The 56,311-nt window shown below is 43.2% G+C and overlaps 1 protein-coding gene and 1 non-coding gene across 4 annotated transcripts; one reads left to right on the forward strand and one right to left on the reverse strand.

Annotated features, from left to right (window-relative positions):
- Positions 1-790: 790 nt before the first annotated feature.
- On the forward strand, positions 791-33,022 carry CD38 (CD38 molecule). 3 transcript variants are annotated; one of them, XM_036329275.1, is made up of 10 exons: positions 791-855; positions 1,767-2,009; positions 10,427-10,465; positions 17,352-17,481; positions 19,642-19,777; positions 22,082-22,167; positions 25,128-25,201; positions 26,926-27,018; positions 27,367-27,453; positions 27,977-33,022. In XM_036329275.1, exons 1-10 carry the CDS (start codon positions 839-841, stop codon positions 28,038-28,040), a joined length of 969 nt encoding a protein of 322 aa, XP_036185168.1. In that variant the 5' UTR covers positions 791-838; the 3' UTR covers positions 28,041-33,022. The 3 variants fall into 3 exon arrangements, with proteins under 3 accessions (XP_036185168.1, XP_036185189.1, XP_036185178.1); XM_036329296.1 differs by lacking the exon at positions 10,427-10,465; XM_036329285.1 differs by lacking the exon at positions 791-855 and having other exon boundaries at positions 1,233-2,009.
- LOC118661184 lies at positions 14,656-14,762 on the reverse strand. Its single transcript, XR_004969186.1, has one exon. It is a non-coding gene; the product is annotated as a U6 spliceosomal RNA (small nuclear RNA).
- Positions 33,023-56,311: the final 23,289 nt, after the last annotated feature.

Consider the following 56,311-nt stretch of genomic DNA (forward strand, 5'->3'; position numbering starts at 1 on the left):
TTTAATTTCCTGACCACTTCATGACACCCTGAGAACCTCTCTCATTTCCCGTTCCATCTGCTCTCCCAGGCTCCTGGAGCTTCCCCAGCACCCCGCCCACTCTCAGCAGGGACTTCTCATTTCACTGAGGAGCAACCAAAAGAGAATGTCCGAGGTCACCCCAGCAAGACCACTGACCTTCCAACCCCTAATGCCACGCGCTCTATCTTCCCTCTGAGGGGCGGCAGAACTCCCACCCACACCTCCCTGTGCCAAGGACCCTGAGAGAGGAGAGGCAGGGGATATCTGGGAAAAGCCACTCGGTTATTCATTGAACCACCACTTAGCGTGCTCGCTTCATGCCAGACATTTTCTAAGCACAACCCATGGAGGATAGAAAGGCACCCCCTTGCACATGCTCACAAAACAAGTAGGAATAGCGAACACTGACGGCATGCTTCCCATGTAGCAGGCATTACACGGAACATGCTGTCAATATGAACTCACTCCTCATAAAAACACCATGCAGTGGGTACTGGTATTGCCCCACTTTACATCTGAAGCACAGAGAGGCCAAGTAACTTACCCCATCTCGCCCAGCCATTGGGTGATGGAGCTAAGTTTGAACCCAGACCTTTACCAGGATGCCACTTAGGAGAAAGGATAAGTGGAGCCTTTAACAGGGGCCTGAGCAGGCCTTTGTCAACGCTAAGTAAACGGAGAGCATTGCTTTGCTGGTGAACCGCATTGTTTGTACAAAGGTGCCAAGGCAGGCATCCAGGAAGCAGTGTGGCTAAAGTGTAAAGTTCAAGACTGCCAAAGGGAGCTGGCCGAAAGGGGCAAGAGCACACAGTGTGTTATGAAGGCATCTGCAGGGTAAGTTGACGGTGGCTGCCTCCCCCTCCCGTTTATTTTTTATTATGAGGGTACGTTTATTATTGAGGACAGTGAAACAAGGAAGAGCTTAGCATAGAAGAAGCAACAGGAGAGCCTACGCAGGGCTGCTTTGGCTCTCTAGAAACCTTACAGGAAAGAAATGAGCGGAGGCGAGGCTGCTGTCAGCCTCCTGGGAAGCCAGAGAAAAGGGGGCCTCCATGGTTCTGGGAATTAGCCCTGGAGCAGCTGCCCCTGCCCATGGCTCCTCTGATTGCAAGCCTTGTGGCGTCCCTTAGCATTTAGAGGTGGGGGAAGGGAGGAGAGGCAGGGGATGTCTGGGAAAGGTGCAGGGGTGCTCCTGGGAGGGTCCTTTGTCTTGAGGGCTTCATCCCTCTCTTCAGGCAGGTCTCAGGGGAGGGTTTCAGCAGAATAGTCCTGTTTTCCAGGTGTGTTCTTTCAGACTCCTGGTTTCTTCTGATTGGTCCCAGTCAGGGCAGCAGGTCACTGGTCATCGCAGCTGGCCCTGGCGCTACTCACCTGGTTTTGCTGCTTTTCTGAGCCTGGAGCCTAGATGTCATCTCTAGGGAGGTGACCTGTAACTGGCTGTAAATTGCTGAGTTAGCTGTCGCAGTTTCTCCATTCCCCTTGTCAAGGAATTTTCCTAGCTTAGCTGACTCTCCCCTTGCTCAAGTCTTTTAAAGTCCTTCAAGTCCTCATTGGTCTGGCAGGCCAGGGAACTTCGAGGGAGGGGCTGTGGTGGGAAAGGAAGCCCAGAAAAGGCAAGCGAGAAATAAAGGGGAAGGTGCAGTTTTCGAAGGGGCAGCTCTCTCCACCCTTCCTGCTCAGCCTGGCCGGGCCTCTCCTCCCACTCGACCGGCTGACCCTGTAGTGGCCCCCATGTCCGACCACAGATTCAGCCCCGTGCCCGGGGAGGAACCCGGCTGCCACCTCTCCAAGAAAGCCAAGGTCTGTCTGGGCATCCTCCTGTGTGTCCTGGTGGCGGGGACGATCGTCGCGGTGGTGGTCGGAGTCCTGAAGTGGCCCCGGACGCCCCCGCACCGGGAGTGGAATGGGACGGGCACCACTCCCCATTTTTCGGAGATCGTCCTGGGCCGATGCTACACCTACACTCAGGTCCTGCGGCCAGAGCTGAGGTGAGCTGGCGTCTGGGGGGCACAGATGGGCGCGGCGCTGCGGCTGATGCGCGCGGCTGGGGCGCGGGGCGCTGTCTGGTGGCCCAAACAAAGCCTCTTCTGTTTCGGGTCCGCTGAGAGCCCGCCGGCTTGCCATTTCGCGCGCCCCTTGCAGGAGCGGGGAGCTGTGGCACGGAGCGTGTGCGCGGAGGCCAGCTCAGCTGTGAACACTTGGCAGAGATGACCGCCCTCTGGGCAAGGTGCCCGGAGCCCGGAGCCCGGGCCGTCCTGACCCTCAGCCCCGCTCGGCGCCCACGGCTGCAGGGACAGAAAACCAGCGCAGACGCGCACGCGGGGGAGGGGGTGGGGGGTGGGCGTTGTTGGCATTTTCTGCTTCTCATGGGTTTTCCGTTCGCGGTCTCTGACCTGAACATGCCCGGAAGGTTACAGGTGACACCTGCTTAAGTGGCTTGCAGAGCTTGACGTGACGGAATGGGGTCAGAAGGGCCAGACCTCTGAAATGAGCTTCATTCTTTAATAGAAAACAGCACCCCCAGCACCCCGAGTCCTCTTGCGCGCCTTGAAATGAATGTGATTAGAGAACTCATTTAACACGACAAAGCAAAACAGGAACAACTTTAACAATTGAGCTATAACTTAAAGGACAAGGTGAATCAGCTCAATGAATGGGTGAATGGGCCCAAACCCTGGAAGCACCACCCACATCAGGCCAAGGGACCAATGCCGAAGGTTCCTCGTGCCCCCTCCCCGCTGGCTGCTCATCTCTCTCCTAAGAGAACCAGTTTCTTGACTGCTGTTCCCAGGGCTTGGCTCCCGCCAGAGAACACATTTTTGCAGTTCTACTAGGGTAGAACACGCTGGGAAGCTACTGTTCGGGCTGCCAAAAGCGAGTTTGAGATGGCATACTTCTGCCTCCAAAATGCCTGCAGTCTGGGCTGGGAGCGGTGAGAGCTCTCCACTACCCACCCCCTGTTCCCCTGCCTCCGGAGGTGCTCAAGGGTTCGGTTCTCATGCAATACCCTAGGTTTTCAGCGCAAATTGTCCAAGTCCAAAGAGGGCCAGGGTCCCTTAAGTTTTGCTTACAAATAATTAACTAGTTAATTGAAGGAGAAACTAGAAGTTGAGGCTTTCTTTCAGGTTGTGACATTTAGTACTAATTAAATCAAGCGATATCCAATCCGAATTGCTAATGATAAAAGTGATAGTTTTTAATTTTCACCTTAATTTGACATTTTTAAATGTTTGCTGTTGTTCATCTTTGGCTAGCACATCCACATGGTAAGCAGGATGCACCACAGACTTTTCATGTTTGTCAGGATGTTTGCTCACTATTAAACACACATGCATGTACACATACCTAATCCAATAAAAGAGAAACATGCAAATTGATTGCACCTCTGCTACCCCCCAAACCACACAAACCAGCCAATCAGAGCGACTATATGCAAATTAACCAACCAAATTGGCAGCCAGGGAGCTGGAGCAAGCAGGAGGCCAAGCTTCCTGTCTGCCCTGGCTGGCTGTGGCCTCTGCTCAAGGAAACAAAGTTTCAATTATAGAAGACAAATAAATCCCAGATACCTGCTTCCAGCCAGCCTCCACTGGCAGCTTGGGTGGCTGGAGGCCGTGGCCAGCCTGCAAACAGCCATCAGCCCCTCACCCAGGATGGCCACACCCTCTTGGGGTGAGGGTCCCTGCTGGGGGGCTTGGCCAGCCTGCAAACAGCCATCAGCCCTTCACCCAGGCTGGCCAGGTACCACAGCAGGGACCCCCACCCTGAAGGGGCTGTGGCAAGCCTGCAAACAGTGATCAGGCACTCACCCACACTGTCCAGGCACCCCAGCAATACCCCCCTCCCTGAAGGGGTGTGGCCAGTCTGAAAACAGCCCTCAGCCCCTAACCCAGGCTGGCCAGGCACTTTAGCGGGGACCCCCACCCTGATCTGGGACACCCTTTAAGGCAAACCAGCCAGCCCCCACCTGTGCACCAGGCCTCTATCCTATATAGTAAAAGGGTAATATGCAAACTTACCCTAACAGCAGAAAGATGGGGAATGACTGGTCACTATGACACACACTGACCACCAGGGGGCAGACGCTCAATGCAGGAGCTGCCCCCTGGTGGTCAGTGCACTCTCACAAGGGGGAGCTCTGCTCAGCCACAAGCAAGGCTGATGGCTGCCAGTACAGTGGTGGTGGTGGGAGCCTCTCCTGTTCCTCAGCAGTGCTAAGGATGTCTGACTGCAGCTTAGTTCTGCTCCCCGCATCAAGTGGACATCCCCCGAAGGCTGCCGGGCTGCCAGAGGGATGTCTGATTGCCATCTTAGGCCCAATCCCCCGGGGAGCAGGCCTAAGCCAGCAAGTGGTCATCTCCTGAGGGGTCCTAGACTGTGAGAGGGCACAGGCAGGGCTGAGGGACCCCCCCTCCCACCACTGAGTGCACAAATTTTTGTGCACCGGGCCTCTAGTGTATACATATATATGTTCAACATATACCTGTGTATGCATGTACATATTTTCACAATATTGCCCTAACCGGTTTGGCTCAGTGGATAGAGCATTGGCCTGTGGACTGAAAGGTCCCGAGTTCGATTCTGGTCAAGGGCATGTACCTTGGTTGTAGGCACATCCCCAGTGGGAAGTGTGCAGGAGGCAGCTGATTGATGTTTCTCTCCTATCGGTGTTTCTAACTCTCTACCTCTCTCCCTTCCTCCCTGTAAAAAATCAATAAAATATATTTTAAAAAATTGGAAAGGAAGAAGTAAAGCAGTCATTATTTGCAGATGACATGATACTGTGTATAGAGAACCAAAATTCCACCAAAAAACTACTAGAATTGATAAATAAATTCAGTAAAGTTTCAGAATACAAAATAAATATGCAGAATTTAATTGCATGTTAATACACCAATAATGAACTATCAGAAAGGGAAATGAAGAAAGCAACCTCATTTACAATTGCATAACAAAATACCTTGTAATAAACTTAACTAAGGATGTAAAAGACCTGTACTCAGAAAATTATAAGACATTGAAGAAAGAAATTAAAGAAGATAGAAATAAATGGAAGCATATACCATGTTCATGGATAGGAAGAACTAACTAATATTATTAAAATGTTTATATAACTCAAAGCAATCTATAGAGTCAATGCAACTCCTGTCAAGATACCAATGGCATATTTCACAGAATTAGAAAAAATATTCCAAAAATTTATATGGAACCACAAAAAAACCCAAATAGTCACAGAAATCTTGAGAAAGAAGAACAAATTTGGAGGAATCATGCTACCTGATATCAAACTATACTATATATAATGCCATAGGAATAAAAAATAGCTTGTTACTGGCATAAAAGCAGGCATATAGATCAATGGAGCAGAACAGAGTCTAGAAATAAACCCACACCTTTATAGTCAATTAATATTTGACAAAGGATGCATAACATGCAATGGGGAAAAGATAATCTATTTAATCAATGGTGTGGGGTAAATTGGACATATATGTACAAAAGAATAAAACCATCTTCTTATACCATATACAAGAATAAACTCAAAATGGATTAAAGACTTAAATGTTAGACTCAAAACCATAAAAATCTTAGAAGAAAAAAGGCAGTAAAATCTCATATATTTATCATGGCAATATTTTCTTCTGATATATCTCCTTGGGCAAAGGAAACAAAAGAAAAATATATACAAATGGGACTATATCAAACTAAATAAAGTTTTTGCACAGCAAAGGAAATGATCAACAAAATGAAGAAACAACCCGCTTGAATGGGACAGCATATTCACTGATACATCTGAAAAGGAGTTAATACCCAAAATTTATAAAGAGAATTCAACACCAGGAGAATAAACAACCCAATTAAAAAATGAGCAAAGGACCTGAATAGACACTTCTCCAAAAAGGACATACAGATGGCCAAAAGACATGTGAAAAGATGCTCAATGTCACTAAGTAGCATAGAAATACAAATTAAAACCACAAGAAGATATCACCTCTCATGGGTCAGAATGGCTATCATCAATAAATCAACAAGCAACAAATGTTGTCAAGGGTGTGGAGAAAAGATAACCCTTGTGTATTGTTGGTGGGAACTGACTTATGACCCAATGATTCCACTTCTGGGAATATACCCAAAGAAAACCAAAACACTTATTCAAAAGACTGCATGCACTTCTATGTTCATTGCAGCGTTATTTACAATAGCCAAGATTTGGAAACTGCCCAAGTGTCCGTCAGTAGATGAGTGGATATAAACAGCTGTGGTACATTTACAAGAGGAATACTACTTGGCTGTAAAAAAAGAAGGAAATCTGAATAGACCTGGAGAGTGTTATGCTAAGTGAAATAAGCCACCCAGAGATGACAAATATTATATGATTTCACTTATATGTGGAATCTAATAAACAAAACAAACAAAATAGAAACAGACTCTCCAGGTTCACGTGGCTCAGTGGCTGAGTGTGACCTATGAACCAGGAGGTCACGGTATGAGTCCCGGTGAGGGCACATGCCTGGGTTGCAAGCTCGATTCTCAGTGTGGGGCGTGCAGGAGGCAGCTGATCAATGATTCTCTCTCATCATTGATGTTTCTATCTCTCTATTCCTCTCCCTTCCTCTCTCTAAAATCAATAAAAAATATATTTAAAAATAAAAATAAAAGAGAAGATAGTCTTACACAGCTTCAGAGATGTCTCCTCTTAGCAGACAACCCAGGTTTATGCCTACCCTAACCTCAATATAACATGAGCCGGGGTCCAGTCTCACAATCCTCAACACGGCAGAACACATAGATGCTGCTAATTGGTTAGAGTTGTTCCAAGCGATGACATCTACTTCCAGTGCTGCTTCAGAATCCTGGTGTTTGTCAGGAACGAGGGGTGTTAGGATGAGAAGCTGGATAAAGAAGTTCAAGGGCCTGGGGCTGCTTGGCTTGGAGAAATCTGACAGGAGATATTCAGGGTGTGCAGGTTCAAGAACAGTCTTGTTGCAAGGGTCAGATGTGTACTGTGTAGCTGTATAAGGCGGAATCAGAGCCCCAATTAGCAAAGAGTAGAGAATAGCAGCCACATTTGCACATATCATCGCAATTCAAATTCATTTGTTGAAGCAGAAGGTTCAAAAGTTTAAGAGCATGACTTCATAACCTGGAGAATCAACATGTGTCAAAGATTTATGAGTCAGGAAATGATAAAGTCAGTTCAAAGAACATTTGTAGGCACTAAGTATTTATAAGTACTTAAAAGGTAGCATTATAATTATATTTATAGGTTAGATATTAAGCTGGTTAATGTTCTACAAGGTAGTAAAATGCCATAGGCTTTGGGGATATCTTTCTTTTAAAAAAATATTTATTGTTCAGATTATTATAGATATTCCACTTCCCCCCTCCCCCCATAGTTCCCCTCCACCCAGTTCCCACCTCACTCCAGGCCTTCCCCTCACACACTGACCTCATCCACAGGTGTAAGCTCTTTGTCCAATTTCTTCCCGCAACCCCCACATCCCCTTCCCCCCGAGAACTGTCAGTCTGTTCCCTTTCCATGCCCCTGGTTCTATTACATTCACCAGTCTGTTCTGTTCATCAGGTTTTTTATTCATTTGATTTTTAGGTTCACTTGTTGATAGTTATGTATTTTTTGTCACTTTGTTGTTCATAATTTTTTATCTTTACCATATTCTTCTTCTTCCTCTTCTTAGAGAACACCCTTCAGCATTTCATATAAATCTAGTTTGGTGGTGATGAACTCCTTTAACTTTTTCTTGTCTGTGAAGCTCTTTATCTGACCTGCAATTCTAAATGATAGCTTTGCTGGGTAGAGTAATCTTGGTTGTAGGTTCTTGCTATTCATCACTTTGTATATTTCTTGCCATTCCCTTCTGGCCTGCATAGTTTCTTTTGAGAAATCAGCTGACAGTCGTATGGGTACTCCCTTGTAGGTAAACTAACTGTTTTTCTCTTGCTGCCTTTAAGATTCTCTCTTTGTCTTTTGCCCTTGGCATTTTAATTATGGTGTGTCTTTAATTATGGTGTGGTTCTCTTTGGATTCCTCATGTTTGGGGTTCTTTGTGCTTCCTGGACTTGTAAGTCTATTTCTTTCACCAGTTAGGGGAAGTTTTCTGTCATTATTTCTTCAAATAGGTTTTCAATATCTTGCTCTCTCTCAGGGATATCTTTCTTTAGGTCAGAAATTATCCACGTCTCTAACAGACAAGATCTTTAAGTTACCATCAAACTTCGGGAAGTTTGATAGTAAATAGCAAAGATATTCATTCTGCTAGATAATGATTTCTTAGATAAACCAGTAAAATACCTCTACTTCTCCCCCACCCCAAATTTCATTTTCTTCTTTCTTAGAGGCAAATAGTGCTACTTGTTTTTCCTTTATTTTTCCAGAAATGTTCTCTGAATATATAATTTTATATTCATTTCTCCCCACATATGCTCTCTTCTGTCTCACCACCCTCACACTTACCAATGTATCTTGATGATCAGTGTAGTCTCATTCTAAGTTACATAGAGTTCCATTCGATGGATTATTTTTGTTACCACAACCAGACTTGTATTGATGGACACTGGGGTGTTTTAAACCTTTGCAATATATTACAAAAATGCTGCATCAAAATCCTCATGTGTACAAGATAGAATCCTGGAAGTGGAATAACTAACTTAAAGAATAAAATGCCATTTTAATTTTGAAAACATAGCCAGCTTTCTCCTTATGCAGCAATTCTCTTCTTGAGGCAATGAGAGTTTCTATTTCCCCATAACTTCACTACAGAGATTGTTTTGAACTTTTTTATTATTTTCTGATTTTTATCAATGTTATAAGGGAAGATTTTATTGCAGTTTTATTTTAATTTGTCTTTATTTTGGGTTTTTTCCCTGTAGAATGAACTTTGCTTTTGCTAGCTAAATACCTAATACTCTGCCTGTCTCTCAGGAAGCACGCTGCATTTACTGAACAAGAGAATGGAAATCTAAAATAGATATAGTTGTATTTTATTAATATAAATATATGTTATAAGTTCATATTTATAACAATTGGATAGTATAATGGTGATAAATATATTTTAATAAGTATAAGAAATTGAAGTAAAGGGTTACAAGATTGTCACAGAATGATCAGACCCAGATGATATTTTGTAAAGTTGAATACCTGAAACCTGTATAATTTTATTAACCAATGCCACTCCAATTTATTTTTACTTTCTCAATAAAAAAAAAAATAATTTGTTTTGCTTTGCAATTTTAGGATAATTTTCATTCCAACAGATAAATACCAAGGAACTGGCTTAGTATTATAGGAGAAACATGCTCAGGCTTGGAATGGGGATAAAAGGTGAGAGTTTAAATGGATACATTTTAGGATATTGTTTTCTTTTCTTTTCTCTTTAATATATTTTTATTGATTTCAGAGAAGAAGGGAGAGGGAGAGAGAGAGATAGAAACATCAATTGTGAGAGAGAATCATTGATCGGCTGCCTCCTGTACAACCCCTACTGGGGATCCAGCCAGCAACCCAGGCATGTGCCCTTGACCGGAATCGAACCCAGTGTCCTTCAATCCACAGCCCGAGGCTCTATCCACTGAGCCAAACCAGCTAGGGCAGGATATTGGGTTTATTTTTTTTTATGATACACTCAAAATATGTTTTTCCCAAGAACTTTCCTGAAATAAATTCACAAAGTACGTTATCTGACAATAATCTAGGAATCAATAACAGAAAGATTGGCATTGCATTTGGAAATTAAAACAGCTCTTGACATGACTTCCTTGATGATAATTCAGATGCTTAGTTCTCCATCTTCGTATTCCTGGACTGAGCAAGAGCATCTGGCACAGTTAATAACTTCTTTCTGCTTAATATACTTTCTTCACTCAACTTCCAGCACAACCCAATCTTCTGCTTTTTGTCCTATATCCCTGGTTGTACTTTTCCAGTGGTTTCTCCTTCCAATCTCTTATGTCGGAGTGTCCCAACACTCAGTTCTGGTCATCTTCTTTTCTTTGTCTTTCGGCTGCTTTGGATAGTCTCACAGCTTTATTTCCCCTGAACTTCAGGCTCATATACCTCTATGCTTATTCCACAGCTTCACTTGCATGTTTAATAGACATTTAAAACTCTGTATGACCCAAATTGAATTCCTGATCAAAGCCACCTCCATCCAAAGCCTTCTTCATCCCAGTTATCAGCAACTCCATTCTTCCATTGTCTCAGGTCCCAAACCTTGGAATTATCATTGACTCCTTATTTCTCTAACACCCCACATCCAGCTCCTTAGGAAATTGCAATGAATCCAGAATCTACTACTTCTCACCATTGTCACTGCCACCACACTGATCTAAATCACCATCAGCACCTGCCAAGATTACTGGCCTACCTACCTCTGCCCTTTCCTTCTTTCAGACTATACTCGACAAAGCAACCTGAGAAATCCTTTGAAACGTAAGTAATATCATGTATCGCCTGTGCTCAGAATTCTCCATGGCTTTACAGTTCACCATGAGTAGAAGCCAAATTCCTTGCAATGACTTATGAAACCTGCCCAGTCCAATATTGTTATCCTTCTGACTTCATTTCCATCTACTCTCCATTTTGTTCACTATGTTTCAGCCACACTGGCTTCCTTGGCATTTCTTGAACATATCAGGCATCAGGGTCTTTGGTATGGCTGTTCTTTCTGCCCAGAATGCTATTCCCTTGGATGTCTGTATGACAAAGTCTCTCACTTCCTTTAATTCTTTGCTCAAATGACATCCACTGCCCACCCTGTTTAATGCTGAATATTGCCACCTCTTTCTGTATCACTCCTGACCCCCTGATCCTACTCTACTTTTAGTTTTTTCCATGGATTTCAAACATGTCTAGGGTATTCTGTAACTTGTTTATTGTTTAGAGTCTTGCTCTGATAGAATGTAATCTCCCACAAGGACTGGTGTCCTACATGCCCATAAATGTGCTTAGCACATACTATATTCTCAATAAATATTGTCCAGATTAATGAATTAATGAGTTCTAAGCTTTCCTTTGGCCTGAAGAGTTTTCTGATTTTAATTCTGCTGAGAAAATCCCAAGTGCCTTAACGAATCTCACGAATCGCTCACCTCTGCCACAAGGTGGCAGTCTTTGCCTTAAATACTGACTCCAGTAGCCTCAAATTTGAGAACTAATGGAGGTAACCTTCCTGTTTTCTTTGGGCCAAGACAACCTGTCCTGAAGGACTTGTCAGCAGGAATATTCATCGAATGTGTGCAAGTGCCCCTCGAGATCTAAGAGCTTTTAGGATTTAGGGTGTGTGAGCTTTCCCTGGAGAACAACACATTATGAATGCGATGTTGCTTTACTGACAGGGACTTGAAATATAATTGCTAGTGGGAAGGGTTTAGGTTTAGAGAGAGAGGACAGCATAGTGTCATGAAACCTGAAGTAGTTGACAACATACCACCTGGATTTAACCACCAAATATATCTGCTTTTCCACCTTAGCATGGATGTCAGAACATAAGACTTTAACCCTTTCTGCCCCATCCCTCTCGCCCCATTCACTCTATACATTGCCTGGGAATAACTGTGCCCCATTCTGGTCTTCAAATTATCATGTTGGGAAATGACAACCCCTCTGGGGTCTGAGGGCCTCACTTCTGTTAGGAACAGCCTCGTTATGAGACCAGTGCATTGAGTTTAAATTTCCTGTGGGAGGCAGCATTATCAGAACTAATCAAATCACCTCACACCTGCCAGAATGGCTACCATGCACAAATCAACAAATGACAAGTGCTGGCAAGCATGAGGAGAAGAGGGAACCCTAGTACACTGGGAATGCAGACTGGTGCAACCACTATGGAAAATAGTATGGAAGTTCCTCAAAAAATTAAAAATGGAGCTGCCATTTGACTCAGTGTCCCACTTCTAGGAATATATCCTAAGAAGCCCTAAACACCAATATGCACCCCTGTGTTCATAGAAGTATTACTTATAATAGCTAAGCTCTGGAAACAGCCCAAGTGCCCATTAGTAGATGAATGGATAAAAACGCTGTAGTACATTTACACTATGGAATACTATGCAGCTGTAAAAAAAGAAGGATTTCTTACCCTCTGAGACAGCATGGATGGGCCCAGAGAGTATCATGCTAAGTGAAATAAGCCAGTCAGAGAAAGACGAATATCACATGATCTCACTTATATGTGGAATCTAAGGAACAAAAACTGATGAACAAAATAGAAAAAAAAAAAAGAGAGAGGGTGACTTCTGGAGGATAGGGTAAGTGAGGAATCGTCTGGGGTCTTTTGGAAGGAGCAGAGTAGTAGGAAGGGGAGGATGGAACATTGACCTAGAATCCTGACATTTGCGCTCAGCCCACACTGCAAGCAGAACACTGCTATTAGGCTAAGACTCCAGCTCAGCAAGAAAACTTATTAACAAATGGAGACTTTCAGAAGCTGTTCCTGGCGTTTCTGCCAAACATAGGCACTGACTAAGGCATGCTGATTTCCCCAGACCTTTGATTCTTTACATCCCATCCAAGACTGCCTATTATCATCAATGTCCCTGACCCAAGACCACCAGGAACACACTGCAGATGAGTAAGGTTGGGCTTTCTGGCTCTTTGCAAGGAGAATGAGCACTCATTGTGGGGATCCATGGGGTCAGGGACAGTTCAGTTCAAAAATGTTAGAAAGGACTTACAGGATTTGGGCTTGTTTTATGAGATGTTTGAGGAAGTTTCCAGGAGGTTGGTTTTGCATGGATGCTGCCAGGAAGCAGAAGGGATGAGGGTAATTCTGTGATCGGTGTCAAAACTAATCAAATCAGCCAGGCTGGAGGAATGGAGCAGAGCTGAAGCTGTCATTGGCAAAGAAGCAGCAGGCACTATATTTGCTACAATAAAAAGATGTTTGGTCATTTTTCTTTGGTTTGGACATTGTTTTTACCTGTAGACATTGCCATCTATTGTAGTCACACAATGACCACATCTGATGTTGGCGTCCTTAAATTATGTTCAGTAGAAGAATATCAAAGCCACCTGGCAAGTGCCAGGGATTGTGTTTCCCTTTTTCATCTCCAGCATCTCCACATACCACCTTGCGCACTCTAGGTCCCAGGGAGGAAGGAGAGGCAGCTAGCTAGTGATGTCGTTACTTAATTTGGGAAGAGGGACAGTCCTGGGGAAAGACGGAAGGCAAGTGAGCTGGTCTAGTCTCCTTGTCAACAGGACTTCCAGGTAGATCCACTAACGATATTTGCTAGAACAAAGAGACCTGTCTCTGTGTCTTGAGTACCCTTTGCCAGAGGCCCTTGATTCAAGGATTACTCATTGAAAACAAATTCAGAATCTGTAGACATGAGTTCCTGGGAAGCCATGCAAAGTGCAGAGCTCTCTGGGGAATACAACGGAGAAGTTCCATCATTTCAGTCCCTTTGGCTGTGTGAGGAGCCTTACACCACCTCACTGGGTGACTTGTCTATTTTTCTGGGCCAGGCAGGTATATCTCATATAGAAAGGCAGTCCAGGATCCAGGAGGGATGTAGGATGTGGTGCCTTTTCCTTTCTCTGTCTCAGCCTCTCAGTTACTTGTCTCCTTGGCATTTTAAAGTTTGAGTCTGGGTATGATCTGTGATTTGTGAGAGTGCCATTTGACAATGAGTCTTCCTAAAGGAAGTCTTTAAAGTAGAGAGAATGCTCCGCTGGAAGATGTCCGTGTCCCTACGCCATCCCAACCCTTCTAGTCTACTGTTGATGCTTACTATTGAGTTCTTTATAGCAGTGATGTCATTTTTCATTTCTTCTTGGTTCTTCTTCATTTCCTCTTGGTTCCTACACATATTGTTGAATTTGTCTTCTATTCTTTTCATCCACCTTATGACCATTTCTCTGAATTCTTTCTCTGACAGGTTGCTTGCCTCCATTGCCTCCATTTCGTTTATTTCCTTTTCTGGTGATGCCTGTTTTTCTTTCATATGCGGGCTGTTTATTTGTCTCCCCATGATCTCTCTTCTCCAGGTGTTTGGTTATGTAGTTCTCTCTCTGCTGCGTTGATTTAAAGGCACAAAATACAACACAACAAGGCACAACACACAAGACACTGAACACAAATGTAATCACGATACTAATAACCCCAAATAAAGGTGACCACCAGAGCAAAGAGAACTAGGGGATAAGGAAAAAAGAAGAGAAAAAGAAAAAAGAGAAAAAGAAAAGAAAAGGAGTGCAAAAATGAAGTTGGAAAAAGGAAAAGAAAAGAAAGAGAATGAAATAGAAGAGGGGAAGAAACTATTTAGATGGGGAGAAAACTCCAATAGAACAGCCACTAATCCCAACAAATTCCAGCAACAGATCCCTAGAGATGAATGCAAACTACAAACAACAACTAATATCAAGCGAGGTGAGGGAACACAGAAGCAAAAAAAATAACCGGGGGGGGGGGGGGGGGAAGGGAAGCCAACAGAAAAATAAAAAGAAAAAGCAAAACAATCTCACAAACAAGCATAAAAAAACCCAATATACTCAACAATCAAGCAAACAACAAAATGACAGAGAGAAAAAAAAATTTGGATAGCGACGAAAGAGAAGAGAGAGGTGTATATGGATTTAGAGCAGGGGATTGGAAATTAGATATATAAGTAGGGTGAAATAACAATATGGAACGCTTCACCAATTTGCGTGTCATCCTTGCTCAGGGGCCACGCTAATCTTCTCTGTATCGTTCCAATTTTAGTATATGTGCTGCCGAAGCAAGCACGCCATCCCAACCCTTACTTCACATCATTAGGCCTTGAGAAGTGGGTGGGGCACAATGCTAAGTCTTGCTTGGTTATTGTCTTTAACTGGTTGAGGGATGAGAAAAGACACTGCATAGACAAAAAATGCGGGGAGGGCAACCAAGGGCGCTTGGGCCTGAGGTTCCCATGCTCTAAGACATTCCATGGTTCTCAAATGTTTGGTTTAATTGCTCAAGCAACTTAATAAGAACATGAAAGTTGTTTTGACCCCTGAGGGTAATCTATGCTTATTATAAAAAGTATAAACATGATGTTAGGAAGCAATTCTTATATACCTAGTAACTAAATTTAGCTATCTTTATAACATGGTTTAATTACTATGTTTTTTTTCCTTCAATTTTTAAAAATTGGTGGCAATCATACCATATTTTCATTTTAAAATTTAACCCTTCTTTTTGGATAATTCATGCATCCATTTTTGTTTTGAACCAACAATAAAGAAAACTATAAGGCAAACGTGTAAGTTCCCCTTATTCCTCTTCCCAGAGACAACCCCAGTTACCAGGGTGCTACTCAGCCTTTCTTCTATTTTCTGTAAGTGGAAGTCTACTTTTCTCACTCAGTGGAAAATAGCCACTCACCAAGCTATCCCAAGCTGTGAATAAGCACATCATTCAAAGGCTGCTTTATAGTCCACTGGGCAGAGGCACCCTAAGAAGCCTCCCCTCCTCCTTGGCTGCACATCTCTACTCATTCTGGACCCCATCGAAGGAAGCAAAGCCAGAGAGTGGTCAAATAGAAACTCACAGTGGTTACAAATACAGATGGATTTACCATGTCACAGCAACTGGAGGAGCAAACAAAGGCAGAACCTTTTCAAAGTGAAGATACTGAGTCACTCAGCCAAGGCCTTTTGTTGAACCCTGTTTCTGTCCTCTGTGGTAGAAAATTAGAACATGTTCTACTGTTTATTGTGTTCTCAGATTTTAGTGCCTCGGGCAAGTCACCAGTGCTGTAACTGTAATTAATTCTGTTCTTTCTCTGTCCTATACTGTGATAATAGTGGTTAAAGGGTAGAAATAGCACATACTTATCTTTACAGCCCTGTGCCCATTGTGAGGCTCTAATGGGCTCGGGGTGAGTATCTACACTAAGAAAAGAGAAACATGCAAATTGGTGTCACTACACTACACCCACCAGCCAATCAGATAAGTATGTAAATTAACCCAACAAAGGTGGCAGTTAATTTGCATATGCAGGCAGAAAGCAAAGACTGAAGACAACGTAGAAGGAAGCCAAGTGCTGCAGAAGGGAGCAAAGCTGCAGGGAAGCAAGCAGGGTGGCGGAGACGAGAGGGAAACAAGCTGGCAGCGGAGGTGGGAGGGAAGCCCACCTCGGCGGGTTTTGCTCCCTTCTCTGCTTCGCTCCAGCTACAGGAAGCCCTATTCTTGCAGGAATCTTCCTGCAATGGGCCGCTAGTTTGTGGAATAAAAGAGTGGGTGGAAGAAGCAACTAAGTGTCATGACGGATGAATGGATAAACCACTGCAGTATGCACGTACAATGGAATGTTACTCGACCTTAAAAAGGCAGGAAATCCTAGCACATGCACAACATGGAAGAACCCTGAGGACAGTATGCCCAGTGAAAAGAAAAGCCAGACACGAAAAGAAAAATACCTTATCTGAGGTACCTACTATAGTCAAATTCATGAGGCAGAAAGTAAACGTGTTATTATCCCCTTTTATAGATGAAGAAACTGAGGCTGGAGAAATTGAATAGCCTGCCTTGGAAGGCGATGCTTTCCCACCACCAGGGGCTGTTTAAAGGGGACCTGGAGTGAAAATTTCTATTTCAGATCATTTTCTCCTGTGGGGCCCACTCAGTTTTCCAGAGTGATTTTTCAGAACAAAAATCAAATGAGGCCACTTTCATGCTTAAAACCATCCAATGACTTCCCATGGTAATTAAAGTACAATTTGAAATTTTTTCTTTGGTCCCAAAGGCCCAAATCATCTGCCTCTCAATTATTTTTTTGACTTGATTTCGCACCATATCACACCTTCCCTTGTTTCTTTACACTGCAGTGATGCTGTTGATCTCTCAGTTCCTCAAAATCAGCAAGGTTTTTCTGCCTCAGGACCTTTGCTCATGCAGGACCCTTGGGCTGGAATGCACTTTTCCCCATCCTTTAGCCTCAGCTTACATGATCTCTCAGGGAGACTGCTCCTGACCAGCCTTCCTAGAGTGGTCATCACTTCTATCTTCTGCTGTCATCCATCCCTGCTGATTTTCTGCATATTAATAATCATCTGTACTTACTTCGTTAGCTTATTTGCTTGTATGTGTACTGTCTGCCTCTCTTACCTGAGAGTGAGCTTCATGAAGGCAGGGACTTTGTGGGGCAGGAATGGTCATGCTCACCCACAAAAATGTTGTACAGCTTAGACGAGACCCTTTATAGGAACTACGTGGCATTCAGTAGATGCCTCCTACATGAGATATTCGTGGGGTTGGGGGGGTGGGGGGGATGGGGTAACTATGCTCCAAAAGTATGTTCGAAATCTAATTATTCATGCTTCACTCTATTTTCCATGTTTTATCTCACAGACATAAAGACTGCGGACAGATAGGGAAGGCATTCATGAATGCATTCCTTTCCAAGGATCCTTGTAACAGTTCAGAGCAAGACTACCAGCTGCTGCTGAAGCTGACCAATCAAACCACACCCTGCCACACGGTAACTAGGTCAAGTTCTTGGTTTTAGAACTGAGGCTGAAAGCCAGAGGGAAGAGGTCACAGGACCAAAGATTGACCAGGATGAGGGAGGAGGGAAATCTGGACATAAAAATGCAGGTGGGGCCCTAACTGGTTTGGCTCAGTGGATAGAGCATCAGCCTGCAGACTGAAAGGTCCCAGGTTCGATTCCGGCCAAGGGCATGTATCTTGGTTGCGGGCACATCCCCAGTAGGAGGTGTGCAAGAGGCAGCTGATCGATGTTTCTCTCTCATTGATGTTTCTAACTCTCTATCCCTTTCTCTTCCGCTCTGTAAAAAAGTCAATAAAATATATTTTTAAAAAAAGAAAAGAAAAGAATGTAGGTGTGGTTGGTAGGGATGGCGTTTGTGGGGCTCATGGGAGAATAGGATGTGAGTAGGATTTCGGGCATTGGGGGAAGGGAGGTAAGAGAGAAATGGGATCACCCAAAGAGGAAAGGACACTTGGTTAAAAATCAGGCAAAACAAACAAACAAACACACAAACAAAACAACAACAACAAAGACCCCAACAGGAAACCCAATCCAAACCAAACAAAAAGAACCCAACTTTAGCTAATTACAAAACTCTCCCTGACCTCTGGTGATAAGAACAACAACTAAAACAAAACAGCAACAACAAGACAACAACTGCCACTTTTGCACTTGCTGTCTTGTGAAACAAGCAGATCTGGTGCTACCCCCCCCCCCTCTATTTCGCCAAAACAATTTTGTCCATGCATTGTTCTGGGAGAAAAGTGTTCTTTGTTTCTCAAAGAGCTTTTTGAGAAAGTGAATCCTTGGGGGTAGGTGACCAGTTGAAATGGCATGAGATTTGGAGCCTGGGTTTTAATACTTTGAGTGAATCTTTTCTGAAGTCAGCATTGGCGGTGAAAATTCAACCTGCCCCCAGTCATCTTTGTGAAGCCCTTAAGCTGGATGACAGCCTCTCCTCCTCCCAGGGGTAGAGCTGGAATTCCTGGAGCAGGAGACCTCACCCAAAAGAGGTGCCTGGTACACAGACACCTGGGTGACACTGTTGAAGGAGGGACTGCACCAGGCATGGGACAGAGCACTTTATTTGCATTGTCTCATTTAATCCTTCAGCATCTGAGAGCTTCTTACAATTATTTTTGTTACCATTGTACAGATGGGGAAAGTGAGGCTTTGGGAGGCTGTGGGTGTCCCAGGTCAGACAGCGAATCAGCAGTGATGCTGGGCTTCAAACCACACTCTCCACAGCCTCCGAGTTTGAGTGAATAGATTCATGGAGCTGAAGAGCATTCTGAAATTTGATTGTTTGTCCCTTATAAGAGATCCTGAAAAAACCCTCCCTGTATTTGCCCTCCTCCTCCTCCTCCTCCTCCTCCTCCTCCTCCTCCTCCTCCTCCTCCTCCTCCTCCTCCTCCTCCTCTTCTTCTTCTTCTTCTTCTTCTTCTTCTTCTTCTTCTTCTTCTTCTTCTTCATAAGAGAGAATTGGGAAAGGATACAGGGGAATACTGAGCTCTTTGAGAAACAAAGAACACTTTTATCCCAAAACAATGCATAGACAAAATTGTTTTGCAGACAAATTTAGGAATCTTGTAACTTCATAATGTCTCCTCCAGATGTGGTCCGAGTCTATGTTCAGTATAAGATTTTTATCAATGGCTTTAAGACTTTTTTTTTACTGCAACCCAGAATGATAAGCTCGTTTCACACTGTGGCCTAGAACACACACACACACACACACACACACACACACACACACACACACACACACAGGGAAAGCAGCGATGCACTGAACATCACATAGCCTGGCTAGAAGTATTTCACTGATATTTTCTCTGTTTGTCTTCCATTTAAAAAGATGTGGACTAGGTTTTCTTTTTGCTTACTAAATTGATCTCAGGAGCAGTTTGTGATGCCTGGCTGGTGTTGCTCAGTGGTTGAGTATCAACCCCCTGAACCAAGAGGTCCCCAGTTGGATTCCCAGTCAGGACACATGCCTGGTTTGTGGGCTCTATCCCAATAGGGGCATGCAGGAGGCACTGATGGATGATTCTCTCCGATTGATGTTTCTATCTCTCTATCTCTCTCCCTCTCTCTCTTAAAAAAATCAATAAAAACATATTTTAAAAATAATGTGTGTTTTTTCTTCCTTAGAATGTCTTTTGGAGCAAATCAAATCAGCTAGCTCACCAGTACACCAGGGTGCGGCAGGATATGTTCACGCTGGAGGACACACTGATGGGCTACATTGCTGACGGCCTCGACTGGTGTGGAGATGCAGGCTCCTCTGGTGAGGATGGGGGTCATTGGGATCATCCAGGGATGGCAGGGTGAAGGAGCCCTGAGTTCTGCTGGGGGCCCTGAAAGGTCAGTGTGGAGGATGGGCCCCAGGTACCCACCCTGATGCCATCTAACCCCCCAATAACAACTCAGCCTGATGTAAAATAGTCTTTTTAAAAAACATTTTTTTTTATTGATTTCAGAGAGAGAGAGAGAGAGAAAAAAAAACATCAATGATGAGAGAGAATCATTGATTGCCTGCTTCCTGCACACCCCCAACTGGGGACCAAGATTATAACCTGGAAATGTGCCCTGACGGGGAATTGAACTGTGACCTCCTGGTTCATAGGTCAATGCTCAACCACTGAATCTCCAAGGCTGGGCTGAAATAGTGTTCTTTAGACCAACTCACGTGGTCATTCTTTCTTTTCTACCCCCATCACACTCCCTGAGCCCAGCGCTTTAACACAGTTTTTGCTGGGACTGTTCTAACAGCCTCACTGCCCACTCCTCAGTCAGCCTCCACGATCAGCCTCCATGGCTACCAAGGATTCTTTCCGTCTCTACTCTACAGCCTAAATAGCGATCTTTTGCCTCAGGGATAAGGCCCAAATTCCTCAGCATGGCCTGCCTCTCTCTTTCAGATATCTCATCTTCCAAGTTCCCGTCCCCATCCCTCCTGCTCTGGTGGTGCGAGCCTAACCCACGAGGCGGTTTCACACCCCCGGGTCTTTGCACAAACTCTCTGCATGGAGCACCTTCTTCTCTCTCATCTGTCTGAGGACTCTTACTCATCCTTCAAAATCAAGTTCAGCATCAACCTTTCCTAATGGTGCTGCACACCACCCCCAACCCCAGTGGATCTTTCTCTGATTTATTCGATTATGCTGGATCCAGGGGGTCTCTGGCGACAGGGCTTCTGTCTAATTCATCTCTATCCCCAGGACTTAATGCTCCAGTGCTTGTGCTGGAGAATGAACAGGTAAAGAAAATGCGGCATGTGTGTGTATATATATATATATATATATATAGTGAAACTTTATTCAACCTTAGAATAGTCATTTTCAACAGCATGGATGAGTCTGGAGGGCATTCTGCTACATGAAATAAGCCAGTCAGAGAAAGTCAAATACTGCATGGTGTTGTTTATATGTGGAATTAAAAAAAATTGAATTCATAAAAACAGAATAGAAAAGTGGTTGCCAGGGGCAGGGGGTGGGGAAATATGGACAGGCTGGTAAAACGGTGCAAACTTCCACTTATGAGATGAGGAAGATCAAGACCTAGTGTACAGCATGGCGATGATTGTGTATAATACTGTAGAAGCATAACTGAAATTTTCTGAGAGAAGAACCTACCTGTTCTCTCACAGAGATACTCGCATAGACAAATGTGTGGGCTGATGGGTGTGTTAGTTAACTCCAAGTGGGGAAATCTTTTCACAATGTACTTATGTATATCAAATCACTGCACTGTACACTTTAAAATCTTACTATCATACTTGTCAATTATATGTCAAAAATAACTAGAAAATGTTGTGTACGAAGGCAGATATCCTCGGGAGAAGTGACATAGAAACTGTGTTCATGCTCTGAGTCTATTGTACCTCATAGAGGCTTGAGCTTGTCTTTGTTTTAAAAAATATGTTTTTATTGATTTTTAGAGAGATAGATAGAAACATTGTTGAGAGAGAATCATCAGTTGGCTGCCTTCTGCACGCCTCCTACTGGGCATTGAGCCCACAATCCAGGCATGTTCCCTGTCCAGGAATTGAGCAAGTGACCTCTTAGTTCATGGGTAGATGCTCAACCACTGAGCCACACTGGCTGGATAGCTTGAGCCTGCCTCGATGGTGAGAGTGTAGAAAGACTCTGAGGCCATCTGACCCTAAGGTGTGGGTCTGGGGAGGAGGAGAGGAAAGCTGTGGACAGAAGAGCGCTGGCAGGAAGCAGAGGAGTGGTTGGGGAGAACGGCTGAGGCCCAGCCTTATGTCCGATTCCCCCTGCACTCTGGGACGATGTTGGGGGCTTGTCTCTGTCAGATGAGCTTTCTCAATTTCCCAGAACGATGACTCAAAGCTGGTCACTGTGTTCCTGTCTGGGGTTTGGAGGGTAAGGTAAGGACTTGGATGGGAGTCAGGGGCACTTAGTTAAATTGGGTCGAGATGTGTCCATTCTCCATCCTCCATCCTCCATCTTGGCAGCAATGCCATTGGATAATGGCTCTTCTTTGACCGAACAGCCAGGGAAGAACGGAGTTTAATTACACCTGTGACTTTCCACTTTAATTATTGTCTACAAACTATGTCTTTTAGAAATGAACTATCAGTCCTGCCCGCACCGGAGGAAAGACTGCATAAACAACCCCACGTCTGTGTTCTGGGACACGGTGTCCAAAAGGGTGAGTACCAGGCATGAACTTCGAGAATTTGGGAGACCACTGGGAGACGACGGAATGGAGAGGCCATCTAGCCAGTGGTTCATTTGGATTCTCTTTGGATCACACATCTTTTTAGGAACAGAAGTTTGGGATTCTTTCCTGAGGAAAATGTCCCTGAGTACCTTCTAGAAGATTTTTCACACACAATTTTAGGATATGCATGGGGGGGGGGGGCATGGGCTCTAGTAGGAGAACCCCTGGTCTTACCCATTTTTTCTTTGGCTTTGGCTGCCAGGAATGTCCTGCTTGGTTTAATCCTCTGGCCCAGGTCTTGGCCAATCCTAGATTCCTGGACCAGTCTTAGCAATTGGCACCTTCAGAACTTCCTGTGTGCCAGGCACAGTCCTGGGCTTCACATGGATTACAACCTTTCATCCTCACAAGTACCCTCTGAAGTAGGTACCATGAGTATCACACCATTTTACAGATGAGCAAATAGTGCTGTGGGCAAGAAAGCAACCTGCTACATGTCCACAGGCAGTGGCAGGTCTGTGAGTTAATCGCAAATTGTCTAACTCCAGATCCAGAATCCGGCTGGGAAATACTCACCGTCTTCCCTGCCACTTTCTCCCCATTTCTGACTTCACCCTAAGCTACCTTTGTGGCTATTTCTTTTTCTTATAAGTCACTCCTTTGCGTGCAAGCAGACTAGGAAAAAATGGGAAAGAAAAGAAGGAAGAAGTGAGGGAAAGAAAAAGAGGGAGAAAGTACAACTACACTACCTACAATTCTCCAAAATTAAATTCAGACACCGAGGAGTTGGGACAGTGGAAACTCACACTTGTTAATTGCATATTTATGACAAGTCCTGAGCCAGCTGCCTTGCCTATGTCATCCCATTTAGTCCCCACAGTAGGTACTGAGGGAAGGTTACAGGTGAGGAAATGGAGACTCAGAGGTTAGGGTCTCATCCAAGGCCAATGGGCTAGTAAGGAGATGCAGGTAAACCCTGGTAGAGACAAGGAGATAACCTGGGATTTGAAGTCAGGAGGCCACGTCAACATGCACAGATCTTTTAACCATCTGTTTGACCTTCAGAGTCCTCATTTATGAAATGGAGATAAAACTGATGCCTGCCCCATAGGGTTACTGCAATGTTTAAACAAGATGCTACTATCCTTTTCACTAAGAATGCATTCCTTTAATGCATATTTGTTGAGTAACTACTGTGTGCTGTGAAAAATCAGAGGCATTGTATAGGTTTTGTTGTTTTTCTGTGTGTGTGTGGGGGGGGGGATTTCTTGCTTTTCCTGAGAAAAGTGTCTATTTTATCATTCTATGACATGTTTTGGGGTAGTGCTGCTGCTAAAAACTTTTAAAGTCAAGTCACATGTTGTATGTGGCAAACACCTGCTTGTGTTCCCCATAGTGCCCTTGGAGCTAGGAGCAGAGCGGTGAAGGGGATCGAGGCGCACCCTACCATTGTGAGCTACCCTGGGACTGCGCCTTTATCTTGGCCAAATGCTTGCTCACAGATGTAGGTACATAGCCTTCTTTTATTAGAGTAGATCCTTTCTTTTTCTGACAAAAGAGGCAGTGCTTCTTGGGTTTGAATCCCCATTCCACTTTCTCGCTTCCAAGTAACCTTAGGGTAAATGGGCTCAACACTTCCTTCCAGGGCTCTGAGGATTGCATAGCATTGCAGGCCAGTGTTTGGCATCAACCCTGTGAGCACTCAGTCGAGTTAGCACTTGTGATTGACATTAATTGGGCCTCTGTCTTCTGCTCATCACCCCCAACAGAAAGATGGAAGCCACAATGGGTTTTCACAGTTCCATTTCAAATTGCTTCGTGGTATTTTATTACCAGTAGATGAAAGGCCAGATTTCTTGGCAAAGCCTTCCACAAAGGAACTTATCTATCCAACTTCAAAATCCACTGAAGTCGCCCCCAAAACACCACTGTTCTCCCAAGTCCCTCGGCCTTTCTGTTCGCAGCTGCCTCAGTGTTTGCCAGGGGAAACCCTATTCATCCTTCAGCTTTTGTCACCCTATGTTATTTTGTTTTTGTTTTTGTTTTTTCTATTTCTTTCCTAATCTCCATCACAGAGTGTTTGGACTTTTAAAAAAATATTATCTTTATTGTTGAAAGTATTACAGATGTCTCTCTCCCCCTCACCCCCCCCGCCCCCATTGACTCCTTCCACCCCACTCCTACATGTTTGGACTTCTCCCTTCTTCTTTTCCTCCCTCATATTTCCACAGTGCTCCGAGGCTCCCGGGCTGAGCAGCAAGCAGACAGCCAGGCTCGCAGCTCTCAAAGAGCTCTCAGTAGCAGTGGCCAAGCCTACAGGAAGCTCATCCTCACCATGAGCCAGTCCCAGGGGATGGGCTTCCTGGAGGAAACACATAGATTGCTTTGTTTTGTTCATATTGTTTCCTCCAGTTCCTAGCAAGGAGTCCAGCTGAATGTTGCATGAGGAAACAAAACTCTTTGCTTAATAATATTCCTTCATTCATTCATACATTCTGCATTTCTCTTTGTGCCTGTGCGGGCCTCAGTGTAGCCTTTCTTGGTGTCCCCATTCCCCTTACCCCAGGATCAGCCACCCTGCTCCCTAAGTGAAATGCACAATGTCTACAGTTTATGGCACCAAGAAAGCACTTTTCTCTTCCTCCTCCAGCGATGTTCCTCTTACTCAGCTGAACCTCTGAGCCACCTACATATTTAGTAACAATGGTGTTGAACTTCATTGTGCAAACACAGATGAGAGCAACTGCTTCCAGAACTCTTCCGTGTAGCATAAGCCTCCAGTCATTGGGTTGAAAGTACATAGACCTGGGAATGCTGAGCTGGAGCCATACAGGGTACCTTCCCCCCGCTTAAACACCAGCGCTGAGAACTGTTTTGGGTGCAACTGCTGGGGCTTGCTGATTACGTTTACATGCTGAGGAATTGTGAGTTTTCTTTTTCTCTTTAAGTTTGCAGAAAATGCCTGTGGTGTGGTGCAGGTGGTGCTCAATGGGTCCATCAGTAACACCTTTGATGAAAACAGGTACTGGGGAGGAGGGTGATGGGAGCTGGGAGAGGGTGTAGGGAGGATAAATGGTGATGGGGGAAAAAGCAGGTACTTATTTCTTTGCATTCTATTTGCAAGGGTTAGCACAGCCTCCTATTAGATAGTTTGTCTATAGAAAAATATACTTTTCCAGTTTAAGGTTAGTCCTGAAGTTTTGGGCCCCCCCCCAAAAAGGTAAAAATTTTGTATTCTATGGAGAGATTTTTCTTTCTAAATAAAAATTATTTTTGTCCTTGAGCTGTGTGCAGCTCCTCCTCTTGGCTTTTTGAAGTCTGATGGAATGTTCTCAGCTCTCTCCTCCATTACACTCCATGCTGCCCATTTCCTGCCTTTGTGCACGCTGTTCCCCCACCTGACCTGCCCCCTCAGTCCTTCTGCCTATTTGAATCCTCACCAGCCACGAAAATCTGTCCTTACCCCTGTTTCCTCCAGGAACATGTCCAGTACCAGTCCAGCACCACAACTATTGGGAACATCAGGAGCTGTGCTGTGCTCTTGCCCTTCACTGTCTCCTTGTCGTCAGCACTTCAGTTAAAGGCGGGACTCCAAGAGGCCATCACGTATTACATAGGGGATATTATGCAGGCACTTAACATCTTTGAGCCCCTGTAGTGTGTACCTGCAGAGGTGGTGGTGCTAGGAAGATGAACGGAGACAGTGTGTGAAAAATGATGAGCTCTGTGCTGACAGAGAGAAGGTGCACAATGAGTATCAGCCATTATTCTCTCATTTAATTCAGACCATTGACATGCCAATGCCTTTCTCCTCTGCTGCCTTCCATACTTACAGTTTTCACCACTTGGATTACCTTTTCAGTCTTTGTTCTCCAATCTTTCTTGGGATAAGGCTGGATTGAGAGGAGGGACCACTCCAGGGGCCCCAAATTAAGTTCCCTTCTCTCCTATTTTAATATTTAATTCTATGAAGAAGATTGTACTTTTGTCTTCTGCTTTTGACCTCAACCTTGCGGGCTTTTGGATGAAAGTGCTAACATTCCAAAATTTTATAATCTGGTATAAGGGACCTAAGTACTTTCAATGGGAGTGGCAGGTGTCAGAAACTAATGGGGAGGGGTTTAGAAGTGGTGTAAGAGCAGGACATCAGGGTCTTTCTTTCTTTCTTTTTTAATGTATTTTTATTTATTTCAGAGAGGAAGGGAGAGGGAGAAGAGAGATAGAAACATCAATGATGAGAGAGAATCATTGATCAGCTGCCTTTTGCATGCAACCTGGGCATGTGCCCTTGACTGGAATCAAATACAGGACCCTTCAGTCTGCAGGCCAACACTCTATTCTCTAAGCCAAATCAACTAGGGTGCCAGTGTCTTTCAAAGCTGTGCTCCAACTTACCTGAGCATTTGGATTGCCTGGGGATTGCCCAACTGCAGATTCTGGTCCAGCAAGGGGTGGTGGACTGAGATTCTGCCATTTTAACTAGCTCCCAGGTGATGTCATTGTGTTGGTTTAAGGTCCAGTCTTGGGAAAGCAAGTACTTAAAGAATCAACATCAATGTCCAGATACGGAATCTCATTTTGATAATATTATCCACTGGGGGTCATGCTGAAAGAGTAAAGGTGGCATCAGTCCCAGAGGGTGGGTTATAACCAGTGGCACCCTACCTGCTGGCTTTTCACAGGGGCTAGGGGTGCCAGAAGTATTCAGTTTGGGGTCAACAATGTTCTTTGTCTCTTCTATCTTAGCACTTTTGGACGTGTGGAAATCCATAATTTGCATCCAGGGAAAGTTTCTAGACTACAAGCCTGGGTGATGCATGACATTGGAGGAGTTCACAGGTATATGTTACTACTTTGTACACATATAGTCTCAGGTTTACTTTAGGAATCAATCAGCAAAACAATCCACAGTCTCAAGAATGCATTGAGGAAAGACTGGCTCAGGAAATGAATGGGGCCTTATTCTACATTCAGCCCATCCCAACAACCTCTCAATTTTATCTCCATAATAGGTTTCTACCTAGTTTGCACCTTAGGCTCCCCTGCTGACCTGTGAACTCTCAGAGTTTACCTCTGCTTCACCTCTTTATCCCAGAGCTTTGTGCAAGGCCTGCTACCCAGAAGAAAATGACTCAGGAGATGTTTGCAAGATCTTGTTATTTTAACATTTTCTTCTTTCTTTCCCAGTCACTCATGCTCGAGTCCTATCATAAATGATTTGAAATTTATTTTAAGCAAGAGGAATATTTCATTTACCTGCCAGGATGACTACAGGTAATTGATTTGTTCTTGAAGAAGAAATAGCCATCTTGCCATCTATGGCATCTTCCCTCAGGCCTTGATGGTAATCTGGGATGGTGACCGATGGTGATATCTCTTCCTTCTCTCTCCATCCCCAGCCTAGCCCTTAGGTGTCCCCAGCTAGTGACCTTCTGAAGAAAACAGGTTGCTGCTTTTGCTGTTTCTTGATCATCAGCTGACATTCATGGCCCTTGTCTGTGCCATGCCAGAGCCAAACATTCATTTTCACCTCCACATATCATCATCAAACATCCCTTCTCAGTATTTATTTTTATGATTTAACAAGTGAAATGAAACTAAACTGGGCCCCACTTTAAGTCACTCACTCCTGAACATGAGCTTTCTCCATGTTGTTGCTAGAGGAGAGGAACTTGTGTGGATGCTAAGTGATTAACACATACCTTTGTGGCTAACAAAGGGACTTCTTTCCTTGATGAATTGAATGGTAGATGTATTGTTTTGCCTCTAGATATCTTTTTTTGCTTTCTTGTCACAGGCCTATCAAGTTTCTTCAGTGTGTGAAAAATCCTGACCATTCGTCTTGCAGTTCTATAATATGAACCATCGGCATGGTGCTTTACAATCTTTGAGCCCTTGTGGTGTACATGTCTGTGTGTGACTCAGGAGACACTCTGATGGAAAGCTGAGGATTTGGAGGATCTTCTGTCATCATGTCATACCAGAGATGGAAGCCTTTCCCCCCAAAGTCTTAAAACAGCTTGTTATTGGCATAGTTTTTATTTTGATTTCTTAACATTCAAGAAAAGATTAATTATTATATAAAATTAGAATGAAATTTTTATGTTATTTTAATTTTCATATGATGCTTTTATGTTGTTTATATGTTGGACAGAATATGACTCTGTCTGGAAATAACATTTCCCAAAGACTATCAGGAGCTTCCAGGTTCTCCAGGAGGGCAATAACAGTTTGGAAGCCTCTTAGTCAAGAAGAACACTCAAAATTACCCCACAGGCTGGTCAGGCAGAGAAGTCGTTCTTTTCCTGAGGACACTCGGCTGTCACTTTGCCACTGAGATGTGGCCACTGCTACTTCTGGGAATAGCAGTAACCAGAGTAGATGGTTCATGGTGATGGGACATGAAGTATGGCCCCTGCCTCAGACTCACCAGCCTCAGGTTCATGGCTGCACAGATGCACCTGCCACACAGGACCTGGAACATGGAAAGTGCTTAGAACAGAGTTCAGAGCTCAGTTTTTCTACCTGTGAAATGGGGGTGATGACAGTGCTGACCTCTGGATTGTCTTGAGCATTTGAGCAAGATGCTAGAAGTATAAATCTTAGAATTGCATTTGATATTAGAAAGAGCTCTGTTAAACTTAGTGTTTTAATTAAAAAAAAATGTTGAAACCTGTTTTTATTCCTGAGGAAATTCCTTGACTAGCCTACTTGTTTAGAAGCTGAGGCCCTGGGAGTAATGGAGATGGGAAGGTTTTGCCCTCTTGACAATCAGCAGGGTCAGACACACTCTCACACAAGGCTTGAATAGTCTTGGGTGGTTAGAACTTGCCCACCTGATGGGACTGAATAAGGTATCCTCCTGAAATCTTTAAGAGCTGGCTCCCATCTCAAGATTAGCATTGACAATGGTATTAAGAGGTGATGCCCCTCACCCCACCCCTTGCCACCAAATCTAAGGATTTAATGTTTGTAATTGTCATTCTGTAGCCACTATGAGTTCAACAACTTCCCCTGGCATTGCCGATCCAAGCCCTGCTTGATGACCAGGGCCCACCACTCTGGTGACAGTAAAGGTGTGCATATCCCTTAGTAGAATGAAATCAGAAGACACAATGTGTTGGAAGTACCACTTCACTCCAGTGTAATCAGTGCACTGAAAGAACATTGAGGAACAGTGAGACTGAGAAGGAATGGGGTAGCTAACCCAAGTCTTCGTTACAAGAACAAATCTCCCTTTGTGAATACTACTTAATAATCAGTTCAGTTTCCACGGAGTTGCCTTCCAGAGAATTTCCCTGAAGTGGCAGAATAATCAGATCCAAGGTGACTGCTGGAGGAAGAGAGGCCCCTTTGGAGCCACTAAGTCTCAGATCACTCTTGGTTGCTCAGCATTAATGACTTTGGCCCATAGAACTCAGAGCTTCTCCAAGCACAGATTGCTTGGACCAGTGAGGCAGGAGGAAGTGGCCATGGGTGTCCTTCCTGCTTTCAGCTTCTAGAACATGAGAGGAGTCATTGGGTCAGTGCTGTCAGACTGGATTGCTTTAAAAATGTGTTGTTTTTTAAGTGTCATCCATGACAATTAACATGTCAAATACTCTCTTGTTAATGAACAAAATAGACATTTCTGTAATAATTTATTACAGAATCATGAAAGAATTATAGAACGTTATTGCTACAGAGCAGTAACTCAACCTCTTCTCTTGGCAAGTGAAGAAGCGGAATCTCTCTCCTGGGAGCTCTAGAGGGTGGGTGCTGAGTGGTTGGCAGTAGCTTAAGAGCCAAGATTTTCCTCACTCGATGTCGCTCTTTCACATCACGAAGCTTAAGCCCTCACAAACAGGAGTGGTGGAGATGACCGGTTCTTGCTTAGTATTTATTATTTTCTTGTTCTTCTTGTTAAATAAACAGTAATCATCAAGTCCCCATTATAAACTAGAAACCTGGTTTCCAGCCCACAGAATACATTCTCAGCTCTATAGTCGGGTCTGGCCAATGGGATGTGAGTTCGCCTGGTTATTTTTAAAGACAGAGATACTACCCTGATTTTCCCCTTTCCCTTCCCTTTGCTGAACAATAATGCAACTCCAGTAGCAGCCTGAGACCTCAAGATGAAGCCAGAGCTTGTGGATGGCAAATCTGACTGGTCATAGAGACTTCTTTGTCCCTTCCCCATCCTGAGTCACGGTCACCCAGAATCTCAGTTCCATGCTGGGTAGACTTGACCTGTTTTCTTCATTGTTTTATCCTTCACCCCAGGCATGTGTTTCCATGACACCCTGTTTCATTCTTGCCTCTGCATCTCAGCTCCCTCCTCTGGACTTGGCTTTGCTGGCTGCTTCAGCCTCACTATGACTTACCGATTGTTCATTCAATCACCAATATTAGTTGGTCCTTTTCCTGGATAGAGTCTGATCTTTGAATTGAAGAGAAAGGTCAATGTGTAGTTTTAACAACATGTGATGGAAATACATTTTATCTGAATAAATTGTGTATGGAAAGAAAAAGGGTTGGTAGAATTAGATGGAAATTGCATAGATTATTATAAAGTGTTTGAAATGTAAGTTAACATGATGTTTCCTTTTAATTTAACTCAAGTAAGACATTAAGTTCATGAGATGTCACAACATTGTGTACACACCTGTATGTTTTGAATCAGAAACGTGAACTTGAATATGAAAATTCAGAACCAGATAAAGTGTGTTTATCTATATCTTTTGTATTCAGCAGCTTTGGAACTTGGGTGCTTTAAGAGTCTTTGAGGACATAAAATTTAAGGATACAAGAGTCTTCTGATGCTTAGTCAAGGGAAATTTTCCCATCCAGAAGTTATGTGAGCTTCAGAATTCTCACCTGTAAAGAGAAGACAGTACCTACCCACATACCTGCCAACCTGACAGCTATAACACTTCCATGCCAGAACACAGTGTAGGCACTAAAAACAAAGTCGTATGGGTCAATGCAAGCTTCCAAAGGTCATGTTCACCTGGATTTGAAGTTCTAAAAGTTGAAGACTTACTTATGGAAGGAGATTGTATAACACCCTGCTTGAAGGGAAGAAAGAGAGAAGTGCCGAGTCATGCTTTGTAGAGGTCATGGTGGATGTAGGCCCAGATGTCCAGGCAGAAAGAGGAAGCTGTGTGGAAGTGGGGGTAGAAAATGGTGTGTACTCTAGAATTAGGTTCAAATCGCAGCTCTGGCATATGCTGAAGTTTCCAGGGACTATAGGCAAGTCATTTCCTGTCTAGTGCTCAGAGAACACACGTGTAAAATGGGGTTGGTAATGACAGCTACATCCTAGAGATGTTGGGGTACTAAATGGCCTGGTGTACTTACTGTGTTCAGTGCAGGGACTAGTGTGGGGTGAGAAGGCATTAGTCCTTATTATTAGGGAAGGTTAGAAAAACATTACCTAGGATATAAAGTGTCACGGTGGTCTCTAGCTTGTTTTTCATGTTATCCAAGGTTCTTAGTCACATGGAGCATATTCCTAAGTGGCAAAAAAGATAGGATTCATGGCAAAACATTCTACCTGAGTCCTACAGTGAGCAAGTCACATCACCTTTCTGAGCCTCAGTTTTCTCTTGCATAAAATGGGAATGACATTTTACTTACCTCACTGAGATGATGTGAGATCCAATGAGAAAATGCAGGGGGAAAATGTTAGGAAAAGCATGGGACAAAGGTGAATTATTGATGTGGTGGTGATGATGATGACAATGACATGAGTTTTTTCAATTATCATCTTGTAATTTGAGGCAAAAATAGAATTTCATAAACCTGGCTCTACTTAAAATGCCCTTATAAAGACTGAGTATGTAAAGGAAACCTATAGCAAATATTCAAGGTCAGTAAAATACCAGAACACTACCTAGCAAAGACTAGCCAGTATGTAAACAAATATAAGAACTGCCAGCAGAGGGAGGCAGGTACTGACACACGTACAGTAGCCCATTCTTCTCATCCCCAGAGTGGATTTGACAGTACAGACAGTGTAGCATCTCTAGGCTGTTGTTTAGCAAAGGGAAGGAAAATTGTGGCAGTGTCTCTGTCTTTAAGAATAACAGGAAATTGCATGAATCATGCACACTCATATCCCATTGGCCATACCCCACTGTAGAGCTGAGAATGTATTCTGTGGACGGGAAACCAGGTTTCTAGTTTAAAATGGGAGTTGATGAATTCTGTTTATTTAACAAGAAGAACAAGAAAATAATAAATACTAAGCAAGAGTCAGTCATCTCCACTACTCCTCTTCTGTGAAGCCCTCCTTGACCACCCCATATATGTTGTACCCCTCCATTCTTCTTACAGCCTTCTGCCCCTTCTCTGCATTAATTTTCTCCTATTAATTAGTTTAAAACTTTCATGGTACTTCCTGTGTGCTAGATACGATCCTGAGTATTTTAAAAATATATTGCTTACTTCTCGAAAAAATCCATATGAGGTAGGCATTATTTTTATTTGCATTTCATAGATGAGGGACAGAAAAGTGTGTTGCTTGACCAATGTTCCAGAGTGAATGTTGATGGAGTCTGGCTGTACAAACACCACTCCTCAGTCTACTCAGCTACCTCTCGTTGCACTTAGCGCAGTGGAACACAGAATTTCAGTATCCACTTATTTATTTTCTGTCTCCCTTACTGGAATGCAAGCTGTAAGAGGGCAGGAACTTTGTTAGTTCCTGGTCCCCACCTCCAAGACACAGTTTATAATAATGGTCTCCTTCTTCTTCGTCTCTAAGATTTTAGAACAGTGGTTCTCAACCTTCCTAATGTCGCGACCCTTTAATACATGTAGCTCCTCATGTTGTGGTGACCCCCAACCATAAAATTATTTTCATTGCTACTTCATAATTGTAATTTTGCTACTGTTATGAATCATAATGTAAATATCTGATATGCAGGATGTATTTTCATTGTTACAAATTGAACATAATTAAAGCATAGTGATTAATCACAAAAACAATATGTAATTATATATGTGTTTTCCGTTGGTCTTAGGCGACCCCTGTGAAAGGGTCATTCGACCCCCAAAGGGGTCGCGACCCACAGGTTGAGAACTGCTGTTTTAGAAGACAGGCCCTCTGCTATTTTCAGTACTTAATTATAATACATAGTGCTTATGGTTTGAAACTTGAGTATAACAGATTAAAAAACAAAACTAACTCAGAAAGATTGAAATTAAGCAGATTCTAAAATCAATACAAACACCAGAAAATTAACCCAACCATATGTCATATTGATAACTCAATCATCCAGACACAGGGAGTTAATTCAAGTCTTATTTGAACATAATACCCACTGTGCAACATTAAGGGTGAAAACCATCACAAATAAATCTTGAACTTTAATTAGCAGTAGGTATTAACATTTTTCATGTTTTGTAGGTTAGACCAAATGAGTACATAGAACACGTATACAAAATGGGAGACCGTGAGAAAAACACCATGGTGTTGGCTTCGAATTGGTGGGATTGCTATGAACTCATACATATTTGCAGGCGCAAAATCATTAGCTACATTGCTATTTTGCTATATTTATTTTAATTCCTCCGACATCATAATTCAACAACCTTTGTTGAATGCTTGACATATTCCAGACACTGTTCTGAGCACTTCACATGATGAGCTATTTTACTTAATCCTCGCCTGTGCACTGTGACATGTACACTTGTTATCAAAGCAATGAGAAGCTTGCCCAAGGTCATGTCAGAGCTGGTTTTGTCTGACCCCAGAATTGTGCTTATAATCACAATAATCTTAATGCACTCTCATTCATTTGTGACGCTGAATGAGATCTGACTTCTGAAATAAATAAGCTTATTGGGGGAAAAAGACCCACTGGAATCACTTAATTTATCAATGAAAGTATTTGTGCCATTTGGCATAGAGCATATTCTAAGTTGCCTGTGAGGCAAGAAACCTGGTTTGAGACCCTCCTCTGCTCATCCCAGTTGCACAACCTTGTGCAAGCACACTAGGCTCTCTGCATCTCTTCCTTCTTTTATAAACTAAAGGAGCGGGGTGACACAGAGAAGCGCAGACTCAGATGTCTACAGGAGTTCATGGGTGACACAAAAGAGGAAAGTGGCCTGATGACCTGTGTCCTGTCTGTGGTGGCAGTGACCCCTCACCTCCAGCCCAATGTTGCCAGGCAGGTGTGTAGGCTTGAGGTCATCTGATCTTGCAACTCCTCAAGAGAAGCTAGAAATACAGACTTATGTGACTTTTCTCAAATCTTAAATTAAGAAAACATGACATCATGACATACCAGTATGTGGCCCTCAAGCCAATACCTTGTGATTTTTAGATCAGATGAACTCTGAAGTCCCTTTAAAGACTAGTTGTAGAAAACAAAATGATCTCTTAAATTGTGATGCTCAAATGCAATTGTCTGGTTTATCTTCTCAGAACTTTTCAAGGTTTCATTGGGATAGTGGACAAGTCCTGGGACAACATCTCTTGGGCCAACACCTTCTTACCTGTAGAATGAAGTGGCCTCTAGGGAAGAGAGAATGGTGCTAATATATATTGAGCACCTGTTAAATGTCAGAGACTTGTCATGAATCATATCAATTGTATTAGTCATATTAGTCAGGATTCACCAGAGAAACAGACCAATAGGATGCATATATACACAATCTCTTGGCTGTATTCTGATCTCTCTCTCTCTCTCTCTCTCTCTCTCTCTCTCTCTCTCTCTCTCTCTTCCTTAAACCATAGAGTCTATAAATCACCCATGTGTGGAAAGCAATGCTGTTTTAGGGAGATTAGTGTAGCAACAGCTTGCAGGATAGACCGAGGAATCTAGGAAACCCCATAAAAGAGAACACAATGTAGAAAGCCATTTAGGACCAAGGGAGGTGACCTTGGTTTTGACCACAATCCAAGAGACCAAAGTGCCCAGTGCTTCCCCTTCCCCACCACATGCTATCCGAGACCCAGTTAGCTTCCAGCAATTCATGGTACTAATTCCCACCTTCCCTAATAAGGGCCGCCCAACTTAAGCAATTTTCTACTGACTACTCTATGATTTCTTTGAAAGTGATGAACATTCACTATTTTCCCGGAAGTCTTTGCTGTGATTTTGTTTGTTCCAAGATCAGAGAAAGTCGAAAACACTGTTGAAAGGGGTTAACTCTCTTGGCTTCTCACGACCCATCTCCTTAGTTACACCATGTTCAATTAGGTCAGACAGTGCCACTCTGGATGTGATTTGGCATGGAACCACAATGGCCAGACTCATAATTTGGAAGGTGTCAATTTATCTTTACATCTCACACTTTATCTTGGCTTGGCAGAAATTTATTAGCAACTGGAGAAGTTTACATTAAAATGCCCACATTTTCATTAACTTTCAAGTACCCTTGTTTGAGTTCAGTTAGAAGTGTTTGCCAGAGAGAGGTAGTTAAATACATTTATTTGAGCCAATATAGTAAAAAGCCAAACAAATATGTTTTGGGGGGAGGAATGATATTATAAAATATTTGGCCTATAATTTGTCCTTTTAGCCTGAGAGTGACGATATGTTGACTTTTTCTCTCCAGACTGAAGACCAAATATAGTCAATTAAGAATGAATTCTAAATAAACAGGTGGCAAAGAAAAAGTAATGGATGTAATTTTTGGATGACAGATTCTAGATGGGCGTAAATAAAACATCAGCATTTGGTCCCAAACTCTCAAGTCTAGGCTCTGCATTTCTTGATGTGTATGGTGATTTTGTCAGACTCAATTCAGGGAAATTTTTAAGTTCCTTTTGTTGTGTAATCTATCTGAGGCCAGTGAGAAGTACATCAGAGTTCCCTTTTCTCAGTTTCAAAATGAAAATGATTCATAAAATACTCAAGCTATCTTTTTTTTTCCCAGTACAAAAGAATTAAATAACAATTCTGCATATCCCAAATCTTGAAATTCACAACTTGCTCTTTAAACTTCTGTTTAACTGATATATCTTATTCTTGAATGCCTCGGACTTTGCAGAGTGGAGAGAAAAATTCGAGGTTACATGTTATATAAATATTTTAGCAAATGTTTTTTGAAATACTTGGTAAAATAAACATCTATTTATTGATAAAATAATTTTTATAACTTTGTATAGAATCACAGAACAGCCCTAGCCTGTTTGGCTCAGTGGATAGAGCGTCAACCCCCAAACTGAAAGGTCCTGGGTTTGATTCACGTCAAAGTCACATACCTGGGTTGCAGGCTCCATCCTTGGCCTTGGTTGGGGAGTATGCAGGAGGCAACCAATCAATGTGTCTATCTCACATTGATATTTCTCTCTCCCTCTGTCTCTCCTCCTCCCTCCCACCTTCTACTCTCTCTAAAAATCAATGGAAAAATATTTTTGGATGAGGATTAATAAAATAAAATTTGGAAAATGTGCTAATAAGAGGAAGAAGAAAATATAACCACTTCTAATTCCATCACTTGCAGTTAATTGCCATTTTCATATTTTTTATGTAATGTTGAACTTAATGCCTGAAAGCAAGTCGTTACATGCAAAGTATTAGTTCATTGACTATGTCCTCAAGTCTTTATTATTATGAAATGTATGTACTTATAAATATGTTTTTAATTGCAATCATAGCATGCACACTGTTTTGTAACTATCGAGCTAACATATACCTCAAAATTGCAAGCCAAGGTGAGTTTTCTGTTTCAAAACAGTGCCCTTGGAAATACTTTCATGACTTAAAACAAGTTGGTAGATGTTTTGCTTTGAACCAACCTAAGGCATATGTGTGCTGTAGGTTAGGTTCCTTGGGAAATGGACTTTGAGAAGGTGATTTGAGAGCAGAAAGTTTATTGGGGTGCTCTGAGATAAGATCAATACTTTGGGAGGGAGACAAAAGAATCAGAATTGGGCAAAAGGAGAAGTCTCACTGAGGAATGCTACTCAGCCTTAAGAAAGGATGAAATCTGATTTTTGAGCAACCCTGTGTTTACCAATTATAAGAATGATATTTTATTCTTCATCTGCTTTAATTCTTTGAATATTCTCAACTTGGGTGCTATTTCTCAGGCCCTTAAAGCCTTAAGACATGTTCATGGAGGAAATTTGGAAACTTCAGAGAAGCGCACACAAAAAAAATAACATCCATAATTTCACCAAACAAGGACTACAGTCAATAATATATTTCCTTCTGCTCATTTTTTTAAGAGCCCTATAACAAATTACAATAAACTGGGAGGCTGAAAACAACAGAAATCTGTTCTCTCACAGTTCTGGAGGCCGGAAGTACAAAATCAAGGTGTCAGCAGAGCCATGCTCCCTCTGACACTCGGGGGAGAACCTTCCTTGTCTTTTTCCTGTTCCTGGTCATGGCTGTGATCCTCGGCGTTCCTTGGCTTCAGCACTCCAAACTCTGTCTCTGTCATCACACGGCATTTTCCTCTTCTTATAAGGCCATCAGGCACATTGGATTAGGGCTCACACTAATGACATCTTAATTTGATAACATCTGCAAAGACCCTGTTTCCAAATAAGGTCACATTCTTAAGTATTGGGGATTCTGATTTCAACATTATGAAGGGAACACAGTTCAACCCATAGCATGCATGTAATGGTTAGCTCCCCCCCCTCCCTCCCCCCACTTAATTTGGGTCAAGAACTATTCTACGCCCTGCATAGAATTTCATCTTTTAAAGTTTGCCAAATTTTAAGAAAATATAACATAAAAATATCAGCTTCCGGGATAGAAAATGACTCTGAAGTGATTCATAATCTTAAAAATGATTTAAGCTCTATAAAAGTTCACTGCTGATTTTCTTACAGTGGAGACTTCTGTTTGGTTCAGATAGGATTTGACTTACACAAGTGTTGTTTACACAAAACTTTAAAAGATGGGCTCTATTGTGAACAGTAAGGCCCACTTATAATAAAGTTAATGAATATACTGTCTACTTCTTTCAGGAAGCATGTTTCCTTTTACTGACTTCTGAGAAATTATCAATTGAAATATGTCTGGTCAAGTAATTAGGGAGCAGAGGAAGAGTTGGTATATAATTGTGTGCTGAATTGTGTGGTACTAACTAAACGTGACTGTGCTTTGAAGTCTATATGTCTGTAAATAAAATCTAGAAATTCAAGTTCTATATGCAACTAGAATGGAGTATGAAGAGAAGGAATAAGAATTTTATTATCAATTTGGGAGAACCTGGGATTGTATTCTAATCTCAGCTCTGCTCTTCACTCTTTTTGTGAGCTTGGGGAAGGTAATTAACTCATCCTAACCCTGTTTTTTGTGTGTATTTTTCTTCCCTAAATTTAGTGCTTTAGAAAAATAAGCATTTTATTGGGCATGATTCTGTGGGCTGGGGATCTGAGCAGGGGCCACTGGAACAGCTTCTGACTGGCGCCATGTGGTCTCAGCAGGGCCTGGAAGATTCAAGATGGCCTCGTCTGGTCCTTAGCTGGAACGGATTGAATGTCTGAGGACTGTTAGGGTGAGTGGACCTCACTCTCCCTGTGATGCCGACTGGAATCACTCAAATGTCTGAAATCTAGATTTTTCTCCAGGTGGTCTTTTCTGTCCACACAGAACACCTAGACCTCTTTACATGGTCAGCTGGATTCCCCTCTGAGTGCAAGAAGAATCTATGTGGCTTTTTAGGTCCAGGCCCAGAAGGCCCAGAGCATTGGACTGGCTGCATTCTATGGGTCATACCAAGTCACAAGGCCAGCCCTGGTTTCAGGGTTGAGAAAACCGACTCCTGTCCTGATGGGAAGAGGGAACCTAGAGATCATCTCTGCGGGCAATCTGCCACAGAAACCACAGTGGGAAGTCAGCCTTTGCCACACTTCTCTACCAGCCTGTCTTCTCTCTGGGTTAAAGATTAAAATTAAAGAAACTCAAAGCTACCTAAGGAGAGGACAGGGACTTAACAAGGAGAAAAGGGATAATGAAAGAAAAAGTAATGGAACTGAAAAACAATTCTGCCAGGCTTGTGCACATTTAAACCTGGGATTGCAAACAGCCACAGCTACCTGTCACTAATCCTGTATCCATCACGGACAGTGCTAATCAACCCCTAACTTTCTAATGAAGTCCATGCACATCCTTATCATTCTTCTCAAGTCAGGGCTGTAGGCAATCATTGCTGATCTAATAGTTTGAAAAAAAGAAGAAACCTATTGCCCACACTGGCCCACCTGCTGAGGGCTGGGGTGTAGGGGGTCCATGACTATTTTGAATACACTCCACAGGTTGATCCTGATACTCCCTGCCCTCTCCTAGATGGAGGTCACTGCTTCAGCCCCTGAGCTTGGAATTGCTGAGTACCCTTAATAAAGTGGTTCCCCTACAGGACTGTACTCAGTTTTCACAACATAGCTGAAAGATGAGGAAACCGAGACTAGAAAAAGTTGAACAATTTGCCCAAATTCTACAATAGGATAATGGTGGCCCCAACCAATCTCTTTCTACTGTCCATAAAGCCTTTCATGATCTCAAACTCTCAGAATCACAGGCCCTGAAAGCTGAAGTGATGTCATCAAGTCCAAACTTTTGTTTTATAGGTTAGGAAACAGAGGCTCAGAGAATTAAAGGTCTTCCCAATGGTCAAGTCTAATAGGACAGGTTAACTTCAGGGTTAGAGCCCAGGGCTTCTGATTTCTAGGGAATTGATCTTTACCTCCGTTTCAGTGGAGTTAACCAATCAACCTGGCCAACTTCAAACCTTTGGCTCATCCATTTGGCTGATCTGTGCTCTGAATCCAAGTGAGGAAGGAGATGGTTTCTCATGGATACTGACCCACAGCCTGAAATGGCCCCTGTACCTCAATTCCATGATAAAGGCTGTGGAACATTTAAATAAATCTTTAGGTTTAAAATTGTTTTATCCAAACAGATGACAAAGATGTGAAATATATTACTGTGACTAATTTTGTTATTGCCTTTGCTGTAATACTTTAATAGGAGGCATTTCATGCAGTACCTGAGGCATTTTATTATTAAGAATAAAATGTTGCCCTAGCCAGTTTGGCTCAGTGGATAGAGATGGTCTTAGGCGACCCCTGTGAAAGGGTCGTTCGACCGCCAAAGCGGTCGCAGCCCACAGGTTGAGAACCGCTGCTCTAGCCTATTCAGGGACACCCCCCCCCAAAAAAAAAACAAAACAAAACAAAACAATAACCCTCTATTCTCTATAACATAATTTTTTGTTGTTTTGCTTTTTGCCAGATTATTCTTATCAGCACCCAAACATACAGTCAATTTTTCCATTTAATCAAAAACTGACATATAAACAGAAAAATTCTTTTCTAGACTCTTGTATTGGTGACCTCACTTCCTAACTCCCCTTTGCAACAATATTCCATGGAAGAGTTGACTAAACTTAAGGATTCCTATTCCTTTCCTCCTATTCTCTCTTGAACTCATCCCATCTGCCTTTTGGTCCATTTCTCTACCAAGAGAGAGCTCTTGCCAAAGACGTAATAACCCCCATGTTGCTAAATCCACTGATCCTTTACCTTCCTTGCATTTGACACAGTTGATCATTGCGTTCTCAGCGATACACCTTCTTCACTTGTCTTCCAGGACACGATATTCCTTTGGTTTATTATTGCCCACTCCTCTCTGTCTCCTTTACTGCTTCCTATCTTTCACTCAGACTTCCTATCTTTCACTCACATTGGAGGCCCAGGTCTCAGTCCTTGGACTCCATCTGCTCCCCTGTTTGCCTCTAATCTCATGGTTGGATACCATCCCTATACTGATGATTCACACAATTAGTTCTCCTTTCCAAACCTCTTTCCTGAACTTTAGGCTCAAATATGCAGCTATCTCTTGAAATCTCCACTTGGCTATTGAAGAGCTATTTCAAAATTGGATGTATTCCAAATGGACTGATCCTTATCCACGTCCCCTAAAACTTAATTCTCGGGTTTTATCTCTCTCAGTTGTTGGCAACTTTCTCCTTCCAGTGGGACAGGCCCAAACCTTTGGCTTTCTGTTTACATACCACACTCTACATCAGGCAGTACAATCAGTTGTACTTTCAATATATATATATATAGTTATTTTACCTGTTGTCCCCATGATCCAAGACACTCTCATTCCTTATTCCTTATTTGGATTCTGGCAACAATCTCCTACCTGCTCTCCCCCTTTTGCTCTTGTTGCTTTATAGTACTATATCTCCCACAAAATAGCCAGTGATGTCCTTTTAAAATATAAATCAGAACAGGATACTCCTTGGCTCAAAACATTCCAATAACCCCTTATCTCTCTCAAATAAAAGCTGAAAGCCTTGCTGAGGGTCTCAAGGCACCAATGTTCTTTTGGATCTTGTTTCCTCCTTCTTCATGCTTGTCCCTTCGCCAGTTTCACTGAGCTCTGTACTAGTCCTTAGTACACAAGGCCCTGCCTCAGGGCCATGACACCAGCCCTTCCTTCTACCCGAAATCCTTTTCCCCTAATCAAGTTTCTCCCATTTTCAAGTTTCCCCCAAAATGTCGCCTTCCCACTGAGGCCTACCCTGATAACTCTTTCTAGAAGTGCAACTCAAGTCCTCATCTCCCTCACCTAATTATTCAATGCTTTATTTTTCTTTATGTATTTATCAGGACAGTATAATTTATTTATTTATTATGATATTTATTGTCACCCTGCTCACAGTAGGATGCAAGCTCTTCAAAGGCTGTGATGTGATTCTTGTCTGTTTAGTTCTCTAATGTACTCCAACTTCTGAAACAGGGCAGGGCACATAGTAAGTGCTCAGTAAGCCTTGGTTGAGTGGATAAATGAAGTCAATTGTTCTTGTTATCAGCTTTACTCTTAGTAGTAAGTATTGAATCCTAGTCTACTCATCTCCAATGTAATTGTACTTTTCACTTTGTCATAGTGCTCACAGTTCAGCTTGCTACAGCCCAGGTAGGACTGAAAGTGCATTCTATATCCCTTTTGATTCTAAAAATGATTCTGTGAAGTAGATACTAATACTCTTGATATTTCCATTTATGATACAGGGTTACATAGGTAATGACATAGGACTTCTCTTTGATTTTTGAAATTTAGTTTATTCTTGGGTTATGGGATTTCCTCTCTTGGAATAGATAGGGCACTGGCATTGTTCAATAGCCAAAACTATTTAGAAAGATGGACATCGAAAAGCCTTGTCTCCTAGTTATTTACCTTTGGGCCACTCACAGCCAATTTCCTCATCTGCAAAGTGGGAATAAAATTTTCTATCTCATCAAGTTTTTGCATGGGTTAAATAAGGAGACCTATGTAAAATGCCCATCTTGGTGCTGTTCCAGTGTATGTATCCAATAAGCGACAGCGATTTAAACCATTTCAACATGGCTTCCACCACTGGGGCTTTCCTACATTCTAGCAAGCTTTCTCCTCTGGATCTGAAACATCTAAATGTACTTGGTGGATGAAAGGAAGACCTTATGTATAGACCACCTGAGATGAACTTGGGCTTGTGTCAGATCCCAGGAATTTAAGAGTGCTCGTCCAGATTATTCTACATGAACAGGGTAGCCAGAGGTAAGGAAGGAAGCATTAGACCCTTAGACCCATTCCTCCAAAGCCTCCCGTCTAGTGTTGCATGAGGAAAAGTGGAAATGAGGCAAGAATAAGAGGTCTTCACATTGGAAAAGGACTGCAGGGTATTATAGGGTCTAGTCCCCTGCCTTAAGGTAAGCCGAATATGCATTATCCCCACTTTACAGGCATTATGGTCCATTTGAGCTAAATGACGTGGCCTCATAGGGTGAGGGCAGTGCAAAGGGGATAAAACCCAGGTTTCTGTGAGTATTCGAAGCAGCAGACCCATTGTCACACCTTCAGATGCCTGCAGGGGTGGGCAATATGAATGACTGACACAGGCTGTGGTGACTGTGGCGAAGTGGAGGCAGCCATACTCTGTTCCAGTCCATTGTTGCCATGCTCCTGTGGTGTTGCTTATTATCTTCAAGTTTTTAAAGAGAATTGAAACTTTTAAGAGATTTTTGGAATGGGAGCAAACAGATTTGACTATGGTATTTAGCCAAGAGGGGGGTGGTATTTATCTAAGAGGGATTTTTACCAACAACAACAGTAATGTTTGACAATAATACAATATTGTATGGCAACTATACTTCAATAAAAATTTTTTTTTAAAAATAATGTCCTATGTCTCCTTTTGATCATCTGGCCAAGGGTTGGTTCTGGAAAGCACAGCAGTACATTCTTCATTCAGAACATCCATTGTTGAAAGGATATTGAACGATGCTCCAGGCCGATGTACAGATGAATTCTCTTAATCACAGCAGTTACTCAGCGGCCACAGGAAAAGGATGAAAACAGGTGAGTCATTACTGGGTTCAGTGAGAAGTTGTTTTAACCCTGCCCTAATGATCTGGTGGACAGAGAGTTTGATGTCCTCACAGCTGTCTTCAGGTTAGAACATTGTTAACACAAGTCTGATCACTTAATGTCTCCCTTCAGATTTCTTAAATAGGGGAGCTCTCATAATCCAAGAATCACCTATGGAACAGTGGGCTGCCAATGGGTCCTCTGATTCATCTTTAAATGTCATAGCACCGTGATTCTTATTGAACAATAAATAAACAGTGATTGTCTCCAGACTAAAAAGTATTGATGGATGGACCTATCAGCCAGACTTCAGAAACACTTCTCTGAAGTAGTTGCCAACCAATACCAGTGATGTTGGACTAAAACACGAAGATGAAACCTTGGATCTATGACCCAGACAGAGCTGTCAGGTTGATTTCTCCAACTTCAAACAATCAAGATTGGTCGAGAGAAAATGATCTGTTAGTAAAACTTTCATTATAGTTGTTTTAAGAACATGCTATTATTGTAAAATGATTTTCTTACTAAAAATTATTTTTAAAAAGGAAATAAATAAATAAAAACAAGCAAAATAGTTGTTGTTGTTTTTCTGTGGGAGACCACTGACCCCCACCATGTTCCTCCCACTAGTATGAGCTGTGAAATGGATGGAACCCGTCTTCCCTATCTATTCTTCCCCGAGGTGCCTGGGTCTACTAGATGTCCAATAATTGTCTGAGTGAAATGGCATTTCTCACCCATACATTGGCTGTCTCTGACTCCAGAGCAACTTTGAAGCACAACTCAGCATATTTTTACATTCATAAGAAGACACTGCATTAGATTTTACTGAGAGGTTTTTAGGGAAAATAAGGAAAATCATTTACTTTATAGAGCATTCAGCTTTTCACCCTCCAATTCCCCATCGAACAGCCCCCATCCTGATGATTCAGGGACCCTCCAGGAGTCACTTCATTAACACGAACTCAGTTATGAAGCAAAAGGACTTCTTATGAATAACAAAGATTCCTATCACCTCTATCACTATGGAAATTTCAAGAAATGTATAAGCTCTGTGCCAGGAACCAAGAACAAATACTGAATTATTATTATTAGTAGTAGTAGTAGTACTATTATTATTATATCACAGCCTCTCTCTGGCATCTCCCCCTCCAGCCACATTGCATCAGAGATTCTGTTCAAGCTCTCCTTTATCAGAGGTGCACAGGTGTGTTCCCTCACATCACCCTGGTCTCTGCTCAAAGGTTAACTTCACAGGAGGCCATTCTGACCACCACGCTCTCTAGCCCCTTCACTTCACTCTATTTGTCTTTGTAGCAATTGTCACTGCCTGACATTCTTTTTTTCCCTTTTTTAAATTACGTTTTTATTTTTTGCTAATTCTCACCCAAGGATATTTTTTCCATTGATTTTTTAAAATGTATCTTTATTGTTGAAACTATTACAGTAGGAAAAAAGTGAGAGGAAGGGAAGGAGGAAGCGAGAGAGACAGAGAAGGAGAAAGAAAGAGAGAGAGAGAGAGAGAGAGAGAGAGAGAGAGAGAGAGAGAGAGAGAGAAATATCCATCTGAGAGAGACTCATTGTTTGTTTGCCTCTGGCACGTGCCCTGACCACTGTACATACTGGTCAGGGCACTCCCTGACATTCTTATAGATGCTTTTTCATTTGTTTATTTCTCACCTCCATCCTCACAAAGAGTATAAATTCCATGAAGGCAGGTTTTCACCACTGTGTACCCATAGCATCTAGATCAGCTCCTGATACATGGTAGGAGTTCAAGAAACGTTAGTTGAATGGAAGAGTAAATATTTTCCTAGCTCTGGCAGACGGATGGCCTTTGGGTCAAGTGACCTGCTTGATGCTACTAGGATTGAGGAAAAGTGCAACTTCTCAACTTTGCATTTCACAGTTGTGGTGAGGAGCTCTTTCTAATTCCTTTCCTTTCTCCTTTGCCAGGGAAGGCAAAATTGTAAAGTTCTCTTTTTGCTTCATTCAAAAATGGGTGTTCCCACTATGGAAGACAGTATAGAGTTTCCTCAAAAAACTAAAAATGGAACTCCCATTTGACCCTGTGATCCCACTTCTAGGAATATATCCCAAGAAACCAGAAACACCAATCAGAAAGGATATGTGCACCCATATGTTCATAGCAGCACAATTCAGTTTAACCTTCAAATCACCTTTGACTTCTCTTGTTCATGACCCATATCCAGGTCATCACCAAATCCTATTGACTCTACAAAAGAGATCCAAAATCCAGCTCCTTCTTCCTACTTTCACTGCTCTCATGCAGGGCCTTAGTCACCCTCATCTGTCAGCTGCATTGCCATGCATGCCTCTTACCTGGTCCTCCACTTTCACCATGATCCCCTGCATGCTGATCTCAGCATGGGGGTAGAGCGATCCTGATAAAATGGAAGTCCCATCAGATCACTCCTCCAATGGCTCCCCATGCCACCCAGTATGAAGGTCAGTCCTTATAATGACCTATTAGAACCTATAGAACATGACCCTCCACTCCCCTCCTTCAGATCTCATATCTTGGGAGAGAACCAAGATGGCAGCATAGGTAAACACCGGAGTTAGCTGCCTCGAACAACCACTCCACAAATACAACTAAAAGACGGAACAGACATCACCCAGAACCACAGGAAAGCTGGCTGAGGGGAAATTCTTCAACTAGAAGCAAAGAGAACAGCATACTGCGACACAGAGGAGGCGCAGTGTGGAAAATACAAAGGTACGGAGGTTGCGCGGAGTGGGCTGGTGGCTGAGGGAGCTGTTGTCATTTTCAATCAGGAGGGAGGCTCAGGCCCTGAGCTCCAGTTCTGGGCGAGTCTCTAGGGACCCGGACTCAGACGGGAGAAGCGGGACTGTCTGACATCGGTCAGAACTCGAGGGCAGCTTTCTCTCCGAGGTTTGCAGCGGTTGCTGGGACTCTGAGAGGCAGAGCCTCTGGGGACAGGACTGAGAGCAGCCATAACTGCTCCCTCCAGCCCACCCTGTTTGATCCCCTGTGACCCGCCCCGCCCAATCCCTGCACAGAGCCATTTGCCGGATAGCCTCAGGCAAAGGCTAGATTAGCACCTCCCCAGAGGACAGAAGTTTTCCCACTGCAGACACAGCTGACTCTCACAGCCAGTTGGCCTGGAGGTCAAATCTCCCCAGTATTAACTACAACAATCAAGGCTTAACTACAACAAGACTGCGCACAAAGACCACTAGGGGGTGCACCAAGAAAGCATAAAAAAGAATGCGGAGACAAAGAAACAGGACAAAATTGTCAATGGAAGATATAGAGTTCAGAACCACACTTTTAAGGTCTCTCAAGAACTGTCTAGAAGCCGCCAATAAACTTAATGAGATCCTCAAGAAATCTAATGAGACCCTCGATGTTATGATAAAGAACCAACTAGAAATTAAGCATACACTGACTGAAATAACGAATACTATATAGACTCCCAACAGCAGACCAGAAGAGCGCAAGAATCAAGGCAAAGATTTGAAATGTGAAGAAGCAAAAAACACCCAACCAGAAAAGCAAAATGAAAAAAGAATCTGAAAATACGAAGATAGTGTAAGGAGCCTCTGGGACAGCTTCAAGCGTACCAACATCAGAATTATAGGGGTGCCAGAAGATGAGAGAGAGCAAGATATTGAAAACCTATTTGAAGAAATAATGACAGAAAACTTCCCCCACCTGGTGAAAGAAATAGACTTACAGGTCCAAGAAGCGCAGAGAACCCCAAACAAAAGGAATCCAAAGAGGACCACACCAAGACACATCATAATTAAAATGCCAAGAGCAAAGGACAAAGAGAGAATCTTAAAAGCAGCAAGAGAAAGAAACTCAGTTACCTACAAGGGACTACCCATACGACTGTCAGCGGATTTCTCAACAGAAACTTTGCAGGCCAGAACGGAGTGGCAAGAAATATTCAAAGTGATGAATGCCAAGAACCTACAACCAAGATTACTTTATCCAGCAAAGCTATCATTTAGAATTGAAGGTCAGATAAAGAGCTTCACAGATAAGGAAAAGCTAAAGGAGTTCATCACCACCAAACCAGTATTATATGAAATGCTGAAAGGTATCCTTTAAGAAGAGGAAGAGGAAGAAAAAGGTAAAGATACGAATTATGAACAACAAATATGCATCTATCAACAAGTGAATCTAAGAATCAAGTGAATAAATAATCTGATGAACAGAATGAACTGGTGATTATAATAGAATCAGGGACATAGAAAGGGAATGGACTGACTATTCTTGGTGGGGAAAGGGGTGTGGGAGATGCGGGAAGAGACTGGACAAAAATCGTGCACCTATGGATGAGGACAGTGGGTGGGGAGTGAGGGCAGAGGGTGTGGTGGGAACTGGAAGGAGGGGAGTTATGGGGGGGGGAAAAGAGGAACAAATGTAATAATCTGAACAATAAAGATTTAATTTAAAAAAAAAAAGATCTCATATCTTGTCATTCTTCCCCCTTCACTTACACCTTCTCTTCTCTCCAGCCTACCAGCTTCCTAGCTGCTCCAGATACACTCCAGCCTCAGAACCATTGCTCTGGCCATTTCCTCTTCCTAGAAAACTCTTTCCTAAGAACTGCAAGCTCATACTGATACTGTTGTAAGCAAAGGGAAGGCCAAATACTAGAGGCATGTTATTTGGACAGCTTTGCCAGGAAGCTGCAGCTTTACACTCCCCAAGGAGCCCCACAGGTCCCTGGGAATGGACCAGGGACGGCGATAAACGCATGACCAGTCAAGTTGGGGGGAATTAGGGAACTTGCTTGCTTCAGCCACATCTGGAAACAGGTCATTGGCCAGAATGGGCATGACCACTCAAAGTTCCTGATGATTTGATATATATAATCCCCTAAAAAAAGAAGTTAGCTCTTTTGGCTTTTGGGCTTTTGTGCTCTTGGTTGACTCCTGGCTTGCAGGACTCTCACGCTCCTGCTTCCTGCATTCACCCACATGGCCCACCACCACAATGGACTAATGGACTGTAACTAGTCTGATGCTGAACTGGACCCAGCTACAACATGGAATGGAAACTCTGGACACTGGTTTTGCTTTTAGCTCTTTTGAAACTCCAATTACACTACTTCCAGGACTGGATTAAGGAAAATGGGACTTTGGAAACTCAGGGATGTAATTCTGGGCAAATAAAAATCACTCATCCCCCCATGTGACTCCCAGAAAATTCTTTTTCTTGAGATATCATAAGGCCTCCACCCCCAGCACTCAGTGGGGGAAAGGGATAGCCTACTTCCACCAATAACAATACCCTTGCTATCTTTTCAATGACCTAACCTGAAAATCCTATTATTGTTGCAATCTGCTTTCACCTTCTCTGCACTCTCAATCCCCCTTATCATGCTCTACTTTATCGCATAGTACTTATTTTACTATATAATTAAATTGTTATTTTCTTACATTTATTGTTCACTGCCTATCTCCCCCATCCCCACCCACTAGAATGTCACCTCCATGAGATACAAAGGATAAAGCCTGAGCCTTGATCTTTTTTTTATCCTCAGCCAACTCATAGATGAACTCAACACATGTTTCCTGAATGAATGAATGAATGAATGAATGAATGAATGAAAAAATCATGGGATTTTCTGATGAGCTACTATGAAAAGAAAATAGGCTCTACAGTTATCATCAAAATGTGTCTTTTTCCTCATTCTGTTTTGCCCTCTGTCAAGGAAACTAGAATGTTCTATTTGACTCTCAGTTGATGTCAACCAATCTGTTATGGAGTACGAGAAGCAGAAAAGCAGAGTGGTTACACCAAGAGCGTTGCTCCCTGCCTCTGTAGCTCAAGGTCAGATGGAGCTCCTGGCTCCAAGGAATCCAATGGTGGAGTTGGTGGGGTGGCCTGGCAGTCACCCTGAAGGCCCTTGCCCGGACATTCTCCTCCACTGTTTCCACACCAAACCAGCAATTTCCCCCAGGTTTCCATTTCCTCTCTGTGCAGTTGCCTTCTTATGACAATCTTTGCCAGTAAAGGAGAAAAAGCCAGTTTGTCTTAGGGAACAACAAAAAAAGCTGGGCTCAAGGCCAACCTTGTAACACATGCCTTCTTGCCTAGTGACTCCCTTCTCCTCCCTTTCCCCCCATAGGAATTAAGGTACCTCCTTTTAAGGGGAGGGGGTTTCAAAAGGAATGAGATGGGTGAGATGAAGGCAAAGGTGGGGGTTAAGAGTCAGTGAAGGCTGGTGGTGGGTGAGGGTAGAGGTTGCAGCGGGAAGATCGTCCTCCTGATTCCCTCAGTGGGCTGAGCTCCATGGAGCAGGTGAGAACCAGGTACCTGGTGAGGGCAGCAACTGTGCTGATTGGCTGGAGCAAATGGGGCAACATCAGGCTGGCGGTGGAAAGGGGCCTGGGGATGGGAAGGGCAGGAAGAACTGGTCTTCTTTTCCCCTGGTGCTTTAGGCAAGCATGTGAACCACCAAGCCCAGGCTGATGCCAAGTGGGTGACTAAGTCAGCCCCAGGCTGGAGAGGGAAAGGGAATTTAGAAAGAATGATAACCGTTTCCTGACTGAGGAATGATAAAGGTTTCCCGACCCTGTACCCCCATCCCATCTTCACAACAGCTTTAAGAATTAGGGGCTGTTTGTATTCCCATTTTATAGATGAGAAATGGAGGACCAGAGAGGTTAAGAACTGCCCACCCACAATAAGCCAGTAAGTGTCAACGTCAAACTTCCAACCCACAGCACATTGCCTCTAAAGGAATAGAACCACTACACTATATATATATATAAGTTTCCATCAATAAAGCATTTTAAAATTGAAATATAATTGACATATAACATTATTTTAATTTCAGGTATACAACATGATTTCACACTTGTATGTATTGTGAAATGATCACAATAAGTCTAGTTAACATCCATCACCACACACAATTACAATTGTTTTCTAATGATGAGAACTTTTTAAGATCCAGTCTCTTACGCATCTTCTCATCTACCCAAGATTTGCTGAGGGACCCAATTTATCCCAGATTTGCTGAGGGACCCGAAACCAATGTCCCTCATTGTAGGTAGTGACAAGGGAGCCCACACACACTTCCACCTCCACCTCCACCTCCACCTCCACCTTCACCTCCACCTCCACCTCCACCTCCACCTCCACCTCCACCTCCACCTCCACCTCCACCTCCACCTCCACCTCCACTTTGGGTCATTCTACCCAAAGCTGCTTCTCTTTAATTCCTTGTCACTAAATCAGCAAGTCAGAAATTTAGGAAGTGTCCTCACAGCCCACCCCCTCCAGATTGTTCTGGGGGCAGAGAGAATGGGGCCCATAAAACCCTCTCTAAACCACCTTGGGGGTTTTCCTTGGTGGGCTGGGGGATCACTCTTCACCACTTACCCCCACTACTGCCCCTCCCCCCCGCCCCCCGAGTGAACAAGCCAGGACCGGCCAGTCCTCACCAGGCCCTCTGTGCCGGAGGTGATCCCACCCTCTGTAAGTTTCCAGAAAGCTGAAAAGACATAAAACAAATGTCCCTTAAATCACCAAAGTATTATCTGGACACTAAAGCTCATATGTCCTACTGGCAGATGAGGACATGCTTCATGCCTTCACTAAAAGCCTAAATGCTCTTATTTCGGTTGCCTAGTTTATGGCCCACATGTCCCCCTTGAATTAACTTTACTTAAGAAAGCAAGGACCCTGTCTGGGTAGCTCAGTTGGTTAAATATCATCCCAATATGCCAAGGTTGGGGGCTTGATCCCTGGTCAGGGAATATACACAAATCAACCAATGAATGCACAAATAAGTGGAACAACAAATCAATGGTCTTTCTCTCTCAAATCAATCAATCAATCAAATAAAGCAGGGATATGTGTAATCTATTTTCAAATTCATTTATTCAAATGGATTCAAATTTCATAGGTTGTATCCTGCGAAATAAGAAAAATATATATTGGTTTCTGCCCTCAGTTCCTGGCTCAGAGCTCCTAAGCTTTGTAAATTTTTAAGTGAAAGAAGCATGAAGAGCATTTTTTGCTCTAATATTTGTTTTTTACCCCAGTTCCTGGCACAGGGCTCCTAAATCCGTTGGAATTTCCTGGGTTATAAGAGTGTCTTTTCTTCTAATGAGGTGGACTCCTGGATGGGGGCCGGCCACCAGAAAAACCAAGCCGGGATTAGAAACTTGGAATTTTCAAACCCCTCCCCTCCCTATTCTCCAGAACGGGAAGAGGGGCTGAGAATGGAGTTAATGATCAATCAAGCTATGTGTGGAAGCTTCCATGAAATCCCAAAAATATGGGGTCTGGAGAATTTCCAGGTGAGGGATCACATCCACATGGTGGTGGTGGGGGAGTGACAGACCCCAACTTCATGGGGATAGAACCTCCTACACTAGGGACTTTCCCAGACCTTGCCTTACGTATCTCCTTAACTGGCTGTTCCTCTGTGTCCCTTATTATATCCTTTAATAAACTGGCAAATGTAAGTTAGTGTTTCCGTGAATTCTGTGACATGTGCTAGCAAATTAATAGACCCGAGGAAGGGGTCATGGGAACCTCTGATATGTAGCCAAGTCTGACAGAAGCATGGGCACCTGGTGTGTAGAAGCAGAGAAAGTTACAAATCTCCAAGGCGGGCAAGTTCACTAGAGATGCCATGCTCCCTTGGGGAGGCTGGGCTGGCCCAGGTGGGAGAACAGGCAAGCGTGTCTCTGCTCTAAATGACAGGGCAGCGCCAATAGGAAGGGGGTGGAGGGTGTCTGACTAGGAGTGTGAGGAGCACAGAGTGAATGACCTGCTTTGTCCTCTGGGAGAAGGTTAGGTAACGGATTGGCTGAAGCCACAATTATCTGCTCTGTGAAGAGTGTAGGAAAGGCAGCAGGACTGAGACAGAAAACACGGATGGTTATTTTCACCCCCTGCTTCCTCTTGGAAAGAGGGTGATTTCTAAAGGGGGTGGGGATGATCATCTGCCTAAAACCACGCTGTGTGCCAGACTGCAATTCTGAGAGCTAAGAGAGAGAACTAAGATGCTTTGCAAAAAGAAAAGAGAGAGCTTTAGAAATATGAAGTGGGGGACAGGGACAGGTTGGAGCCATAGAACAAAGATGTGAGCAGACTATGGTCCAAGGAAGGGGAGATAAAGGGGACTATCCTTGAATGTGGACTGGGAATGCATTTTGCTGGGTGGTATGTGATGCCATGACTCTCCCTCTCCATGACATCCTCAGTAAAATGTAGACCCTCGTGAATGGGATGTTGCAGGTTGATTTTTTTTGGAGATACAGCTAAGTATTGAGTCTTACTCTGAGGTGGGCACAGGGGTGAGAACAGAGGCTGCCCAATGACATGCTCATTTCCACTTCTTTGGCCAAAGAAAGTCCAGTGGCCACATCCAAGTTCAAAGTGTGTTAATTCTACTTGTTTTCCAAGGGGAGGAGTTGTTCATATCCATCTCACCTGCGAGGACTGGAAGCCTCCACAGGCAGGTGGTTCCTATCTATCTCAGTGCCTCTAGTCTAGTGTCTTGCACCGTGCTTAGTGCAGAGAGGGTACTTGATTAGTGTTTATTGCATAAAGGCATCTCTGCAGATTTGCCTCATCTTTCCATCACTGCCATCCTAAGTCCAGACTGTACCTGGACTATCCCAGTATCTTTTCCATGGCTCCCCATCTTTTCAGGTTCTCCCATTGCAAATGTACCCTGCATTCAACCACCATAGTCATTGATCCAGCACCACTTTGGTGGTAGCTTGCGTTGACTTATCAAACTTTAACTCCTCCATTCTTCCCTCCTTGGAAATCTTGAAAACCTTAAAGGGCTCCCCACTGCCTAGAATCATGACTACATTCTTCATCCTGAGGTTCAAAGTCACATGGAGTTCTAAGGATGAAAAGAGCTCAGGGTAGTGAAAAGCTTTTGCAGAACATTCACAAGGATACAGTTATTAGTCACCTGTCATAGTCATTACTCTTTCCAGTTTTCTCCCACTCACATATGCACAGTAAGAGGGCATTTTTCTGCCCCCCTTAAGCTTGGGTGCAGATACTGGATTTGCATTTGCCAAGGAAAATGGGAATGAGTGTCACTGGGTGGAACCTTTAAAAAGCTATGCCTGGTTTGCCATGCTCCTCCTTTTTTGTGAATAATGTGACAATGATACTTTGTCAGCCCATTCCTGAAGGAAAACCCCTGGGCTGATCTGAAAGAGGTGCATGGTAGAAGTGGCTATTCCCATCACCACTTCACATGACCAAGGAAGGAAGGAAGGAGGCTGAGAGGCCAAATCATTTGCTCAAGTTACCCTGCTCTTCAAGGGTAGAACCAAGGTCTCCCCAGTTCCAGTGGGAGACCTCGTCACCAGTGTAGACCCATTTGGCTCCTCCAGGAAGACATAGACAGAGTGAAAAACACAAAGTCTTTGTTGTCAGACCTGGCTCAAATGCCAGCTTTGCCATATACCAATGACCCCAACTTCCCCATCAATAAAATGGCAACAGCAGCCTGTCTCATACGCGTATGGGAAGGGTGGAGAGCCCTGGCAGGCTGCCAAGAGGGACTCGACATAGGTCAGCTCAACTTGTCTCTTTCCCACAGATTGGCTCTTCTCTTTGCCCCTGGATTGACCACACTTGACCTCACTGCTATTTATAAATTCCTCGCCATCTCCTCCTCTTACCACTCTCAAAGCCCAGCTTTTGCACCAGCCTTGTCCTGCATGCATTCCTGCTCACATTCTTTCCCTCAACCTTGGAATTCCACCAGCCCCTGACATTTAATTAGCCACCCATTTTTAACTGTTTCTCCAGCCGAGTGCTTATCTCCCTAAATATATTAGACATAGAGGGCATTGACCAGCCTCATGCCTCTTGCATCCTTCCCTGAGCTTGGCCCAGCCCTGGTTCTGACTGTCTTTTATTGAGTGAGTGGCTCTGGACACAACACTGGACCTAATTCGGCATGTGGGGAATAAATGGGGGAGCTCAGAAGGCTGTCCCATTCATGAACACAGGGTGAATGAATTCAACTGCAAATAGGAAGTTACCCGTGAGAATGGTTGGGTTTCCTGAGTAACCCTATGGACCTGGCATTGCATTCAGTACCTAGCATTTTCTCTAGTTGTCAGGAGCCTAGGACATGGTGTGTTTGCAGAGGAAGAACACCAACTTTGGAGGGATTCAGTAGCTCAATTGGCAAAAGTAGGTTGAGAATGATTTCTAAATAATAACCAAATATGTACGTGCAAGGGACTGTGCTAGGGATTCAGAGATAATCACGGAGCTCACAGCCTAGCTGACATGAGAGACATTCAGCGATCATTCTGTCAACCCTTCTCTTCTCACACATTGTTGCATCATTATTTTCTGTGTATGTATGAGAAGCACCATCATCCTTGTAGGTACATCTGACTCAGCACCTTGCATGGATTGTCACCAGGTAATTCCATATGCATTATCTCATTTACTTCGGAACACGTTCTGAAGAAGGGGCATTATGATTGTTCACCCGTGGCTTGGGTTTAAACCCTGATCCTGCCTCAGTTTCCTTCTCTGAAACACAGACGTCCGTACTTTATAGAATTGCAGCATGGGTCAAGTGAAGAGATGTATGCTCCCAAGAACAAGCCCAGTCATCTATCCAAGGACCTCCAGTCCTTGGCAGGCTCTGAATGTGAAGGGTTTTGGGATATTTTTCAAAGAAGCTGTCAGGATTGCTTAAGCAGCTTTTTCTCTTTCAAAGTGAGGAAATCTGTACTGAGGCTCTGGGAACAGGTAGCTACATGGCTCCTCAAACCTTGGCAAGGGGATAATTTGTTTCCTAGTTTGGTTTGCCTTGTGCCTCAGGCAGCATTTGGAGCTGACGGAGAAGCATGCATAGCCCCAAGCTGCCTCCCAACTTGTGTTCATTAGAAGCTTCTTAAAAAGTCAATATTGTCTTGAGAATCAAGGAGCCATTCTTGTCAACTCTCCTGCTAGATTCAAGTTCATGAGCTTTTCTCATTTAATTCTGAGAAGACATGAAATCACCCTGACACTCAGGGGAGAACACATCATGGGTCACCTTCTTACTTTACTGAAAATACCAACTCCAAATTCATTTCCCAATGAAATAGGTCCCTGGTTGGTCTTTTAAAAATTAGTTACTTCTTTCATTGATAAAGAAATGTTAGGTGGGGCAGGGGCTGGGGGAGAGGAGCGTAAGTGTGGGGATGTGGGACATCTGTAATATTGTCAACAATGAGAAATAAATTAAGAAAAAAGCAATGTTAACTTGAGAACATATGAAATTACTGTTTTATGGATCAAAAGTGATACTGTGTTGACAATTTTATATGGTTCACCCTAACACAAAGCATAGAGAACAAATATTAAAAGTACAAAGGATACATAGGTCTCTTTCCTATTTCATTCAATCTTCTGTTTTCTCTCCCCAAAGGCAATAGCTACTGCCAGTGATTTGAAAAACAATTTTATACAATTTGAGACATATTTTGTACATATATTAATGTATAAACATATGGAAGCATGGTATGCACACTTTTTAAAACACATTTCTTTAGCCGCATTTCTTAGAATAATTCCAACTAACCCCTTCATGGTTTCAACCAGTCCTTATGTATATGCCTGCTGTTTCCAGTGTTTTGCTGCTATAAATAATACCATAATAACACATCTTTGTTATGTGCGAATATATGTACATACATCTCTACAAGGGGAATGAATAAGCTGAAGGGCTTGAGATTGTAAATTCTGAGAAATATTGACAAGTTTCCCTCAAAATGGGTTGCACTAATTTACATTCTCTTCAACAACGCGTTCTTCT

Source organism: Myotis myotis, unplaced genomic scaffold (assembly GCF_014108235.1).
Source record: "Myotis myotis isolate mMyoMyo1 unplaced genomic scaffold, mMyoMyo1.p scaffold_m19_p_1, whole genome shotgun sequence".
NCBI lineage: Eukaryota > Metazoa > Chordata > Mammalia > Chiroptera > Vespertilionidae > Myotis > Myotis myotis.

What these genes read in the sequence shown, in the direction of transcription:
- CD38 (XM_036329275.1), top strand. An exon ending in GTCCTGCGGCCAGAGCTGAG is followed by an intron (nt 2,010 to 10,426) that starts GTGAGCTGGCGT and finishes TCCTTCTTTCAG; the next exon opens with ACTATACTCGACAAAGCAAC. An exon ending in CCTGAGAAATCCTTTGAAAC is followed by an intron (nt 10,466 to 17,351) that starts GTAAGTAATATC and finishes TTTATCTCACAG; the next exon opens with ACATAAAGACTGCGGACAGA.